Below are 72,089 nucleotides of genomic sequence, written 5' to 3'. Positions count from 1 at the left end.
TGTTGATGTTCAATGTACATGTATCTTCGGTATTTAATGTACATGTATCTAGTTAGTTGGACTCTTTTTTATATTGAAATTATGCAGAAAAAATTACAAGTAAGTTGGACTTTTAATTCACTTGTTTTTTGCGAGATAAACATCCTTTTTTTATATTTATAAAATTATAATCAATGATAATCAATGTACAAATAATTAATGGAACGAACTGGATTTTTTTTTATATATTAAATATAGAGGAAGAAACATTACATAACAAAGATCACAGTATTAAATTTATTTTCATTGTTTAACAAACTATTGAAATAACATAGCTCATAAACAAAAAAAAAAAATGAAGCTCATAGACATTGCGATCCTTATTGGATGCTATCACTTGCAGCCAATCCCTGACATTATGTTTTTTCAAATACTTCTTTGTCAAGCACTTCAAATATCTTTTAGAAAAGGTTCTCTCAAAAGTGACACTGAGTTTGTTCTTTAACTTTAGAGAAGAAATTAGAATAGACCTGCTATTTTTTTATGGTGAAAATTAAATCTTATATCCACACAAATTAATAACTATTTAAGCTATTTCAAAACATAATGATTATGCTAAGTATCCTGCCATGGCATGCTGGCAGCAAAAAATAATAAAATGAAATAGAAAGCATTTTTATATCCATAAGAGGCAAACTGAAATGAATTGGAATTTGAAAAATTATCATTAATATATATGTTTCACAAATTTACAATTTTTTACATGTCTGAGTCCCTCAAAAACTTTAAAGTCAAAATGAGTGAGCCTGTGAGGTTATGAGGAAATAGCCAAAAAAACAAAACTGCTAGGGGGTCGGGGCTAGGGCACAGGTAGTGGACACATTCATGGTTTACCCTAAGAATCTCTCCCTCCCTCCATGTAGAATTCTTCATACATTATAAGCTATGAGAATTCTTCAAGCCAACTGTAGTTTGGAAAGTTGTCCAAGAGGAACCATTTCCAGAGAAAGTCCCTACCAATTCGCGCTCATTTCCTATGATGTGTCAACTACTCTACATTCAGGTTCAAAAGAAACGGTTGCCTGGCCACTGGCACTGTTAAGTCAGGGAGGAGAAGCTTGGTTAATTCATTTTCCCAAGAGATCCCCACCTCTACTTCTACAAAGATGAAAATAGTAACATCGTCTCCAAGGAAGTCTTCTTTAAACACCTTCCTTAACAACATCAACATATCCACCTTGTCTCCTCCGAGGTCCAGAAGAGACGCCAAGAACCAAAACGTAACGTCTGTGTTAACACGGTATCTATTTTCATTATGCAGAAAGTCTCTTCCCAACACCATCCTCATAGCCTCATTAGTGAACATCCCAACCTCCTTGCAGACTGATTGGAGGGTTGGGTCTCTAACGGAGCCCAAAAAGGCCCTTTGGGTCTCCGCAGAAATGCTTCTCAAGCGGATATGAGTGTCCATCTTGAGAAATCAGAATACCAAATTAAACAACTTGAGCCTATAGACATAAACCCGAGGAATAATTTAAATACCGTGAGCTCTGACGATTTATCTACCAAAGGCTAATTGAAGATGAAAGAAGCAGAGATCGTATATAAATAGCTAAAGCTCTTGATTATAATAATTCCTTCTCTAACCGTATTAATTCCTTTAATTTTTTTAAAATTTTTCGTATATCTCTGCAAATCTTTCCCATAAATGCACTAGTGTGCGAAATTGGAAACAACTATAAACGAGTACCAAGTACCACATTGGAAGTCGTGGGGACAAAGTGGATTGCAGTTAGTGACTAGACATATATTAAATGACCAAAATTATCAACCGTGACATTTGATACGTGTCTATTGAATCCAATTCCATTCCGGGCACTTTCAGCTGAACTACATTCTCTTCAGAAATTTGGGCTAAAATAAAACTTCAGCCATTGATCTACGATCATTGAATGGTTTAAAATCATTGATGGGTTTTAGGTACGTGTCACCCTTCATGTGTCAAAGAGGTCGCACTTATCGATACATCGTGCAGAGTCCAGACTCAATGTGATGTGCTGATGTGATGTGATGTGCCTTGTCTATTAATAACAATATAAAATATATATTTTTCCATAAATAACAAAATATTAGCCAAACAAATTAAATAATTTTCAAGCAGTGGATAAAATCGCCAATACACTTAAATAATTTTTCCTTCGGACTAAATTTTTTTACCCATACAATTATATATTTGTTCCTTTTAATGTGTGGTCAATGTGTGTTCATTTCTTGATATCTCTTGCCAAGTCCATCCTTCCTCGAACCAATCAATCCTCCCTCTTTCTAAATTCCATTTTGTCATCATCAAATACCTAATCCATTTCTATCTATCCAAGCAATTCTCCAATCCCCAATCCACTTTCATCCATCCAAATAATCATCCTTCCTCAACCAACATTTTTATCGAAATCATTCATCTAACTTTGGGTATCCCTCCCCGTTTTTCTTCTTATTATCTATCCATTCTTCCATAATCAGTCTCCTTCTAATCCAATCAAATCTCCAAAATTCCAATCAAGTAATCAATCCATCTTTTAAATTCGGTAATCCAATCCAATCCAATCCAATCCAATCAAGTCCTAATCCAAGGACCAATCTAATCAAATCAAGTCCAATCAAAATCAAATTGAATCCAAGTCTAATCAATCATCCATCCAATCCATCATCATTCGAAGCCAAGTCCTAATCCCCATATTCATTCAACATCATCATATCATCTTTCTCCTCCAAAACATATTCATCCAATTCCAATCTAATCCCTCATTCTCAACATGGCTACCCAGAATTTCAAAGCTTCGTATGAGAAGATGCTCGTGGAAGTTCACGAACCACCTCAACCTGCCTACCAAGTCAGTCCCATAACCTCCCATCCATATATCATATCCCCATCCATTTCATCTCAACACACTACATCTAATCCCAATCTATATCATATCTCTTATCCTTCCTCTACCTTTGACAAGGGAAATCCATCTTATTCCCCATTCGTATCTCCATATTATCCCTCATCTGCATATATATCTTCATCTCCCCTCCCATCTACATCCCAATCCCCATCCTTTTGCAACACCTTTATTACCTCTACTCCCCATCCAAATACTTTACTCCATAGTCCTCCAAGCATTAATCCTAATTCCTTAATCCGTTATCCCAATCCTCCATCCAATCCTCATCCCCCATCTAATCCCAATCCTTCATCTAATCCTAATCCTCCAAAATCCGTATTATCCACATCCTCCAAGTCCATAATCCATAATCTTGTCCAAGACATGCTAGCAAAGGAGACAAAATCCTCACCTCAAATCAAAGTTGCCAAATCTACTCAAGTCCTCCATCCACCTCCATCACCTCCACCTCAAAACAAATCCCAATCCCCCACACTTCATGATACCCCCATTCCTCCATATACTCACATCGAAGCTTCTATATCCTCCTCCATCACACAATTCCCACAACTCCAAACATGCCAAGAGCTTGTTCCAACGCATGCTAGCATAGATTGCTCTTCACCTCAAGATCAAAGCATCCATCCATCTCATGAACCTCTCCATCTCAAAATCCATGTCTGCCATCCACTCCATCTAATGATATCATCCCTTCCACTTCCTCTCATGATCATATAATCCCTCCATCCAATACTCTCCTCCCATATCATGATGCAATCACCCCTCCCACTCCATCTCATGATACCCTACCTAGTCAAGATCAAAGTATCCCTTCATCTCCATGTCATGATCCCAATCAATCTAAACATCCTAATCTCCCTTTCACCCCCCATCCCCCTCAAAATGGACTCGCATCTTGTTCTCGAAATAATAAGGGTCCTCAAGCTAACACTCAAGATGTTGGTACATCTCCTATTCCTCCTAAATCCAAAGGCCCTTCATATAAATCAAAATCCCACCATCCCTCATATTCCACATCCATTTTGGGACCCTATGTTCCAAAGTTAAATCCTCCATTCCTTCCATCCATTTTGGGTCCTTACATCCCTCCATCCACCACCCCATCATCTCAAATAATCCCTAAGAAAGATCAACAAAGGCACACATCATTGAATGCCTCCCAACACTCTCCTTCTATCATCCCACCATCCATAAAATCCATCAACCCTTCATCCTCATACACCCATCCCATTGCTATTGGAAGCAATTTGTATGCCCAATCTAAAAATCATAAAACTCAAAATCCACAAAAATCAAAGGATCAACATGTCCCCTCAAAACGACATGCTCAAAAGAAAAATATGATCCGAAAGAAAGAGAAATAAAAAAGGCCACAAAGGCCCCAAAAGAAAAAATCAAAAACTATGTGGATTCCCAAAATACTCAATGAAGCAATGCATCTCAAAGTAAAATCAAAATTGGCATCCAAACTTGCTAATCCAAAAGCTCCATCTATTCATAAGTCCTCCAATCCTCCATCTAATACTCCTCCATCTTCAAAATCCATTTTGGGTCCTTATGTCCCAAAATCCACCATCCCAACTCCATCATCCCCTTCTTCTATTTTGGGTCTTCATGTCCCAAAATCCACACTTTATCCTCCATCTAATTCAAAACACTCTCCTCCACTACTCCACCACCCTTCAAGGTGTGTGCCAATGTTGATCTTCCACAATTTTTTTAAAACCCCATCCATTATCCACCATGCATTTTCACAATCCCATTCCGTTAGTCTAATCCTTTGCAAATTCTCATCTTCCATCCCCTATCCATTTCATATCCTCTATTATGGTTACCAACATCTATGAGCATACCTCCAGTTCAAAGAAATACTAAGGGATACCATCCATGGAGCTAGATGCTTGAGTCCTATCTTCCTCCTTCACACATCCACTATCTTCCATATCCACTCATCCATCTAGACTATTCCAAAAAAGTAAAAATAAAAAATAAAAAAATCAAGAAAAATACAAAACAAAAAAAAGGCAAAAAAGTAAAGAAAAATCATTTCATCCAATGGTGAAAACCACTTCTTGTGGCGCCTTGGGTAGGTACCATGACAAAAACTTGGCAAACAAGCATCATGTGTAATCCATCCTCTTGCACTCTACACTTGGGGGAAAGCTTCATCCATCTAATCCTGCCATCCACATTAAGTCCATCCTCCTTTCCTATCTTTGATCTTGACTATCCTATCCATATCCTCCATCTTATATCCCTCATCCTATCAAAATGCAATCCTCCATTCTTATCTTTGGTCTTGATCATGTTAGAGGAAAAATAATGTATATGCATTCTTTGGAACATACAAGCCTTAATACCTCTACCATCCATATCCATTACACATTATCTAACCATCTCATCCTTAATTCCACTACCCTTAGTGGGGCATTTTCCTCCTTTGAAACATGGTCCTTGGGTCTCCATCATCCTCCTCTCCATCATTTATTCCTCCATATCCTATCCATATCCATCCACTCGATCTATCTATCTCTTATCCAAGCAATCTCCCCATCCATCCATTCTCTTACCAAACCTTGGTTCTCTCTTGTCATTGGTTCCAGTCCACCTATCCTATATCCACCAATCCACCCCATCCTATCCAATTACATTTTTAATCCAATCCTATCTCATCCAATCATATTCTCCATCTCTTCCAATTCAATCATTAATCACATCCCTAATCCAATCACACTTAATCATCCATCCCCCTTTTCATCCTATTTAGTCATTTATCCTTCTTCCAATCCTATCCAGTCCATCAAACTGAGCTATCACATCTACCTGAGCTTACACTAACTTGTGCCTAATCCAAGCACCTATGCTAATCAAATCCACGTGGCAATCCTCTCATTTGCAGGCCTTGCACATCCAACTTGTCCTTTGTCATCCATCAATCTATCCACACCCTACCCATCGGGATGAATCCTTCCCATGTCTAGCAGTTCATCCAAATCCATCACTTGCCCATCGAGATGAATCCTTCCCATGTTTGGCAGTTCATCCAAATCCATCACCTGCCCATTGGGATGAATCCTTCCCATGTCTAGCTGTTTATCCAAATCCATCACCCGCCCATCGGGATGCATCCTTCCCTAGTCCGATAGTTTATCCAAATCCATGTCCTACTCTTGGCAAGAGATGTCAGTTGGTCATGTGCATATTGTTTGCATGATTGAGCTTTTCGCTTTGATTTTCATCTTGTGTCCCAGTACTATACTTGCTCATGTCTGCCTTGATCATCCTATATCTTGGTATGTCTCGGCTTGGGTATAATGAGGCATCATCTTTGCAGTATAGCGTGTTTGAGGGTATTTCTTGTATCAACACCCACATGATTGTGTGCAAGGCATACCTGTTTGTCTGAATGCCAGTCCACGCCTCAGATCTTCATATCATCCCGGTTCTTATAATCAGTGGTGTAGACTATCCATGGCAATATCAAACCTAGGTTTTCTCTCTATATTTGCTCAACAAGAAATCCTATCCATTTATCATTTCTTTATCTCTTCCATTCACAAGACTCCATTCATTTATTCCCTCTTTAATCATCTTCATCCTTTCATCATCTCATCTTCTCATCCATTTTGAGAGCACACTCGTGTTCTTTGAACCCGCTTGTCCTCTTGAGGGGGCATACAACTACTTCCTCGTCATCCTTCCTCCTCGTCATTTTTCCTCATCTTATGACTGGGGCATCATGCTACTAGTCCTTAACCTTTTCTTCCACTATGTTTTATTCTTCTTTGATATAACATCACTTCATGATGCTATATCAAAGAGGGGCAAAACGTAGACACCTAAATTTAATTAAATCAATATTTACTTAATTTAAGCTTGTCAACATAATTAATTGATTTAATTGTGTTATCATTATTCCTCTCGGCGTTAATTAAATCTAATTTAATTAATCCTGTCACTATTTTCTAATAATTAATTTATCAAATAAATTAATTATTCCCCTATTCTTCTAATTGTTAGCATTATACACTCAGATGAGAATAGTTGATGTTGTCGTTGATGGAAACCAACTGGTAACATGGTTCACAGGTTACACCGGCAATAGACATTATCTACCGACACCAGCAGGCACAACAAGATTATTCTCACCGGCATCAAATCTACACCGACAGAAGATCTTATCGACACTCTGAGTCGACATGGAAACTATATTGTATAGCCAACATGATGTATTGTAAAGACTCATATATGTATGAGATCTTATAGGTCATTTTGTAAGTGAAAAAGGTATGTAAGTGAAATGTAATTAGGTAATGAATGTAAGCGGTATACGAGAGCGAATATCTGTATATGCATTATGATGTAATTATTTATTGAGCGAATAAGAACAGAGAAGAGCGAAGCAAGGTTTATGGCAGAGGTATCTGATAGAGCTTAAACCGGTACTGAATCCAGCATTGCAGATGCTATTTTGAGTAGTACATTGACATTGGATTTAATCATCCAATTTTGTGGTCAGTGTGACTCCTTTTTGTGATTGAGCAGTGAGCTCTAGGCTGTTGGCCTTCCTGCATGTGAAGGCCCCTATTGTATAAGTAATATTTATTCATATTGGCCAGTGAGTAAATATTCTGGGTCACAATCCCACTGAGGTTTTTTCTCTACCTGGTTTCCTCACCAAAAATATCTGTGTTATGGTGTGCATTGATGGTTATACTGTTATTTCTCTTTATTGCATTATTAATTGTTTACCGGTATATTAATTTTGGTTATAAAGTTGCAAACAAGTTTAAATCTTTCAACCACCGGTTAGACACTGATTCACCCCCTCTCTCAATGCCTTTGGGACTGTTCAAGTATCTAACAATTGGTATCAGAGCCTAGTCCTCTATTTGCAGAGGCCTAACAACTTGAGGAAGATTCTAAAACTGGTACCGATAGAAAATTTGAGACAACAGTTGGAAGGAGCTCTTGAAGATTTTGATGCAGAAAAATTGAAGAATATCAAACTAGAAGATGAACTCAGAACTGCTCAGGAATTTATCAAAGCACTTCAGGATAACCTGGTTATAGCAAAGAATAAGAGAAAAGAATTATATGTGCAATTTCAAAATCAAGATGATGAAGAAAAAGAAACTCTCAGAGATATTGCAGACAAATTGAGACAAGAGAACAGTAACATGAAGAATGAGATGCAAGATTTAACCATGAGACTATGCAAGGATATTGAAGATAGAAAGAGGAATGAGGAAGACTTGGCCAAAAGACTAAATGAAAGATCAGATGAATCTCAAAGGCTTAGTTATGAAAATGATATGCTTAAAACTGATTTGATTCACATGCAACATGACAAAGAGGAACTTCTGAGACAAGTTAGCACTTTGGAAAGTGAGTTGATCACTGCAAATGAATACAAAGACAAATTCAAGAAGAGTTTAGATAATCTTGATGATATACTGAAAAGTCAGAAACCTGATGGGGAAACAATTGGACTTGGATTTGAACATGGAGAAAGTTCTAGGATTGCAAACAGTCATGATCACAACAAATCGGTAAGGTAACCTAATGCTTATAAATTTAATGGAATTTTTTTTAATTACAACAAATTTGGTCATAGAAAAAATCAGTGCAAATTTAGGAATAATCAGAATACAAACTTACCCATTGGTCAATGTTCCAAATCCAATAAAAATGGTCATAGCTCAGACAATTGCAGAATGAATGTGAAATGCTATGTTTGTGGTAGATTTGGACATTTATCTAATCAATGCAAAACTCAAACCGGTCAAGGTTATGGAAAGGCTATTTAGAGAAACAATGTAACTTGTTATGCATGTAACAAGATTGGGCATTGTAGACACCCAAAATTGTCCAGTCTAATTAATTATCTAAGCTTAATTCTTCTATTAATTAGATAAATCTTTATTTATTTAATTAATTCATTTATCCTCTTCTAGCCTTATTTCTCATTTAAATAAATACATTTATTTATTTAAATTATCCTTTTCCTAAATTAAATAAATATCTTATTTATTTAATTGATCCCACTTCTTTTATTAATTATATAAATCTTTATTTATTTAATTAATTCATTAACCTTTTCTACCCATGACACATGTCATTCATCTCTTAATTCATACACTACCTACCCCTTTCATTATTTTATTATTTCTTTTACCTACCCTCTAATCATAGCCGACCTCCTTTTACACCTCTCAATCTTATCCCTCCATTTCATATAGTGTCTTCTATATAAGGAGATACTTCCTTCATTATCAAACCCTAATCAATCATCCTAATTATATAACTACTTGATCAATTGACTACTTGGCATATGCGATCCTACTTGCAGCCACATTCCGTTCTTTGTTGAGCTCTTGTGCACATAAAATCTGAGAGCAAATATATCAAGCAAGATCAATGGAGATAGGAAGAATGGAGATCCAAACCCTATTGGACATGTGATGGTATAATCTTTGTGATTTCATTTGATTTGCATTGTCTTAGGTAATCTTCATATGTTATGGTGGATCTTTGTTGTTGTTAGGCTAGGGTTTTGTGGTTGAATTCATTTAGCCTTTCAATATCGTTATTATTGTTATCCATTTTCACCATAAACATTTTGGCATGCCTGGTGGGACATGGATTTTTGTTAGATCTGTGTTTTTTTTGCAGATTTTTCTAACCCTATATTGTTGTTTTGTAAAACAATTTGGAGAATAATCTTGTGCAGCTAGGGTTTTGGACACAAAATCAAGATCTTGGAGAGATTCGATCATATCTCACAAATGGCTAGGAAATTTTGCACCAAATTTGTTTTGCAGGTTGAAGAAAGTATCAGGAGCTCTCAATCCAAAATTCAGAATCTTTGGAGCATATTTTCATTTTCTATGAATTTTTTTATGATTTTTCATAAAAAATTAATTTTGAGAGCAAATGAGAGAATTTTTCAGATTTTCTTACATTTTTGGAAATCTCTAATAATTATACATAGGATCTGTTCTTTGTGATTTTAATTTTGATGCAAAATATTTCCCTAAAAATCAGATCTTTAAAAATTAGGGTTTTTCCTTATTTTGATCAGATCTTACAAACGGATTCTAATTTTGACATCAAATTTTTTGTGCAGGTCAGGAAAAGTAATAGAAGGATTTAGTAAAAATTTCATAGTTTTTGGATCATTTTGTCAATTTATATGAATTTTTTATGATTTTTCATAAAAAATTAATTTTGAGAGAAAATTAGCGAAGTTTTTGGATTTTCTTACATTTTTGGAAATATCTCAGAATTATACACAGGATCTATTCTTTGTGATTTTAAATTTGATGCAAAATTATTCCTCAAAAATCAGATCTTTGAAAATTAGGGTTTTGCATTATTTTACTCATATCTCACAAACTGCTTGGATTTGTTGCAGAAAGTTTTTTATGCAAGTTTGGAAGACCATCAGGACTCTCCAATAAAAATTTCAGATTTTTGGGATCGTTTTTGCATTTTATATGAATTTTTTATGATTTTTCATAAAAAATTAATTTTTGGAGCAAATTAGCAAATTTTTTGGATTTTCTTACATTTCTGGAAATCTTTTGAAATTTTACAAGTGTTATTTTTTTATGATGAATCAGATCTTTGAATTGGTCAACAAAACGCATTGTTGAAGGCTCCTATTTCACAAAGTCTTTTGGATCTAAAATTTACCTAACTTGTGTGCTTGCAGGAAGGGGTGATCATTCGAAACAATCCAAACTACTAATAAATATTTGTTGCAGGTCCTTGGCAAGGGTTTTTGGATTTTTATTGTGTGCCTTGTTTTCATAGACTAGCAAACACTTCAATTGGTGCACTAAAATTGAATCATTGTCTTTTGTGTCTTGAGCAATAGGCTCTTTTTGTTTAATCTTTAGAGGGCCTGTCTTCCCGTGTGGTCATTAGGACTACTAGTGAGAAGAGAACGACCCAAGTGGTGGCAAAAGAAAAGCCATCTTCTTCCAAACCACTATAAATAATTGTATTCATGGTGAAAACTATGAATAACGTGTGCTGATTAGTTCATACTGACACTATGTCTCCCCATAAACCTGTTTGATCAAATTTATTTGATCAGTTGTAGGGCGTAACCCCTACCGGCTGGGAGCCTTCTGTATTTACAGAGCTGAAAGTGCCACATGTATGGCCACACGAGCAGATGCCCTTACTAGCACCTTTTTATTTTTGAAGCCCAAATCCTTCTAGTTGTTGGGGCAGGAGGTCGGACCTCTAGTAGCGGCCCACACACATACGGTTCTTAGTAGAGATACAAAGTTCGCCACGGGGAGTTTTCGTGGGGACTGATGCTTGGCTGACCTGAGAAGTGAGTGCTGAGGGTGGAGCCAGTAAGGTCACGCATCTAAGTATCCGCTCTGAATAACATAGCCTCTGGGGTAAAACCTCATGTGGGATCAACAACTATTGTCTTGGCCAACCATAAGAATTGTGCTTGACTTATTTTAAACATTCAAAACATTTAAGACCAAACAACAAAACATTGTGTCTTTTGTGTCTTCAAGTGTATGCAAAACATTTTTACATCAAACAACGCACTTTTCTTGGAGTCATTTTGAGTCTAAACACTTGCAAACATTGAGTCCTCATCAACATTGTGTCCTCTTGTCATGAAAAACAGTCAAACATTCAGATTTGGTCACAACCAACAACTTCACAAATTGGAAAGATTTTATAGTCCAACAAACAAGAGCAATCAGTTTCGGAATTCTTGAGCTTCCTATGTTGTTTCTCCAGGTTTTCATCTAGCATTCAACTTGTCTTTGGGTCTTACAAAGTCCATCATTGCTTTACAACTTGCATTAAATTTACATTTGTCTAAACTTGAGTCAAAAGGTCACTTGCTTGTCCTCATCATACTTTGTCAACACACTACATACAACAACATTTTGCTAAGTGGTCCCTCATCAAGGTCTATCACCTTTGGGTCTCATTTGGTCTTACTTAGAGTCAAGGTCAACTTACCTCATCAAGAGAAACTATCCTCTCTTTGGAAGTCACACCTACTCTACTACATACATACTTGGTCTTACACTTTGGACATTGCAAGTACACCTCAGATTCATTTACATTCCATCCAACTCTTGGTCTTCCATACTTTTTCCATTTTTCATGTAGTGTCACACATCTCGGTCAATACCTAGTTCAGGGTTGAAACCTGTCTTCAAAAATCTAGGAGAGAAACTAAAGAGGCTCAAGAGTCCGCAAACATGAGTTCTTATGAGTATGACAATGATATCTTTTTCAATTCTGATCATACTACATTACCTGACATGGATGCCTATAGAAACATTCCAAATGTTAAGAACATGGACACTACAAACAACAATGATACACACAATGATGATATGGACAACTTTTCAGTACATTCAGCAGATGTGGAAGAATCCATTATGGATCCCCGTTTCAATCGATTGGTTGAGGAAATAATGAGGAGGGATAGACAATACTTCTTACAAATGATGGCACAAAGTGGAGCCAAGATACCTCATGATTTTGACATGTCTCAAATAATGGAAAATCGACCTTTGCAACAACCTCACTCCAACATGGATCAAAGGAGGCCTAATAGTGGAGGCAATAGAGGACCACATATGGTACCTGGATCATCATCATCTTTGTTTCAAAAACCAGAGGTCCCATACACACATGGTCAAGCATATGATACTCACCTTCGCAGACCATTATGGAAGTATTATGCAGAAAAATATGCTCAATCACATACCAATGCTAAGGATCAACAACCAAAGCAATTGGATATTCAAAGGCATGCTCAAAATTTGGACACAAGGAAACCTCGTGTCAAATTTGGGGGCAACACATTAGAACATGACATGCCTGTAGAGTATGGTATACATGGACAAAATAGATATTTCGTTCCTCAACATGAATCTATACCAAGTGGTCCATATATGCAACATCACTATAGACCTCCTCCATATGAACATGTGTATGATCAATATCATCCATATATGCAACATGCTTCTCCTCCAATTGGTGCCTCAAGCATGGGGTATGGTCCAAGAAGTCGATCTCCACCTAAGAGCAATTTGGAGCAACAAATCAGGGACTTACAAAAGAAAATGGAGGACATAAATACATCGAAGCCAACATACACAATGAGAGACATATGTCCTTATCCATTTGACAAGAGCATTCCAATGCCTCCTTTTCCTACACACTTTGTGACGCCTAAATTTGATAAGTATAGAGGAAAAGGGGATCCTAAGGCACACATAAGACAATTTTTCACAACTTGCATTGAGGTAGCAGCAGAAGAGACATATTTGATGAGATTATTCCCACAAAGCCTAGGTGATCAAGCTATGGAATGGTTCTCCCAACTCCCACCTGGTATTAAGTCATGGGGTGACTTAGCAGAGGCATTTATTCAACATTTCTCCTACAATATAGAGACAGACATATCAGTCACTACTTTGTGCAACACCAAGCAAAAAGAGGGAGAGTCTTTTGCATCATTTTTACAAAGATGGAGAAATCTAGCCAGTAGATGCTCTTGTGAAATTCCACAAAAACAAATGGTAGAAATGTTCACCCAGAATGTTAACAAAGACATTGGCTATGATCTAAGGAAAGCTTGTTTGTCCACCTTCAAGGACGTCATTGAAAAAGGCTTAGCAATAGAGAAGGTCCTAATTGAACAAGGAGTCATTAAGATATTCAAGGAAAACAAAGATGACTTTAAAGGAAAAGACAAGCCAAGATTTTGGAATAAAAACAAGAACACAGTCAATGATGGTGTTGTGGATGCCAACACCGTGTGACCCAAATTCATTTTTTCGGGATCAAGCTCTAGAAACAATCAAGTGAATACTCAAACAACTTCAAAGTCACAAAGGAAGTACGCTCCATTGGGAGAACCACTTGAGTCAGTTTTCAAGAAACTAGTGGCAAACAAAGTAATCACTATTCCAGATTTTCCTCCATATGAACCAAAGGTCAAACCAAATTGGTGGAATGATGATGAATATTGTGAATTTCATAAGAGCAAAGGTCATAAGATAGGAAATTGTCATCGACTGAAGAACATCATACAAGATCTCATTGATAGAGGCGACATTGAGATTGAGGGACACTCATCCAATCAAGAACATGAAATGTTTAAGGAACCATTCCCAAAGCATGACAAGGGAAAAACTGCAGCCACAGATGACCAAACCAACTATACCAGAGCATCTTATAACTATGATTCAACCATCAATCACATCTTGGTGGACAATTATGTCTCTACCATTATCATCAAGGACAAAACCCCTGAGAATTCTACCCAGAGACCCAAGATCATTCTGAAATGCGTTGGATCTTCTTCCGAACCTACCTCTGAATGTCATGTTACAACCCACCGAGGTAAATTCACTTTGCAAGGTGCTCCAGCTAAAAACACCGCTTCCTCATCAACCAAACCTGAGTATGACCTTGTAGAACAGTTAGGGAAGACACCCGCACTCATCTCCATACTTGAACTCTTGCGCATATCCCCCGCACATAAATCCATTCTTGACAAAATCTTGAGAGAAACTGTTGTTCCTACTGATCTGAACGTGGACCAGTTTCAAGCCATGGTGGGATACCTTTCCATTCCACATTCTCTTACATTCACTGAAGCTGACGACGCCTCCGTAAGTTAGCCACATAACACACCTTTACACATTGAAGCCTTCATACACAAACATCAAATAAAACGAGTCCTGATAGATGGAGGAGCAGGTCTAAACATTTGTACATTGAGCACTATTAAACAATTGGGATATTCTGATAAAGCTATGAATTCTACAAACAAAATTACCATCAAGGCATATGACGATGAAGAGCGTTCATCCAAGGGCACAGTCACCTTACCTCTAAGAGTTGGGCCAATTACGAAGGATGTGGTTTGTCAAGTCCTAGACCTAGATCTCACTTACAACATATTGTTAGGGCATCCTTGGATTCATGAAATGAGGGCAGTACCATCTACATATCACCAATGCATTAAGTTTCCTCACAATGGAGTGGAGGTAACAGTTAACGGTGATCCTAATCCATTCATATATTGCAACAAACTGCGACCTAGATAAGAAATAACAATTCCAACCAATCGAGAGGCTATTCCTTCATCAGCATATGTGGATCCAGAATCATTAAAAGCTTCTACATCCAAACAATCAGAGCTCAAAGAAAAGTTCAAGTTTAAAGATATGGGATGTGGTGAGTATATCTTTCATGTTGATCAACTCCCACTATCTCCTAAGGTATTTAATCGACATGGACAATCTATAAATAGTTTGCAAGGAATTGGGTGTGAACCACCTAGTGTTGTGGCTACTAAGTCTGAATGTAAATCTCCTCTAGTGGTGCAAGCATCTCTTGATATCGATAGTCCTAAGAGTGCTTCCAACGAAGAATCTATTGAGCATATAACCAGCCCTCTTGAGAACTCACATAGCTTTACCATTTCATCCACTCATTCCATTTCCACTCCACTTCCAGACTTGGATCAACAAGAATCACAAAAGTCCTTACTTATTGGGGACCAAAAATCAAGCTTTAAAAAGAAAAATCTAAAAGTCAAAAATAAAGAAAAGTCCTTTAGTCCAAATCAAAATCAAAAGCTATTGGACTCTGCAAAAATCAAAGTCAAGGATAAAAATCCTATGAACGAGAAAGAACAAGAGTTGATCTCCCCTAATATCAAAATAACTGGGGGCAAAAGTTCTAAAATTTCAAGTCAAAAAGCATACTTGTTGATCCTAAGTCTCCATCATGCTATCCTACTTTCACTTCTTTTTGCAATCATAAGCCTTCATAACTCATCCACTTGTTCCGCACATCCTTTCCCTTTTGGCGATACATCATGGACCTTTAATGGAGCTTCCTTGAAGGACTTTGTTATCAGGGATGCCCAAACTTCTGCAGGTGACACACATACAGGCCTACGTAGTCCACATGCTAGTAATTCTATGTCAGTTCCTTTATCAAGGAAGATAGTCACTCAAGCTACACATCATTTAGTCAAGGAACATCACAACTACAATCATAAGGTTCAACATTGCACATTTGAGGTGGGTGACTTAGTTCTCAAAGAAAAACCTAGAAATCAGCAAGACAGAGAGAAGAAGGGCAAGTTCGAACCAAATTGGCTTGGTCCTTACATCATCACAATAGCGTATGCATCCAGTGCATATCAGCTCTCAACCATAGAGGGTGAACCTTTGGAGGATCCTATCAACATCATGCACCTTTGCAGGTTTTACACATAGCTCTTCAGAGTATCCTAATTTAAAAATACAAAAAAATCAAAAAAATTCAAAAATACAAAAAAAAATTATAAAACAAAAAAAATCGTTACTTGGTGAAAATCTGGCAAACAGGCGCCTTGTGACACAAAAAAAATTGAAAAATCGAAAAAAGTAAAGAGAAATAATTTTGTCCAACGGTGAAAATCACTTCGGTGGCGCCCTGGGCAAGTACCATGGTGAAAACTGGGTCACCAACGCCATGTGTAGAGACATTGCTCCTCCCTCCTTCAGGATTCTCTTTCATCACTTCACTTTGCACACACTCATGAACAATTCATCCATAACAAACTTACCCATTCCCATCATGGCTTGTTATTGATCTACCTAAGATTAGTTAGCCATTCATAATAATCATTCCTTTTCATCCATTTCCATCCATAATAAATCAGATCTTATCTGTGGCTAAGGCAAATCCTATGTCTAGTGATGGGTGTGGAACTGAGAACATCACATGTTCTGAGGAGTACAGTTTCTTCCAGTTCCTTAAGTCTATCTGTGCACAATCCGCAATAAAACAACATTTGCATCACAGATCTGCAATAAAGTTTCATCTTCTCCGCAATAAAGTATCAGTTTCATGGATTCAGTCAGTTTCAGATGAGACAGTAGCAACAATGGGGTTCAACAAAATCAAATCTTTCAACAGACTCAGAAAACACATGGTTCTGTGCTATCTATCCTTTTTGTGAAAGTAAACATTGTGACCACAATCAAATAAAACTTATACAAGTGACAAGAGACACTAAATTTGAGGACTACAGTGGATGTTGGTGTCGAGTCTTGGTTTTCTTTTGATTTTATCTTTTGGTGACATATCTTTTAGCTTTTCCAGGATGTCTCTGACTAGAGATTTTATCTCTAGGATGTCTTTGACTAGAAAGGCGAGGATGGGGTATCGTCACCTATTTGTATTTGCTGTCTATGGATTGTCTCTTAGTAATGCTATGACTTGTCCAAGGATATGAGGACACTGAGAGTCTAGTGTGAACTGGGGCATTCCTTGTTTGTGACTGTCTTATCTCCATGCAAACAGGTACAATGACTTTCTGGGTCAAACATATGCCTCGATTGTCATAACCTACTTGCCATAATAAAGCTCAATGATGATAACGCACAAGAAGCTCTTTCACTTTCATATCTTCTATCTTCCATCCCCCTTTCTTGATTGACTTCCATCGTCCTTCTTGAGTCCGCGTAGCCTGCTATCACATGACTGAGTATAATGACACACCAAAAACATTTGCATTTCATGTAGCTGCACCTGCATTACCACATATAAGCATTTCATACATACATATAGATATCACAAGTGCATCACATCCTGCACACAACACCTATTAGCACAATTTACATTTGCATTATCATATTCATCTGCATTACATACATTCACATTTGCATTTGCATACACATATAAAACATAAAAGAACAAAAAAAATAATATTGCATTGCATCATATACATATTTGCATCCATATCATAATCATCACATAGAAACATACATCATGAAATATCTCATCACATAGATACACATGCATATAGTTGCTGCAATGATGAATCTCATATCTATCTCAAAATCACAAGTGTCATGATACAATGATGTCAAAATCATATGGCTACAATCACCTGAAGGTGTCTACATCATCATACAAAATGGTACAAAATTGATACATAGGGAGCCCTCTACGGCTACGATGAACTCCCTCCCTCGGAGTCGGCTGGCCTCGACAGAGTCTGAGCCCTGGAAGGACCTGCCCCATGATCATCTCTCCTATCCCCTCTGTCTCCTGAGCCTAGTTGTCTCATCCTCCTCCTCTCCTCCTCCTCCCCGATCCTGCAACCAATCCTCGTGTCGCCCTATCCAGGCAGAGGAACCCACTGATCACTCCTGCCAATACTACTGGTAGTGCTAATCCTGTCTGTGTCATTGTGTCCCATGCCACATGTCCAGCCCTCATCTCTAGTCCTGGATCCTGAAACACTCATCTCAGGGCCTCCCTATCTCCATCTCGATCGTACGGAATCAGCTCCCCATCGATCGGTATCCACAGAATCCTGTATACATCCTCCAGGGTGACTGTCATCTCCCCCATCGGCAAATGAAAAGTGCAAGTCTTAGAGTGCCACCTCTCCGCCAGTGCAGTCAGCAATCCCATGTTTGCCCGAAACTCAGGCACATACAGAATATGTCTCAATCCCATAGCCTCAATCGCAGCTCGGTCCTCGGCTGTCAACTCAGGTCACAACCTCTGAGTCGATGGGAATCTCTCCTGTGACTCCAGCATAGGCAAATACTCCTTTAGTCACACAAATCAATCATCTCAGTCCTAGTGACACTCACTGTTCATCACAAAGTGTTGCTATTTATCCTAGTGGTACTCCCTATTCATCACAAAGTACTACGTGTTTGGCACTCCCTATTCATCACAAAGTGCTGCTCAAATTTGCACTCACAGTTCATCACAAAGTGCTGCTCATATTTTAGTACTCCCTGTTCATCACAAAGTACTATATCTTGGTACTCACTGTTCATCACAAAGTGCCTTGATCTATCCTAGCCTAGGGCCTCTGCTTGAGTGAATCCTCTTGAGAAGTTTCCTAATTGGCAACGTATGTTCTATCATAGAATTGTCAATCCTAGCCCTATTTGTTATCCTAGTCTTCCCTAGAGGACCTGCTTGAGTGTATTGTCTTAGCAGCTTATCCAATCGATAGCGTATGTTCATCACAGAACTGCCGATTTGACCTAGAAGACAAAAATTCACATTTTTGGACACAAACGCACTTTCCTAACATAAACATGCATTTATTACATTACCTAGCATGCATTAATGACAACAATAAATGCATCAAAGTACAAGGAGGTTTTGTGGTACTTACTGGCTCTCCTGCCTCTACTAGCCTCTGGAATCGGTGAACGCGGTCGAATCTGTGAACCAAAGCCATCGCTGCTGACTGCTGCTGCTCTATTCTCGCTCTGCACTTTGATCTCTTGGATGTGTGGATGACAATGAGGATGTATTTCCCTCATGGTCTATCTTATAGATTGCCCTAGCCCTCGTTTCCCGAGTCAGTCTTCATAATCCCGTGACTCTGTCACTTTATCCGGTCAGTCCATTCTAGCCTCTCTTTCTTATCGAGAGATTGTCTGCAATCTTTTCAGACATTTTCATCCAATCTCTCGAGGGGGCATATCATTCCCATCTTGGGGCAATTCTGTATCAGTTCATCTTATCTTCTTTGAAACAACGCGACAAGCCACATTGTCTCAAAGAGGGGCAAAATGTAGACACCCAAAATTGTCCAGTCTAATTAATTATCTAAGCTGAATTCTTCTATTAATTAGATAAATCTTTATTTATTTAATTAATTCATTTATCCTCTTCTAGCCTTATTTCTCATTTAAATAAATACATTTATTTATTTAAATTATCCTTTTCCTAAATTAAATAAATATCTTATTTATTTAATTGATCCCACTTCTTCTATTAATTATATAAATCTTTATTTATTTAATTAATTCATTAACCTTTTCTACCCATGACACATGTCATTCATCTCTTAATTCATACACTACCTACCCCTTTCATTATTTTATTATTTCTTTTACCTACCCTCTAATCATAGCCGACCTCCTTTTACACCTCTCAATCTTATCCCTCCATTTCATATAGTGTCTTCTATATAAGGAGATACTTCCTTCATTATCAAACCCTAATCAATCATCCTAATTATCTAACTACTTGATCAATTGACTACTTGGCATATGCGATCCTACTTGTAGCCACATTCCATTCTTTGTTGAGCTCTTATGCACATAAAATCTGAGAGCAAATATATCAAGCAAGATCAATGGAGATAGGAAGAATGGAGATCCAAACCCTATTGGACATGTGATAGTATAATCTTTGTGATTTCATTTGATTTGCATTGTCTTAGGTAATCTTCATATGTTATGGTGGATCTTTGTTGTTGTTAGGCTAGGGTTTTGTGGTTGAATTCATTTAGCCTTTCAATATCGTTATTATTGTTATCCATTTTCACCATAAACAGGCATATTGCAAAATTTTGTAGAAGCAAGACTATACCGGTGAACAATAAAGGATCTAATAACAAAGGCAAAGAGAAGGTGACTGAAATCAAGCAAGGATTTTCTAAACAATGGATTAGGAAGAGAGATCATAGAAGTGATGAATCTATTACTGCACCGGTAGAACAGGGTAATCCTGCACCGGCAAGAGATTCTTCATCTAACTAAGGAATAATCCTTAGGGGTAAGGCAATAAATTTAAAATCATGCATTTACCCTCGGTTGATGGTAAGAAGTTATATTTCTTCTTTATCGGCAGAAATGTGGAGTTTTCACTTCACCGATGAAGCATTTATTGTGGTTGTAAGTCAATTTTTGGTTATAAAGGCATTGCAACCTCTCACTTCAATTCACCAAGCATCCAAGCATTCGAAGAGAGCGAAATTGAGAAAAGACATTCTAAAGGTGAAGCAGCAAAGATATTTTTAGAGCATTCAAAGATTTCACAGTTAAAAGGTATTTATCTTTTGCAATGACATCTTCATCTTCTGTTCCTGAATTTGTAGCAAACCCTACCATTGTGGAAAACATTAAATGACCTAGACCCGTTTTCAAGATCATTCCTAAGATAGCAAAATTGGATGACTCTATTGGTGCATTTTCTAAAATCCCAAAGGGAGTCGCATTTGCTGAAGACCCTAGGGCATACATACATTGTTACATAGAAAGTTTAGGGTCTGAAGATTTGATGAACATGTATATAAATGTAATCACTGACAAGAATGGGGTAGTGAAACCGAAACATAAGGTAGTTGAAGATTTAGGTTTCATAGACATCCTCCATATGCCAGAATTCTCAGATGAAGTCATCCGCTATGTCCTTAGCAGGGTTCACGGAGAATTTATGTGGTTGGAATCAATATTTAAGATTACCAAGGAAGCTATCAGGGTTGTACTGGCTTACCCTCCACCAGTTCTAGACCTGACAAGAAGAAGAAAATCCCTAACAAAGAGGTTATGGGCTTAACCAAAGCCACATTTGACAACCGGTCACTTAGGGTCAATGACATAAAGGATAAAAATGTTAAATTTGCTAGCATGGTCATTGGATATAAAGTTGGTCATACAAATAGGTTGAATTCTGTATCTAGTTCATGCATTCACAGTGCACATGAGATGATATTGAACAATGCAAAGATTGATATTTGTGAATGGTTAAAAGATGAACTGTTAGAGAATTTGCATAAGATCAAAGGTGATAAGAAAGGAACCTTCAAATTTGGAAGTCTGTTAGTGTGTTTAATGCTTTACTTTTCAAAAGAGATCCCCGGTGTAGGTCACAAGGATTTTGCCTATGATATTTCTGTTGGAAAATAGATAAAGGAGGTAATTACCAGTATGGGAGCTAACAATGATGAGCTGGTTAAAGATTACTTTAAGAATTTCCAAACTAAAATGAAATATAGGGAAAGGATTCCATAGAGCATCCTAGATAAATATGACAAACAAATATGCTTTGTAGTGAAGAGAGATGAAATATGGATGGAAGCAGTTAGACCCAGAATTGTATGGATTACTGAAATGGGATATGAGGTGGACTCTCACATCTTGGACTCATAAGCAAAAATGCTCCATCAGAACCAACAGAGAAAATATTTGGTAATGTTGAAACCATTGAAAGTGATGTTGTTATGATGAAGCAAAGAAAGAAAAGAGATAAATTTATGAAAGATGCTTCTAAAATGGTAAAAGATGTTACAAAAGGTTTGATTGATCTTAGCGGTATTGCTGCTAGTGTGACAGAAAGTCAATCAGAGAAGATACCGGTAGCTCACATTTCCCCTGTGGCTACTTCTTTTGATTCTGATGATGACAAAGCAACTGAATTCAAGAGAGTGGACAGGAAGAAAATAAAAACCCTCACCGGCACCTGCTCCATCTCCCAAGAAGTCAAGGACACAAAGAAAGAAACAACAAGCTGTAAGAGAGCCCAGTGGTTTGAAGAAGAAAGTAACTCCAAATAAGAAACAAGAACCTAAGGCACCAGATACTCTTACACCAGAAGAATTGATCAATGAAATTACATAAGAAGGTAACCTTAGCAATGTAAATAAACTTTATCATTCTTTCAAAGATTCAGATAAGGATACCATAGAGGAAAGCATTATTTTGCACCTTGATATCTACAAGAAAGTTCTTATTGAAGTCGTAGATGATCTGCCAAATGATTTATACTTGAGGTTAGAGGAAAAAAGAATGTTGGTAATGGAATTAGATAAGAAATTAAAAGTAGAGGCTCTACTTGCTGTGAATCCCGTTAATTCCAAACAGGAAATTGATGACTTAATATCAGAAGAAAACATAACAGTTTTTGTGAGTGGTCACTGGTAGATTAGCCTTATGGCAGACATAGTGAAAGAAATAGCAGATGAAACGACAGACAAATGAGATATATTTTTTGTGGAAAAAGATAAGAAAGAAGAAAAGGAGATAGAAAATGGATGTCTTTTGCAAAGGTATATCAAAAGGATAAAGGTAAAGGTAAAATTGGTAGTGTACCTGATATAACGGTCAAGGATAATCTTCCTCCACCGACACAAGACACCCCACCAATAACTACAGAGACACCGATACAAACTGAAAGTCAACCAGAAGAGAAGGCAGAGGAAGTGACAAGAGATGACACTAATCCAAAGTCAAACATTTTTTTTACTATGAATGTGGACACTCAAGACTTCAACATTGTCATGTATAAGGAAACCACAGAGGTAAAGCAAACTGAAGCCACAAATATTAAGATCTCTGAGTCACCGGTCAACACTGTTGACTCTCAGAATATTGAGATACCAGCTGAAGTTAATAAACTTGATACCATCCCTAATGATACTCAGCTTAACATTGAGAAACCGGTAGAAGTGGAAGTAAAAGCACAAACTGAAACTGGAAAGGGACAAGAACAAAGTGTAGCTGATCTGACAGTCAACAAGGTAGAAAGTAAGGATGATTGTAAGGATGAAAACAAAGTTGGAACACAGAGTGAGCAAAAAGAAGAAACAATGGATAATGAAAAGTTCAATAATGGAAACAAGATAGCAGTAGAGGTTTCAATGTGAAGGAATCCGGATATGAGAAGAAACCAACTACAAAACCTCACACTCCACCTAGCACTTCCACTATGGATTATAGACCTACAAATGAGATAGATGTACTTTTGGATTCCATAAAGAGGATCACAGATTGAAACACCTTAGCATTTAAGGCAATTGATGATACATTACCTATTTTGAAAATGATTGTACTGGATTGTAAGATAGATCATATTGATGGATCTTTAGGTAAATTGGACACATTGTCCAAATTCATTGCTTCAAATATTCTAATCGTAGATAAAATTAATGAAGAGACTATTAAAGAAAGGGTGAACAAGGAGAAAAGTGAATTATTTGATAAGACTATTAAGGATTATATCGAGCATATTGATTCTTTGTTACCGGTACTTAATTCCACTATTTTGAAATATAAATAATTGTATAAGGAAGCATGCAAGCCTCACCACCTAACAGAGGATATTGAGGAAGAGATAAAGAAAACAAAAAAAGAGATTGATGATATAGCAGACAACATGATAGGTTCTTCGGAATTTACTTCAGTTTTTGATCAAGAAATGACAGTTTTTGAAGAAAAGATTGAGAAATTAGAAAAGGAAAAAACAAGGATAAGAATGAAGGCTCGAGAGCTGAAAAATAAACTTGGTCCTAGATTGGACAACCTTTTAACTCAGTGGATTGAGCTATCTAAAGAAACAATTCAAGGAGAAAGATCACCGGAGCAACATATGCATTATTTGACCGGTATGATCCAACAAACTGAAACCATTATTTCTAACAACACCAAATTTATGCAGAGTCTTAATTTGATTTTGGCAGATATCTTTTAGATTGTACATAACTGGATACAGGCTATGAGGTAGAATTTTTGAATTCTTTGATTCTTGTTTTGTCATCCTTTGTCATTGATGTCAAAGGGGGAGTAGTAGTGTGGAGAAAAATGTACAGAAGGGATCACTTGCTCAGGGGGAGCACTGTTATTTTTGGATTAGTTTTGGACTTCATTTTTGGATATTGGTTTTTGGATTTTTGAGTGTTGCCATCAATGCCAAAGGGGGAGATTGTTGGCATTATACACTCAGATGAGAATAGTTGATGTTGTCATTGATGGAAACCAATTGGTAACATGGTTCACAGGTTACACCGACAATAGACATCATCTACTGGCACCGGCAGGAACAACAAGATTATTCTCACCGGCATCCAATCTACACCGACAGAAGATCTTACCAACACTCTGAGCTGACATGGAAACTATACTGTTTTGTATTGTATTTATATTATATAGCCGACATGATGTATTGGAAAGACTCATATATGTATGAGATCTTATAAGTCATTTTGTAAGTGAAAAAGGTATGTAAGTGAAATGTAATTAGGTAATGAATGTAAGTGGTATATGAGAGAAAATGTCTATATATGCATTATGTTGTAATTATTTTATGAGCGAATAAAAGCAGAGCAGAGCGAAGCAAGGTTTATGGCAGAGGTATCTGACAAAGCTTAAACCGGTACTGAATCCAACATTGTAGATGCTATTTTAAGCAGTACATTGTCATTGGATTTAATCATCCAATTTTGTAGTCAGTGTGACTCCTTTTTGTGATTGAGCAGTGAGCTCTAGGCTATTCGCCTTCCTGCATGTGCAGGCCCCTATTGTATAACTAATATTTATTCATATTGGCCAGTGAGTAAATATTGTGGGTCACAAATCCCATCGAGCTTTTTCCCCTACTGGGTTTCCTCGCCAAAAATATCTGTGTTATGGTGTGCATTGATGGTTATACTGTTATTTCTCTTTATTGCATTATTACTTGTTTACCGGTATATTAATTTGGGTTATAAAGTTGCAAACAAGTTTAAATCTTTCAACCACCGGTTAGACACTGATTTGCCCCCCCTCTCAGTGTTTTTGGGACTGTTCAAGTATCTAACACTAAAGTCCCTCAAATAATTATTTCCTCAAACCCACTCAGTTAATTAATTTTAATTAATTAACCTAACTAAAGTGATTCCTACAAATCACTTTTCCTAATCCCACTTAGCCTAATTAATTCTTCTAGAATCTCTCACAATCCCACTTATCATTATTCTCCAATTTTAAATTCCCCACTCATGTTACATCAACATTGAGACTCTCAAAGAAATTCAAATTTCTTTGAATCCCCCTATGCATCCTCATTTTGAAATTTCAAATTCCTTTCCCCAAGGAATTTAATATTCCTTCAAGGTATCCTTGATCCATTCCCACTACCTCAAACCAATCCTAGCCCTTCATGATCATATCAAGCTTGGCCCTCCATTGGCCTCCTCCAATCTATAAATTGGAGGATCATTTCCTCACCAAACAACAACATCATTCTTCTAATCTTATGCTATCCATTTCTCTTCTATCATCTTCCTATCATACCACCATAATGCCCTCATAATCCTTCAATTTTACAATCTAAATCTATCCAAATCCATCATAATCCAAAACTCAAATCCATATCCAATCAATAACCCAATCTTGTTGAGCAAAGGAGAGCAATCCACATCCACATCAAAAGAGCCAATCCAATCAAGTGGAGTACAAGGGTGTCTCCACTTCATCCAAGGCTCAATCCGAGGAAGGAGTCAAGCTTGGGAAGGTATACTTGGTTTTGGTAATTTATGTGCATATGCTTGTTTCTTGTTTTATTAAACCATTCCATCCCTTCTCACGTTTGCACGTCTTCAAATTAATTATTATCCTTACATATAATTAATTTGATAATTAATTATGTTTGTTTCTATCCTTCTAAATATTCGATTAAATTCTATTTAATTAATTATTATCCTAGACATGATTAATTCTCTCTTTTTATTCTCCAAAGCTTGATTCATCTTAATAAATCAAACCTCGCCATTGTTGGAATCCAAGAACACTGAGAAGAGGGAGGGGGGGGGGGGGGTGAATCAGTGTTCTACCAGAATGATCAATTATAACCTTATTAAAACATGCATTCACTAACCGGTAAACCGATACAAACATAAATGAAAGAAGTAAAGCAATCAATAAGCCAATCACACAAATGAATACCATAGCATAGATAATTATACGTGGATGTAGCATCCTAAAATTGCGACACTTGCAATTTCGACTGCATTTCGGTCTTCACGATGGCGACGCAACACGCAACCTGAATGGAGACCCTGAAACTTGCTCACGACACTGAAAACTGCATTTTTCAAGCACCCTGGCCTGAACCTCCTTGCACCCTGCTGTCCCGGGAGGTGGGACCAGAGCGCCCAGCGCCCTGGTCCCCAGGACCATGGTGCCCAGCGCCCTGGTCCCTGGGTCCTATTTTGGGCCCGGTCTCCTAAGGGGCTCGGGTCTTTTTGTTTGCAATTTGGAAATTAACTTTCCCTGGTCGGCCTAAGGTCGAGAAAATCAGTCTATCAGCCCTAATTGACAAGTATATAAATGACATTTTCCTCTTTCATTCGATATGATGGAAAAGGCGTGGAAACTATACTCAAGCATTCAAGCATTCAAGCATTCCTTCAAGCAATTGATCATTTCAAGTCTCCATTCAAGGCTAAGTGTTGCATTCAAGACAAGGATTCAACCATTGAAGAGGAGATCACATACTACATGCTACAACATACAACATACAACATACAACATCTAAACCTTCGCACATAAGGATACAAACATCCTTAGAACAAGGTATTAGTACTTGTTTTACAGTCATTTACATTTACAGCTCTTGCTTATTTCTTGGTTAATTCCAAAACCGGGGTTTGACCTAAAGGCAAACCCCCAATCCCTAACCCCCCAATCGTCTTCGCTTTTCTGTGTGTAGGTTGCAGGTACGCGGCTGAAATTGAAGATCTGGAATCCTTGTGCAGAGACGAACAGATCCCCCTTCGTTTCGCGGATTTTTCAGAGGACCGTGGCGCCGGGCGCCATCGTCCTGACAACTTTTGCTCAAATTTGCAGGACAGCGCCGTATCGACATTTTACTGCTAATTCCAAGTCCGTAGCTTCATCCTATAACCCGAACTCAGTTTATAAGCGAATCTTTATGACTTTCTATGCATGCTTAGCTTAATTTCCTTAACAACATTCTTTACAAAAGAGGGTAGCCTTGCTTTCCTAACCCTTGAAATTCATTTAGCATCCAATCTTGCATTGCGTGGGATTGGATCTTATGAGTTTCAACCCCTCTTTTGAATGTAAAGTCTCTCCCCTAAGTGAAAAACCATCGAATCCTAGCGAACCTCCCTTCTCTCTCCTCGGAGTCGGAAGAGGGGAGAACAACTAGGGTTCGATCGTGATTTTTCCGCTTTACATTTTGGTGAACCCGACGTGAACATCCTTTCTGATTTTTCATGCTTAGATCTGAAAAAATTGATTACATTTCCATGTTTGATCTTTTGCAAAATTTTAGAGGTGATTGCATAAAAACCCTAAATTTTCTTTTTGGTAATTGAACTTGCGAAATGTCTAAATGTTAATGCCTGTTTCAGATCTGCCTTTCTATTACAAATTTTCAATTCATATTTGTGCTTTAATTCTGAAAATTAAGTGGTTAAATGTCAAAACCCTAATTTTTGAAACCCTCTTATTTCAACCTTTGTCCGACAATTTGACCAATCAAAACATCTCCAAATCAGCTGTAACTTTGGATTCCGCAATAAAATCACAATATCTTTCATCCCTAAAAATTTGGAAAAAAGTTGCGAGGACCGTGTTGCACTCCGAGCGCCATCGTCCCCGACATTTTTTCCAAAATTTCGGGAGCGAGATCTTGCTGTATTTTCCTGCTAAAATCCAGAATTTTGGCTGATTTTATCAATTATAACACTTTCAAAATTACAGTCAAAGTTGGTCTTGCGATTGCTTGGTCTAAGGCTTCTAATCATTCAAAAGTCATTGAAATTAAAATTTTGTGTCAAAATTGCGTTTTTATTATCATAAATCTGAAAATTGTGTTTGCAGTCATTCGAAATTTCAGTGCTTTATTCAAATTCTTGCATTTTGTGACTTTTGAAATTAAGTGCTTAATTACAACAACTTCGATTTCCGCTTTCAAAATTGAATTTTGCGTGAAATTGAGTCAATTTTTGAATTTCAAAATTTGCATTGCTTTTGACATTCCCTCTAAAATCATAAAATTCAAAATTTCAGTTTCCCTCTCTTTTTCAAAATTCAAATTTTGCATTTTTCGACAATCTTGATAGGGTTCAATTTTGAGATTACAACTTTAATTTGACCTATCTACAGATCGTAAAATCACTCAATTTTTTCAAATTAACTCTAAAATCATCATACCTTTCATCCTTGCAAATTTCGAAAAAAGTTGCAGGGACCGTGTTGCACTCCGGGCGCCACGGTCCCGGACATTTTTTCCGAAATTTCGGGAGACTGTTGTGATTGCATTTAACAGCTTAAATCCAGAAAATTGGTTGATCTTACTGAAAATTGCTACCTCTAAATTCAAAATTTTCTCTCCTTCTCTAGTGCATGAGTTTTACAACAATAAGCCCTACTTACACTATTCCCGTTAGACGAAGCCTTAGAATTAAGTCCTTCCAAGGTTTAATTACTGAGGAGATGGAACCTAATTTGAATAGCCTTTTTAACGAGGACATGGGTAATTCCTCTAATCCTCCTAATGATGAAGAAGCTCTCCACGAGGTTTCTGTAGAACAAATTTCGAAATTGGATAACCAATTTGACGATTTTCGACAATGGATGTCTCAAGAATACCCTGATAGTCAAGCTCTTCCTTTAATTGAGGGTCTAAAACATATGCTTCAAAGTGATAAGAATGGAATTGATATTTTGCGTGGTATTGCACACATTGTGGATTCAAATGTGATGCCTATGAAGAGTTGTGCCGAAACCTTAGGGTATACACAACCTCCTACACAAGACAATCATTCTATTCCTTTGACGACTTCTATTGCTAGCATACCTACCTTTACATCAAACATCATGGCTACCTCTATACAAGACATTCCTCCTGTGATCACCAGTCATGGGGGCAACCCTTCTTCTTCAATTAACCCTATTCCTTCATTCAATCCGACTTCTTCATTCATTCCTCCAATGAGTGTGCCTATTATATCATCACAAATGAACATGACGCAAGGGGGCAATTCATTTAATCATTCTATTCCTCCTTGTAGTGTTCCTCCTGTCCAATCATCTCCTATGACTAATTATCATAGGGTCCCACCACCTTACTCTTTACCTTCTTTCAATAACATAACACCTCCATCTCAATCTAACACATCCAATATGAACTCTTCGACTGAAGTGACCATTAACAATCTTGCACAAACTGTTTCTTCTTTACAGCAACAAATTGCCTTTATGAATCAATCTAAGTTTAGTGTGCCCACATTTGATGTTGCGAGCCCACTTTCTCTTGACATTGTTCGAGCTATCCCTCCTAAACATGTTGAAATCCCGCATTTGGAACTTTATAATGGTAAAGGAGATCCTCTAACACATGTTAAGACTTTTCAAACAATTTGTACTGATTTTGCTTATGACCAAAGGTTGCTTGCAAAACTATTTACTAGAACATTAAGAGACAAAGCCCTACAATGGTATTGCTCGCTGCCTTCCTATTCTATTACTTCTTTCGAACAACTTGCAAATGCTTTCATTCAACAATTTCAAAACAATATAAGTCCTAAAGTTACTTTGATTGATTTAATGCATTGTAAACAAGGTGTTAAAGAAAAAGTGACTGATTTCATTGGTAGATATAAGCATTTGTATGCTCAAATTTCTTTTCCAGTGCCTGACAATGATATTCAAAGAATCTTTATTTCTAATTTACAAAAAGATATTCGAGACAAACTTCTGTTTTCTGAGTTTACTTCTTTCCAACAGTTGTGCGCCACTCTTCACAATTATCAACTGACTGTGAGTCAAATGGAACAATCACATCCTATGGCTCCGAGTGATAAGGGTGATAGCAGTCAACAACCATTTGGGAAGTTTAAACCGAACAGAGATTCCATCAAATTCAATGAAAACATCATCAACAACAATGTGAATGCAGCATCAGGTGTGCCTCCTATTTCTAAATTTTTCAAGAAAGAAAGAAAGTATACTCCTTTGAATGAATCCTTGCATAGTATTATGAATAAGTTGTTGGAACAAAATGTGCTTACTCTTCCTCCTATAAGACAAATTGATCCTGCAAAGATTACTTCACCTTATTTTGATAACAAAGCTTTTTGTCAATTTCATCGTCAGCCTGGGCATGATACTGAAAAATGTTTTTCTTTAAAGGGTAAAATTCAAGATTTGATTGATAATAATACTATCTCTGGAGTGAATGATAAAGGCAACACATCTGTAGCTCCTCCTAATCAAAATCTTCAGATTTTCACTGATCCATTGCCTTCTCATACCTCTAATGCAATTGAGGCTAATGATTCTTCTCTTTCATCTGATGGTCTTGTGTCTATGACCCCGAATGTGATTAACTTTGTAGAGCAGCAAGAAATCCCTGAAGATCCTTCCATCACATTTGATTCTAGCGAAACCATTAGGGCACCTGATGGTCCTTTATACATAGTTGCAAAAGTTAAGAATACACCTTGCCGTGGAGTGCTTATTGATCCTTCGTGCATGGTTAACGTTATTACTGAAGAATTTCTTTTTACTTTGCAATTGAATCAAGTGATCTATGACAAAACAGATGTGATTGTGAAATTATTTGATGCATTTTCTTCTCCTGCAATTGGTTCTATTACATTGCCTATTGAGGTCCATAACAAATCTCTTGATGTGAACTTTGCTATTATTCCATCTTCCGAACAATTTCGTGTGAAGCTTGGCTATCCTTGGCTATCTTCCATGAAAGCTATTGCTTCTCCTATTCATAAGTGTTTGAAATTTCCCCATAATGGTGAAGTTGTTACTGTCAATCATAGTCTCTTTAAACCTGCTGAAAGAACCTCTAGTGTTCCTCTTGATTACTTTTGGCCTAAACAATTCCAATCTCTTCCTCCGTGAAGTGATCATCTTTTCAAATCTTATCAAAAGTGGAAAACAGATATGATCTTATCTCTAAGTGAACCTAGAACACCTAAACTTGACATTCCTATCATTCTTGAGAAGGAAGTTCTTCCTTTGAAAGATAAAACTAATGTCTTTCCTCAAGAAGATTCCCAACCCATCCCTATGGATGTAACTATGTCTATGCCTAATAAACTTCCTAAAAGTAGACCTATACCTCCTCGTCATAATGGACTTGGTCTCCTTCCTAAACCAAAAATTCCTCCTTTATATGGAGCAGTTCCTCCTCCTTCCTTTTATAGAGAGAAGAGACCTTCTTCTTCTCCTATTATTCAGCCTAAGAGACCACAACCTAAACACCCAAGTGATAGGGATGAGAACATTCCTCCTCCTCAATCTTCTTCACTTCCTACTAAGACTAGACGAAATCGTTCTGCACGTGAACGCCGACGAAAGCGTCGTCTTAGGGCTCAAGCAGATGCTGCTCAAACTTTGAAATCTCCAAAAACACCTTCAACAAGCATTATTGCATTTTCTCCTCAGCCGGACATTGAGCCTAAATCTCCTAAACATAAGATGCATGATGGTCTTGATCCTGTGCGAGTTAAAGATCCTATTTTTATAAATCTTGATGATGATATAGATGAAAATGTTATTCATGATGAAAATGTTACTCCTCTTGCTTCTGATAGTGAATATGAACTTGTTGATGTTGATAACCATTTATCTAACGAATTTTCTAAAGCACTTATCCTAGCTCCTAGACAAGAACAATGTGGCTCGGAACATGAACATAGCCCTTGTTTGGATCTTGTGATAGCTCCATCTGCTGTGTTGGATGTTCCTCCTCTAGCGTGTTCCCTGCCTTCCCGAAACATTGATCAGCAAGATCGGGGGGTAGATGACGTGCTAGACTAGTTACATTAGCATAGTAGACTATCTCCTCCTCTCTTTTGTTACTTCTTCTATATGTTATTCTCATTCTTCTATTTGTTGTCCTTAGTGTTGTTTACTTGAGGACGATGCAAAGCATTGAGATCTCTCGATCTCTCTCATGTTGACTCAAAAGACACATGTGTTCCCTTCTTCTAGGTGACCTTCCTTGATTGGGGAATGAAGAACAATTATGCATACATACATATGATATATATACATGAATTATCATACAGCATACTGACCCCGAGGAAAGCGAAGTCACCTCGTGCTTTGTGTTTTGTGTCTATTATCCTTGGGTTTATCTCACACTTGGGGGCTAAATCCTTGCGATAACGTGCTCCTTTCTCATTTCTTATATGTATCACTACGTTAAAACAATCACCCCCGGTGAGGCGTGTGCGATCGCTTTAACGTAGGGGGGCATACATCCCGTTCATATCTTTTCAAGATACTTGAAAATTTCTTGGTAAATTTAACCTTGCCTTGAAAATTTTTGATATCTTTCTTGCATGACTCATAGTGAGGGAACCTTACTACTGACAGTCATGGTTCTTCCTCGTGATCTTCCCTTTTACTTTGTCAATCGAAGTCGTAAGATCCTTAGTCCACTGGGGGCTTGGTGTGTCTTGCCTCCTTGACGTGGTGAAAGTCTTTCAATGTTGTTTCCTTGTACTTTACCGGAAGTATGAGCGTACATACTCCCGCTAAAGTGGGGGCTAAATGTAGCGTCCTAAAATTGTGACACTTGCAATTTCGACTGCATTTCGGTCTTCACGATGGCGACGCAACACGCAACCTGAATGGAGACCCTGAAACTTGCTCACGACATTGAAAACTGCATTTTTCAAGCACCCTGGCCTGAACCTCCTTGCACCCTGCTGTCTCGGGAGGTGGGACCAGAGCGCCCAGCGCCCTGGTCCCTCAGGACCAGGGCGCCCAGCGCCCTGGTCCCGAGGACCATGGCGCCCAGCGCCCTGGTCCCTGGGTCCTATTTTGGGCCCGGTCTCCTAAGGGGCTCGGGTCTTTTTGTTTGCAATTTGGAAATTAACTTTCCCTGGTCGGCCTAAGGTCGGGAAAATCAGTCTATCAGCCCTAATTGACAAGTATATAAATGACATTTTCCTCTTTCATTCGATATGATGGAAAAGGCGTGGAAACTATACTCAAGCATTCAAGCATTCAAGCATTCCTTCAAGCAATTGATCATTTCAAGTCTCCATTCAAGGCTAAGTGTTGCATTCAAGACAAGGATTCAACCATTGAAGAGGAGATCACATACTACATGCTACAACATACAACATACAACATACAACATCTAAACCTTCGCACATAAGGATACAAACATCCTTAGAACAAGGTATTAGTACTTGTTTTACAGTCATTTACATTTACAGCTCTTGCTCATTTCTTGGTTAATTCCAAAACCGGGGTTTGACCTAAAGGCAAACCCCCAATCCCTAACCCCCCAATCGTCTTCGCTTTCTGTGTGTAGGTTGCAGGTACGCGGCTGAAATTGAAGATCTGGAATCCTTGTGCAGAGACGAACAGATCCCCCTTCGTTTCGCGGATTTTTCGGAGGACCGTGGCACCGGGCGCCATCGTCCTGACAACTTTTGCTCAAATTTGCAGGACAACGCCGTATCGACATTTTACTGCTAATTCCAGGTCCGTAGCTTCATCCTATAACCCGAACTCAGTTTATAAGCGAATCTTTATGACTTTCTATGCATGCTTAGCTTAATTTCCTTAACAACATTCTTTACAAAAGAGGGTAGCCTTGCTTTCCTAACCCTTGAAATTCATTTAGCATCCAATCTTGCATTGCGTGGGATTGGATCTTATGAGTTTCAACCCCTCTTTTGAATGTAAAGTCTCTCCCCTAAGTGAAAAACCATCGAATCCTAGCGAACCTCCCTTCTCTCTCCTCGGAGTCGGAAGAGGGGAGAACAACTAGGGTTCGATCGCGATTTTTCCGCTTTACAGTGGAAAACCTCAAAGAGGAAAAACCACGGTGGGATTTGTGACCCACAATATCAATCCACTAGCCATATGAAAAGATATTACAAAATATGGGGGTCTGCACATGCTGGAAGGCTTACCGCCTAGAGCACATTGCTCATCACTACAGTCACTCGAAATAAGAAAACATAATACTGAACTCATATAATGCATCTGCTATGTCTGATAGAGTTTTGATTCAAGCTCTTTCTGTTCCAATTCTGCTACCCTAAACCCTTACTGGAATAACCTCTTACATAATCAACATTCCTCACATTAAAAATATCACTCTCATATATCTCATAACCTCACATATCTCTCATATCACAAAATGATCTAATCAACTGACCTATATACTCTTACAATCCTTCATGCCTTATGTCGGCTTACATAGATAATTACAAAGTGAATATATATGTCGACTCAATTACATATATACATAAATATCAAAATCAATTGCCGATTGGCGGATCTTCCCAAATGATGTCGGCCTCCTATATCTGTAACCTGATGAAGTAATGTCGGCCTGCAATGCCGGTACCCATAGAATTCCTCCTACCGGTGAAGATACCTGTCGATGCCGGTGTCGGTGAAGTGTCTGTCGATAAACAACCAAACCAAAATATGAAAGCCAGAACATGTTTCCATCAATGACAATATATTGAGACCAATTAAATGAGTGTTAATTGCCAACAACCTTAGCAAAATCCTAAAATTCCTCTAATCTAAATTAATTAATTAACCAGTTTCCTTGATTCCTAATCTCATTAACATTTCTTCTAATTTTAAATCCATCCCATCTACCCAACTCCGCATGTGATTACCCCTCATAAATGAATTGCATGCACAAGTAATTTTCAATCCTCCACCTCACCCTTTAGCCAAATATTTTATTTGGTGCTCACACTTGTAGGAGAAGTGTTCTTCCCAACACACTTTCCTTTTTGCTCCATTTGTCATTTCCCTCCTCTTACACGTCTTCCACTTTGACACTCTTGTTTCCGCTTATCACCCTCGTGTTCTTCCCAAGATGTGTGAGCACACCTTGTCCTCTTGCCCATGACAAGTGTTCTTCCCAATGTCTCGACCTTGTGTAGAAAAATCACAAGGATATGAGCTCAATCCAACTCATATCTTCTCCTTCAATATTAGTCCTCAATGCCATTTCTAATCTTGATCGTTCATTCTTCCATAAATATCTATAAACTGGATCCTTCTCCCCTCACAAAATCATCACTTGCTAGTATGGCATCCTTATGCCAAAATATGTAGCTTTATATCCTTGTTATATTATAGTGTGTAATACAAATATCCAATATTCCAAAAGAGAAAATCAAGTGAAGATTGGGAACATTCACTTTAGCTCATCAAGGATTTAATAAATCAAACCTCGCCATTGTTGGAATCCAAGAACATTGAGATGGGGGGTGAATCAGTGTTCTACTGGAATGATCAATTATAACCTTATTAAAACATGCATTCACCAACTAGTAAACCGGTACATATATAAATGAAAGAAGTAAAGCAATCAATAAGCCAATCACACAAATGAATACCATAGAACAGAGAATTATATGTGGAAAACCTCAAAGAGGAAAAGCCACGGTGGGATTTGTGACCCACAATATCAATCCACTGGCCATATGAAAAGATATTACAAAATATGGGGGTCTGCACATGCCGTAAGGCTTACAGCCTAGAGCACGCTACTCATCACAAAAGAGTCTCATTGACTACAATCACTCTAAAAAAGAAAACATAAAATTGAACTCATATAATGCATCTGCTATGCTTGATAGAGTTATGATTCAAGCTCTGTTTGTTTCGATTCTGCTACCCTAAACCCTTACCAGAATAACCTCTTACATAATCAACATTCCTCACATTACAAATATCACTCTCATATATCTCATAACCTCACATATCTCTCATATCACAAAATGATCTAATCAACTGACCTATATACCCTTACAATCCTTCATGCCTTATGTTGACTTACATAGATAATTACAAAGTGAATATACATGTCGACTCAATTACATATATACGTAAATATCAAAATCAATTGTCGATTGGCAGATCTTCCCAAATGATGTCGGCCTCGTATACTTGTAACCTGATGAAGTAATGTCGGCCTGCAATGCCGGTACCCATAGAATTCCTCCTACCAGTGAAGATACCTGCCGGTGCCGGTGAAGTGTCTGTCGGTAAACAACCTAACCAAAATATGAAAGTCGGAACATGTTGCCATCAATGACAATATATTGAGACCAATCAAATGAGTGTCAATTGTCAACAGGCTTAGCAAAATCCTAAAATTCCTCTAATCTTGATTCCTAATCTCATTAACATATCTTCTAATTTTAAATTCATCCCATCTACCCAAGTCCACATGTGATTACCCCTCATAAATGAATTGCATGCACAAGTAATTTTCAATCCTCCACCTCACCCTTTAGCCAAATATTTTATTTGGTGCTCACACTTGTATGAGAAGTGTTCTTCCCAACACACTTTCCTTTTTGCTCCATTTGTCATTTCCCTCCTCTTACACGTCTTCCACTTTGACACTTTTATTTCCGCTTGTCACCCTTGTGTTCTTCCCAAGATGTGCTCACACACTTTGTCCTCTTGCCCATGACAAGTGTTCTTCCCAATGTCTCGACCTTGTGAGAAACATCACAAGGATATGAGCTCAATCCAACTCATATCTTCTCCTTCAATATTAGTCCTAAATGCCAGTTCTAATCTTGATTGTCCATTCTTCCATCAAATTCTATAAATTGGATCCTTCTCCCCTCACAAAATCATCACTTGCTAGTATAGCATCCGTATGCCAAAATCTGTAGCTTCATATCCTTGTTATATTATACTGTGTAATACACATATCCAATATTCCAAAAGAGAAAATCAAGTGAAGATTGGGAACATTCACTTTAGCTCATCAAGGAGTCATGAAGGTATAAGGGCTTGTGTATTTACATTAGTTGTTCATGTTTATGCATCTATTTAGCATTATATTTTCATTGTCTTCAACATGCATTTAAAGTTTATTTATCTTTTCATTTTTTTGTGAGCCTTTCCACCATTAGACCTCAAGGTTTTGACCTTAAGGCCATACATTCTCTTTTTGTTTAGGATAATTCAAATGTTTACTTTTGATTACAATACCATTTTAAATTTTTTCTCAAGTTTTCATTCATATTCATTGTTTTTTTATTGCTATACCCTTTCTCCCAAGATTTGTGCTATATTGTGTGATATCATTGTTGCTCACCCTACCCACCCTTGGTTCTTTAGGAATTTTAGGGTCTTATTAGCAAGAACGGGGTGCAAATCATCAATTTAAGCCACGTTACTTGAGGGTTTTGAATAACCTCGGTATGATTGATGAGAGAAATATTAGAGCTTAGGTAGTGAGTAATAGAAGGTTGCAAATAATACAATGTTTATGAAATAAAAGAAACATATGTTATTTTATTATTATACATATATTTCTCACATATATTCATTATACATCTCTTATTCATATACATATTCCCTTCTCATTCTCTCATAATATCTCCTAATATCTCATGTATTTACTCATATATGCTCCATGCTATTGTCTCTCGATTCTTGTTCATTTCCTCTTTCTTATATAACCTCTTAATGCCCTTTCATCTTGCCCTTTCCTTTTAATCTTCCATTAATACTCTTAATTATTCTTTTCATATGAATCCATCTTTCCTTTTAGGATATTTAACCTCATTAGAGCTTATTCAGGTATATTTAAGTGTGTTTAATGCTATCAAGTTAGGTGTTTATATGTACAACTTGAGTTGGGATAGTGGTGGAGAACTTGTGCTCTTGAAAGAGAGGTCGAAGTTCAAGTAAGGTATCTACACCTCATTAGTAGCATAGTTAGGTGTCTCTCGCAAGGACTGTAGACCCATATATAAACTGCTCAACATTGTCTACTATAAAAGAATCTCTTTTTCTTTAGTTCAAAAAGCTAATATCCCATACATGGACCCAAATGACGTGCTGAGGTTGTACATTATTGCATGTTGCACCTCTTGCAACCTCTTCTCGAATCCCTTTATTAGATGTCTAATGCTCAAATGTGGTATGACAAGGTCTCTATGGTGTGCATTATTGCTCTATTCCTTTATGGTATGTGGGACTCTTTTAGTACGACAATGCAAACTCTTTGTGGTCTAAGTAGGGGCTATATAAAACTCACCAAAAGTCATATGTGATATAAATGGAGATTTTTTCTCCTCATGCCAACATTGTCCTTGGGATATGTAACTTCATAGAAATTCTTTGAATTGGATCCCTTTTAATATTTGTTGATGTCTCAAACCTATTCTTTGCAGATCGTCTGGTCATATTTTGCAGACTGTATTTGGTAGAATTTAAGTTGCATTTATTAAGCATGTTACTCTTTCCTATTTAAGGATCTGGATACTTACGCCCATTGTACGTCAGCCCTAGAATGCATGAGAACTTTCAGTTGCACTCTATCTACAACTTGCAGATAACCGTCAAATTTAGGTTGAACAGACATTGAATCTTTACAGAGAATATGGAAAATAAAATTGTCGATAAATAGTGAAACAACAGCGCAATCATTAAATACTAAACTGAACATCAAAATTAATTGCCTCTCTTTCTTTCGGTTGGAAAATGCAAAATCCGTTGTGGAGGACCATTCCAATTTTGCAAGGTGCTTGAAGAAACGTTTTTACTATTTTGATGCTCTGTCCAAATTCTATCTGTTCTGTGAAAATATTTGTTTAGTTTTGGGACCATTTTGATGTAATAATTCAATGTATTAATATTTTGTGAAATGGTATATTTTTAAATATAAAGTTAGGTTTATTTCATATTTAGCTTCTTTTTATTTATATATTTTTTCATTTAATTTTTTCTTATTCATAATTTTTTACATGTTTTAATATGGGTTGGCAGATTTATTTTACATTTATTGTGTGTTTATATTGAAACATTTATTTTTAGTGTGTCTATATTGTCATCTATATTGAAACATTCATTCCTAGTTTAAATATCATCGTTTATATGTCTTGGGTCAATCTAGTGGCCACGTGATTGATCTCATATCCATATAGATTTGATACTTGAAATTTTAAAATTCAAATTCTAAATATAGCTTTCTTGTCCATATTTCTTTTTGCCTTGAGCTAGTTTGAATCCCTTGTTTATTTTTCTTTTTGTCTTGCGCTGACATGGTATATGTTTGACATGGTGTATTATTATGTACCTATACTTAAATACATTCAATTGGATTCATTTAATATTATCTTTTTTTGAAATCATTTTCATTTAAGGAAGACCTTGCTAGGAACACTTAGATTGGGACATCTAAAAAGTATAATTTTGCATCACATTATTCTAGAGTATTTGCATGTTTGAATAATGTTGTCTTCAATTATTTTTCTTATCATGAAGATTAATCAAGGTTGTTGACACAACCCTTTTCATTTAATGATCTTTCTTGGAAATATTGTTGAATCCTCAACATTCTATAAAACACAAATAATAAAATGAATTAGAAACTAGGAGCATGGGCTACACTAGATTGGATATATGATCTATAAACCATATTTGCTCCTTTGAACTCAACCTAGACTTGCATGTTCGACATACAAGAAGGTTGGCAAAGTATTATGATCTTGAGGTAGATTATAAACAAAGAGGAACCATTTGTAGTCTTGAGATAGAATTTAGTGACATCGTAATTATTCTTTTCGTATTTATCTAGAACTAAGCGCCCTAACCCTCTTTGGTTTTAATTTATTAGTTAAGGATCGTTTGAATTATCACTCCAAGGGTTAAAATTTCATTTTAATGTAGTTTGATTTATGCTTGAAATATTTTTGGATTTAATTGTGTAGAGATTTTTGACATGAATGCTTTGGATCATCATTAGGAAGCTCCCATGATCTATTATTAGGAAGTTGAACTTGTTGATGATGGATCATAAATGTGATTCAAATTATTGACGTAAAAAAAATCTACATAATTAAATCTAAAATCTTTTAAAACACTATTACAAACTCTAGGAATATAATGTTTATTAAAGGTTATTTATGTTGAATTGCATGTAATTATTCAATTAGCCTAGATTGACATTAGAGAAAGTTTATTTTCCCTGACCCTTTTAGTGAACCTATCCATCCTTACACCCTAGGGTTTGATCTTAGGACTATAAATTCATTTTATTTTTGAAGGACAATTCAAATATGCATTTTTTTTTATTGCATCACCATTTTCCAGATCTTGTTGGGTTTTCTTTTATTGCTATACCCCTTCTCCCAAGGTTCATGCTTTATTGTATGATATCATTCACTTTTTTTGAAAGGACAATTCAAATTGGTATTTTTTGATTGCATCATCATTTTAAAAATCTTGATGGGTTTTCATTCATATTCATTGTTATTTCATTGCTATGCCCCTTCTCCCAAGGTTTGTTCTTTATTGTGTGATATCATTGTTACTCACCCTACCCACCCTTGGCTACCCCTTAGGACTTTTAGGGATCTATTAGCAAGAATAGGGTGTAAATCAATGATTTGAGCCTAAGGTACTTAAGTGTTGTGTTTGTACTTCAATATGAGTGATAAGAGGAATATTATAGCTTATGTCTAGTGAGTTATAGAAGGTTGCAATAGAATACAATGCATATGATATAAAATAAACATATATTAATCCACTATTTATACATATATTTCTCACATATATTCCTTATACATCTCTTACTCATATACATGCTCCCATCTCATTCTTTCATACCTCTCAAATTTACACATATATGCTCCATGTTATTCTCTCTCACTTCCACTTCCACTTATAGTTTCTTTATGACATTTCATCTTTCCTTTTCCTTTTAATCTTTCATAAATACTCTTAACTATTCTCTTCCCATGAGTTCAACTTTCCCTTTATGATATTGAATCTTATTATAGCTTATTTAGGGATATTTAAGTGTGTTTAAAAGGCTATCTAAGGTCTAATGACAGACTCATGGGCCCAAATGACATGTGCTGAGGTTGTTTGATTCTACACAACCGCTTGAATTCTTCTATTGGGTGTCTAATGCTCATATGTTATATTGCAAGGCCTCTAATGCTTATATATGGTATCACAAGGCCTCTAATATATCGTGTAATTGCACCATCTTCCTCTATACCTTTATAGAATGTGGGACTCTTTTTGTGGGATAATGCAAACTATTTGTGATGTAAGTAGGGGCTATATTTACTCACCACAAGCCCTATGTGATATAAATGGGGATTGTTTTTACTCATGTGTTATGCCAATATTGTCCTCGAGACTTCATGTTTTTTCCCTTTATTGATCCCTTTTAATTTTTGTTGGTATGCCCCCTTTTTCTTGTCCATCCTTATTATTTTACACATGCCTCCTACCTTTTGTGACAATTTCTTCACTTTACAATTGTGCGATATCTTCCACTAATTTCTTCTCAATCTTCCTTATACTCGATACCCCCTCCTTATTGTAGTTTTCCTTTTTCATTTGCGATAGGCTTTCTTCCTCTAAGTGCTATGTATCATCCATGACAATTGAGACATCTTTATGATACCTTTTGCTAATTTTCCTTGAAGCCTTATACTAAACACTCTCTTGATTTGCAATGCTTTTGATGGTAATTTTCTCAAATTTTCTTAATTACAAACCTTCTTAGCTCTTAATACTTCCTTGTCCTCCATTTTGGCTCACTCCATAGCCATGCTTTTATTGCTCCTTTGCTACTTGTGTTGTAGTCAATGATGGTTTCCCCTTGTGAGTTCAAGTCTTCATTGGTTTCTTTATTATAGAGTTTTCTTGATGAGTAAAATCCTCTATTATCTTCTCCACTCACATTTTCTTTTTGCGCCACTTCCTCAACATATGTGACACTCATATACATGTAAAGGGGGATACACACTATAAAAGAATGACAATTACTCCTATCGTTATTTCAGTTTATTGTTTAGGCTCTGATCTGGATTATTTTGTCAATTCAGAGGACAATACCCAAAGCAAAATTCGTGGTATTGTAAACACATAACAAATCATATAAAATTTCATTTCATTGAAAATATGTAAGAACCATACAATTTTTGGCAAACTCTGTGAAAGAGAGTTGTGTGCCCTTGAATTTATCCCATTTGGGCAAACTCTGTAAAAGAGAGTTGTATGCCTGGAATGTATCCAATTTGGGTGAACTCTGTAAAAGAGAGTTGTATGCCTGAGCCTGTACAATTTAGGCAATCTTGTGAAGGAGCGTATGCCTATAACTCTGTAACTCCATAACTCGAGTACTTCCAATGAGGACATAAATGTGGTGGTTGTTCAGCTTCTTTGAAAGCTTATAAATAAGCCCAATTCGAATCCAATTGCAAGGAGTTGGAGAGTTATGGAGTTACAGAGTTAAAGGCATATGCTCCTTCACAAGATTGCCTAAATTGTACAGGCTCAAACATACAACTCTCTTTTATAGAGTTTGCTCAAATTGGATACATTCTAGGCATACAACTCTCTTTTGCAGAGTTTGCCCAAATGGGATAAATTCAAGGGCACACAACTCTCTTTCACAGAGTTTGCTAAAAATTGTATGGTTCTTACAAATTTTCAATGAAATGAAATTTTATATGATTTGTTATGTGTTTACAATACCACAATTTCTGTTTTGAGTATTGTCCTCTGAATTGACAAAATAATTCAGATCAGAGTCTGAGCATTAATCTAAACCTCCAATTCCAGTGAAATGCTCTAAAAATTTGTACCATCTTTTGCAAGGCAGAAAGTTTTTTATTATACAAATTAGAGGTACCAACCATTTTGTCTGGATAATTTCTTCCAGTTTAATGTTTGCAGATTGTTGGGTTTTGTTTTCCAGACTGAATTTAAGTTGCATTTAATAAGCATGTTACCGTTTCCTGAAGCTTCTGGATACTTACGCCCATTGCACACTTTTTAACCTTAATATACATGCAAATTTTGTGGAAAATAAAACTGTTGATAAATGGTAAAACAACTGTAACTCAAAAATATTTAACGGAGCGTCAAATTTGTTTTGGATGGAAACTGTGAAATCTTTTGTGGAGAACCATTCCAATTTTGGAAGCTGCTTGAATAAACGTTTTTAGTATTTTGATGCTCTCTCCGAATTCTTACAAACCTTTATTATTATTATTATTGTGATGTTGAAATTTGGCCTACTCATCCCAACTCACATTAGTTTAGTTTTGGGACCATTTGGATGCAATGATTGAATGTATTAATATTTTGTTAAATACTATTTTGTTAAATGTGAAGTGAGATTTATTTTTTCATATTAATGTTCATTTTTATTTATATATTTTTACACATTTGGTCTTGTCTTATTTATATTTGTCTTTATATGTTTTATTATTTATTTTAACTTTTTTTTATATTTATTGTGTGCCTATACCCAATCTAGTGGGTATGAGATTGATCTCATATTCATATAGATCTGATCTTTGAAATGTCTTGTCTATTTATTTTTTTGTCTTGAGCTAAGTTGGTATAATATGTTTGCTCATTTTTCTTTTTGCCTTGAGCTGATTTGGTATATATTGGTGTGATTTATTGTTTGTGATATTAAAGAGCAGCAAAACGAGGGTGCTGTCCCTATTACATCCACAACCAAACGACATCAAGAACTAAACATCAACACAATCACAACAAAATAATACCAAAAACAACTACTTAAGCAATAGTTCGTAAGCAGTAATAAACCACCAACCAAAAGGAGTATTAAAATATATTTTTAATTCCATTCATTTAATATTCTCTCTTTTTTGGAAATCATCTTCATTTAAGGAAGACCTTGTTACGAACAATTAGATTGGAGCATCTAAAAAGAATAGTCTTGCATCACATCATTTTAAGAGCATTTGCATGTTTGAAGATTGTTGTCTTTAATTATTTCTATGATCATAAAGTCTTACCAAGGTGGTCAACACGATCCTTGTAATTCAATAAATTACAAAAAATCAGATGAATTAGAAACTAGGAGCACTGTCTATCCTAGATTAGATATGTGAACTACAAATCATGTATACTCCTATGGACTCAACCTAGAGTTGCAAGTTTGATCCACAACAAAGTTGGCAAAGTATGATTATCTTGAGGTAGATTATTGACAAAGGAATCATTTGTAGTCTTGAGACAGATAGAATTTCATGACATCATAATCATTCCATTCGTAGTGATCTAGAGCTAAGGGCCCTGACCCTCTTTGATTTTAATTTATTAGTTAAGGATTTAAAGTTTCAATTATTATTCCTAGAGTTGAATTATTATTTTAATCTAGGTTGATTTATGCTTGAAAACTTTTGGATTTAATTGTGTAGAGATTTTTGATGCTAATGTTTTGGATCATCAAAAATAAGTTCCCATGATCCATCATTAAGAAGTTGAACTTCTTGATGATGAATCATAGAATGTGATTAAAACTATTGATGTTTGTTGCCCTCATTTTCAAACATGCCAAAATTTAAACTTTTTGTGTCAAAATCTCTTGTTGGGTCATTCCTAATCGCAAATTCCCTAAGTGTTTCAAATAACAAAGTTGTTCATCCAATCAAAGTTTTCATTTTATGACCATTACTGCAAGTCGTTTGTATTATGTGCAGTTAATCATAGTTGTTCCAAGGCTTAGTACTCAACTAATTTATACAAGCAAATTGCATCAAATGTGGATACCTAACACCGACCTGAAAGATAATTGTCCATCATTCTACTTTACACCCAAGAGTAGTCGTTTGAATTGATAAGTATTGCATAAACAATTAAATCTTGAAATCCATAAGAGATGGTGCAAAATCCTTTTATAGGGATATTCTTAATAGCGTTTCACCTAAGGTAACAAGTTTTTGGACCAAAATGCTTAATTTATAGAAATGATTTTATTTCAAATTTTATAAAAGTTGAGGTGAAATGGTATTTAAAGGTGTTTTATAATGTCATTATGTCTACTATGTGAAAAGATCTCATAGTAAAAAATAGACCTAGGTGAAAATTATGTATTGAATTCCATGTTTTAGAATGATAAATTTATTAGACAAATTTATAAGATTTCTTCAAGTAATTATCAAACACTTTTCAAGATTTTAAAACTTCTATTAAAATTGTAGATGATTGGCATTGACAAAATAAGAATTGTGATGATACTGTCTTTTAAAAACGAGTTGCAAATAAATTGCAGATATATAAATAATAGTTGATGTTTATTCAAAAAAATTTAATAATTCTACAACCAATATCTGATATATATCTTAGTTCTTAGATGAGTTCAAAATAAAGATATATATTTATTATTTCCAGAATATTATCAGCTTGTCACCAAATAATATTTTGAAGGAGACATTTTTGTTTGGGGTTTTAAAGCACATATATTGATGTCTATTTCTAGCATGGTGACTAAGAAATGAATATACAAGAAGACGTTTAAATAAAAGTTCTGATGTTTTGAAGTTCATTTCAAGTCTCAGAAATGTATGGGAATAGAATAATAATAAAACATTTGTCGAAGTTTTGACGTTGTGAAGCGAGTGAAAGGGGTCGATAAAGTTTTGAAGGCACCGACGTTAAAGAGAGCTTCAAGTTGGATTTTAAATTTGGAACTTATGGATGATTATATAATAATTAACAACAGTTTCCAATATATATAAGCTTAGGCAAATAAACAAGGCATTGTGAATGGTTTTGACAATATATGGAAGGGTAAACATAAAAAGATCTGTTAAATTTTTTTTAAAAGCTTTTATTTGGTTGGTCTATAAGTTATTGTAATCGTTAATCGTTATGGTAGACATCCATGTAAAGAGTTGAAGTATTTTTAAGACTTGTCAATTATCTAACAAAATACCTTTAAGAAATGTGGTTTCATGGAACATCATGTTTGAAGGGTATGTATAAAAAGGATCTGTCAAAATGGCTCTTGAAATTTTTAGTTGCATGCACTTAGTAGGTGTAAAACAAAACCCCACAACCTTTTCAATACGCTTCCCAACTTGTGTCAAAATAGGATATTTGAAATGGAGATATGACATTTATCAAAGAATAATCTAAAGTGAAATTTGGTCAAATGTTTAGTTGTACTGCTTTGAAATGCATATATGTAAAAGGGGAAACATAAACAATGTGAGTGAAATGTTTAACAAGATGTTTGAAACAAATGATATCATGTTATTTAACACAATGAAACATGCGTTATGTATGCATGGATTTTTTTGAGGAACTTCAAGACTCTCAATCAATATAGATTTGAGAAGTGAGATACCAAATTCTATTGTCTTTGCAAACATTTGCAGGACTGCAATTAAAATGAGACTATTAGAACATATATGATGACCACTAGAACATAATAGGGTCTAGGTCTAATCAAATGATTAAGTTGTAGCTTACATGGTTGAAGAGAAAGGAGGTTTGACACGCGAGATTTCTTACTTGGTTACAAGAGGTGGATAAAATATTATTTCATGGTTAATTCTTCCTGACATGATATTTTCTGGACTATTTCCTATTAGGGTGCTCATCAAGATTAGTTGGGATTGGAAAAAGATTCTACTAGAGTTGAAAGTTTTTGGAGTTAACTTGCATTACAATCATGAAGTACAATTACTAGGAATTTGAATTCTTATCAGTACTACAATCTACACTTCCTGAGATTACAAACGTGAAGTTGAGATACATCAACATATAAGATTTTTAGAAGAACATGAAAGAAGGGAAGATATCATCATTGACATACAAAATATTTGAAAGAAGATTGGCTCATCCTACTAGCTTCCTTGTAGCAATTTGATTCTCTAATATGGTTCTAGAATGCAAAAGGGGTTTGTTTGGTGTTGGAAAATTAGGTTTTCACCATTTTGGATTGATAAAGCCACTAATTTTGACCTGGGATCACCAAAACATAAATGAGGGAATTGAATTGGATTGATCAAATCATAAAGGGTTGAATACAGATCAAATTAATCCTCCTTGTTTGAGTTGAAATTGAATTGTAATTAGGGTTGACTTGCAATGCTAGATCTAGGACAAACAATGAGAAATTGACATAAAATAGTAGTTACAAAATGTTCCAGATATCATGTAGAGTTGCAAACCTAGATTAGAGGATGGGATATAGATTAGAACTTATGACAAAAAGTTCGTGCAAAATTGTCGAGATTGAGGGTAGTAGGTTGCCTTGATCTTTCGAATATCGAGGGTATATAGACTTGATTCTTTTTTGAATTAGGATGATACACACAATCCACTGTCATAAGGTCATAAAAAATTCACGTGATCAAGGGGAGCTGGTCATCCTGGTCCACTTTTCACGCCTTCAAAATTTAAGTTTGATTGTTATTGTCCACTCTGTCGAATTCCTCACTCATAGCTCTTGAGACAATTCCATGCACACAAAAAGAAGGAAATGGTTTTGGATGATGGGGGTTTGACTTAGGTCAAACCCCTATTTAGGAATTAACCTTGAATTGAATTGGTAATTGAAATGGAATTGAACTAAAATAGAATGCTTTCATTTTGAGAGAAATGCTAGATCTAATCTAAAAATGCTTGAACTTGATAACTTGATAAAGTTTGCTTGAACCCTTATGAAAAGGTTTAGGATGCAATGTATAGTGTCTTCATAGAAGGTTGATCGTGGATGCTTGAACATGAATGATTGATCTTGACTTGACCTTCTCCTTCAATGCTTGATGAATACTTGAATGCTTTCACATATAGACTTGAATTGATTTTTCTAGAGTGCAATTGGGAGCTCACTTATGATTTTCTAGTTCTCCAAAAGTTACTTCACATATAGACTTGAATTGATTTTTCTAGAGTGCAATTGAGAGCTCACTTATGATTTTCTAGTTCTCCAAAAGTTACCCAATGAGGGGGGGGGGGGAGGAGGGTAGGCTTCCTTTTATACCTAATCATGCATTAAATGTTCAAATTTTTAGAGTAGGCCGACACGAAGCCAAATTTCTCGCCCACATCAAGTGATAGTTGTCAGGTCCTATTTTGGGTCTTGATTGGGAGGTCTAAGGCGTTCAAGGTGCCCTAGTCTTGAGCTAGGACCAACGGGCCCAGGGCATCCTAGTCTTGTCAATTAGGACCCAGAATGGGACAAAGGCAATATCATGTTGAAAATGCAGATTTCAAGAGGGTATGAGTAGCATCAAAGTAGGCATTAAGCATTAGAGGTCGAAACATCAAGGTAAGAGCTAGGTGAGGATGAAATTGTATAGGGATACAATTTACGATGCTATATTTATCCCCCACTATAGCGAGAGTTTGAACCTATGTCCATTTTCACTGTAAAGTACAAAGTTGCATTGAAAAAATTTCACCAAAATACTAAAGAGACAAAACACACCAAGCCCCCAGGGACTTAGGATCTTAGCAATCTAATATCGAGATAAAATGAGCAATGCATTGAGAGGATAGAAAAACATGACTATACTCGGCCTAATAAGGCTTGTGCTTACTGTGAGTCATGTGGGATTGAACAATTTGAAAAATATTACAAAGCAAAAGGCTTAGTTTGCAAAGTAACCTGGATTTTGAATTGAATTGACTGCAAAATGGGTATTGCAACATGTCATGTTGTGTGAACAAAGTGTACAAATTGAGTCTCATGGTGTGTGCACAAAGTGTAACATTGAGTGGAGTGTATGTCTCCATGTTAAAGCGATTGCACACGCCTTATCAGGAACAATTGCTTTTAGGTAGCATCCATGCATCCAAAAGACAAGCACATTGCCACAATGAGATGCCCCTGATAAAGGACAAATCAAAGGGAAATGGTCACAAAACATATAGGAAAATCACATAAGAGATCCACTAGCTGGGGCCAGTATGCACTTTTGATAAATAATGTATATCACTTAGAATAATTGCACTGAATTGACCTCATCTCCCAAAGGTAGTGGAACTACAAACACAATGGAAGACGAGCACATAATATGAAAAAATAAATCAAAGGGAAATGGTCACAAAACATATAGGAAAAATCACATAAGGGATCCAGTACAAATTTGGGTTATATTTTTCACCCTAATAACAAAACTATTGTAAATTTAGTCTTCATTTTGTCACCTCAATTAATATTATATCAAATATTTAAGTCCTCATTTGTCAAGTTGTTTGAAAATGAGAATGAGTTTTTATTTCCTAATTGTCCATATTTAATTTTTTAAATTTACAATTTATAGCTGCCCACTCTATCACTTGGAGATAAATTTAGGACAAATTGCCAAGGATTGTCTCTACATAAGGGATTAACTACAATTTCTATAGAATTTTCTAGAGGCTAGTTCAAGTATACAATGTTTTGGGCTCAAAGGTTTTTGAGAGACTTAACAAATTTAATATACTTTATCCAAGGAAAAACGAATTTATTCTATTTTAAGAAAGTAAAGATTCCTACTCTCACCAATAATTGACAATTTAAGTTACTATTATTTATACAAGTTAAATTTTTTTAATTAGTAATATAAACTAAACTTTAGACAACTTTAAATTTTTTAATTATTCATATAAACTAAGATTTTGAAAATAAATCCAACAAATAAACCAATCACTTAACTAATTGATCACAATAGAAACAAGTCATCAAGAAAGAAAAATCAACTAACCAATCAAAATCATATGAGTTGACTCTTTAAGAAAAATAAATCAATAAATCTATTAAATCACAGTTCATAACTCTAGATCAAAAGTATTTTAAAAACTAGCACTTGCACCAAAAAATGTGCAATGGTTACGCCAATAGTAAAATATACACTGAATAATAAATTGGAAGGTACAAATGAAAGAAAGTGAAAATTGAATCTAATAGTGATAATAATTAATAGTATGCCACAATAAACTTAAATCGGTAGTTTAGATCCTCCTCATAAGTCCCCTAGGATCCTTCATTGTACACTTGTTATCCTTGTTTTTAGCATTAGCGAAAAATGAGGGTACCCCAAATTTTTTTGTTTGTTTGTGGTTTTTCCTACTCCATGTTTCACTTTTTGAGTCATTTTTGTCGTCCAAAGCGCGTTTTTCCTTATTTTACCCCTTTTTAATTTTTTGTGAAGTCTAGGTGCAAATTGGGTTCGTAGACCCAATTTACACCAAGTTAGACAATCTGGGTGTAATTCGGGTATGCAGACCTGACTTACACCTATTTTGGTTAATTTCACCTTATAGGTGCAATTCGGGTTCATAAACCCAAATTACACCTCATAGGTGCAAATCGGGTTTATAAACCTGAATTGCACTTATTTAATGCACATTGAGTTATTTGAGGGATTTTTGAAGAGTTGGTTTAGGAGTCTTTATCTTCATTTGGAGACTTATTTATCTTCTTAATCTCCATTTAATCTTCTCAAGATCGATTTTGTGGTTGGAAGGAGAAGGATTTTCAACTTCCATTTCTGGTATGATTTTCTTCCCTTTTATGTAGGGTTTTTATAACCCTTTTTTATTTTCCTTTTTGATAAAATCGTGTGATTTTTAATCAATTTTCAAAAGCCTTTGATTTGATTGGATCTTTTGATCCGAGTCATTTGTTTGAATGTTTGATTGATTTTTCATACAGTGTGGTGTCGTGACAGGGCTGTAGGTTCGCCACACACCATTGAATGATCTGTAGTGGGTCAATGACCCACCACATTTCATTTTACCTCATTGTTTTAGAGAGTGGCGTTGGTGGGGCCTTCGACTTGCCATACACCACGTCGTGGTGTATGGCGGGTCGAAGACCCTAACCAACACTCCACCGTGCCCTATTCTCTTTGCATTCTTCGTAGTGTTTGGCGGAGCCATAGGCCCGCCATACACCACGAAGTGGTGTAGGGTGGGTTTATGACCCCGCCCGATACCATTTCATTGTATGCTTTAAGACGTAGTACGAGCCTATGAACCTGCCTTGGGTTATATTGTTTTCATGCAATTTTTAAGTGTATGGCGGATCTATAGACCCAACCAACACTTTGGTTCTTTTTTTTTTATAAGTGTATTTCGGGTTTATGAGCCCGAATTACACTTGTTTTTTGGGATTTTTTTGAGTGTAAATAGATTATTTTTAAATGAATTCTAATTACTTTTTTCGTTCTACACTTTTATAAATGGATTTTTTCAATTTTTTTTGTTTGAAAATTCATTTATTTGCACAACGTAAATAGTAATTTTTCATTTCATTTACTTTGGAAATATCAAGTTATCAAAATAGTTTTTTTGGAAAACATAATTATTTCAAATGTACTATTGTTAGAATTTGCTCAAATTATATGAAAAAAAATGAATTGAGCAATTGTATCATGTTGATACTAATTAATTTCTCTTTCTCTCAGTATTGTTTTGATTAAGTAAAAGCAGGTATTTGAAAGGTACCCGAACCTTGAACAAACCAGGAGAGAGAATGACTAAAAAAAGTGCCTGGTCACTTCAAAAAACAAAATGAACCCACCGAAAGGGATCAACTAAACACAACATTACATAATAAAGTATCTCGGTACAGACAACAAAAGGAAAGCATAAAGACAACAAAGAGACCTAACTAGGGACAACAACAGAAACTAAATACTATTCATAATTTCCTCAGCACGAACAACCATTTGTTTCATGCTGTTCGCTGAGGTCTTTAGATCCTCCAACTCACGACCTTCGATGTCACCTTTTTTATTTGTGTTCGCTCTGGTCCTCCTTTCATGCCCTTTCTTGTTCGACTGCTCTTTATCACCATCCTTTTCTGCATCATTCTCGAACCTGTTAATAAGGATGTTCATGTTGTCCATCAAGGATTTGAGGATTTGGAAATTTTGGTCGGCTATCTTCTTTACATTGAGCTCCAGCTTGTCAATTCTGGTGCTGAAATCTTTCATTTTGTTTTCCATTTCCTTAAGATCTCCCATCTGGTTGACCTTTTTCTCCATTGCCATAATTTTTCCAACCATACATTCAATAGCTTGTGCATTATGCAGAAAGGCTACCAGTTCTTTAACATGTTCCGCCAAGGGCTTGTCACCAACTGTAATTCTTGCAATGGCCTGTGTATCGGTTTTCAAACTGTTAACATCCTTCACCATAGTAGCAATGGTGTCACAGAAGGCCTTAACAATGTCTTTGTCACCATTGTCACTTTTATCCCCTTTTTCCTCCTTAAGAAGATTCGTGGTATTCACGGTCTCCAAATTATCTATAACCGGGTTACCCTTCCCTTCTTTATCCTGACTATCAACCACCTTGTTTTCTTCAGCCTCCTCTTCCGATTCAATCTGAACATGATTGAAGTCAGAATTGTTCCCCTTTTTAATGTTCTTTTTCTGAGCCTTCTTTCCAGTGGTTTTCCCTTTCCTTTTTTTAGCAGATTTTTCCTCAAGGGATTCAGTTGCAGAGTCCGACGTATCAGAGTCCATAATAATCCTCCTTTTCTTGGCCCTAATCCTCCCTTTCTTGCTAGTTTCCTCCGACTCTCCCTCAGTTTCCGAGTCAAAATTAAAACCACTATCCTTACTTTCTGTAGTTTCATCTCTAGCATTTTTGCCTTTGATAGGCTTTTCAATGCACTTCCCCTTTAGCATTTTATAAACCAGGACCATAAGCCCCTGGTGGAGGGCATGATCACCTTTAGGATCCCTCTGGATTTCCTTTATAGTATGATCCATAGAACAGGCTAGGTAATAGGGAAGGCTAACCCCTTCTCCATCACGAAAATGATTAAGAAGAATGAAGTGATGCCCGTAGGCCTTGGTAAACCTATCGTCTAAGGTAATGTATTCAATAGAAGTGAAAAGAACAAACCTCCAAGGCCTGCAAATTCTCTTCAGGGAGTGGTAGGAATTGCCAATTTTGATCATCTTTCGCCTCTCTCCATCCGTAACTGGAAACTTGTCTGCAACTTTGTCAGATATTCCTTTGTCCCTGTAAAATTTCATACCCTCAGTAGACATCCCCGTGGCCTCAGCAATAACCTCTTCGTCGACATTCATCATCTGTGAACCAATCAGATTTTTTTCATTTTTCCAGTTCTTGATGAAGTAAGAAGTAATTGTGGGGTCTTTCCCACTTAGTCGTTCCATGAAAACATTCATTCCTCCCTGCTGGAGGATATCCCAGACTTCATCATTCTTTCTCCAGTCCGAGCAGGAAGCAGGTTCAAAAATCTTCTTGTTACCTCCCATTTTTCCAACTCCTTCCTTGCAATTCCTTCTCTCGATTTGATCACTTCCCCTCTGGTTTCTGTGGTTATTCTTTGAGAGCGCCCATAATCCGTGCCAATTAATTATGATAAGACACCTATTTAAAAGTTCATTATCTTCAAACGAGCCCTGCATCGAAAAAGGTGGAAAGGTCATTAGAAATAATGATTAAAAGTACCACGTTGCCTTGTATAGCTTCGATCTTGATTGAGCAAGGATTTCATTTCGCTTGCAATCTCCGTTTCACCATAATTAGTAATGATGTCTCCCAATTGGCAAGCCAGGTTGGCAACCCAGTCAGCACAAGAGTTGGCCTCCCTGTAAACATGTGTAAAAACACACATGTCAAACTCTTCGCTAATTTTCCTAGTAGCTTTAATAGAATTACTAATAGACCAAGACGACGAGAATTTCATATTTAAACAGTTGATAATGTTTAAGGAGTCTCCTTCACATCAAACTTTGTTGCATTTGGATTCCTTTGCAAGGATCATCCCATGATAGGCCGCCATGGCTTCGGCTACATGATTGGTTTGATTTCCTATGGGTATACATTTAATGATTTTACATGTTCCCCATTCATCCCTTAGGACCACTCCACATCCAGCAACCCCCAGGTTACCCTTAGAGGTCCCGTCAAAATTGATTTTCATCCATCCTCTGGGCGGGCTGATCCATCTCACTCCCTCTCTAGAGTTTCTCTGAACACTCTCTTGAGCCTTTAGTCTCCACTTTTTATAGATACATTGATCCTCCTTAGTGTGAGGATTATCCAAACCACCTATGATATTTAGATTTTCCCTTATGCTTCTTCTTATTTTTTCAAACACAATTTTAGCCTTAGTAGTCTTTTCCCTGAAAATCCTATCATTTCTCTCTTTCCAAAGACCCCAACACATGTGGGGTAAAGCAATTTTCCATAATAAGGTTGTAGTTTTGTTTTTTGAAGGATGATGCCAAGACTCGAAAATTTCCTGAATCGAATTAGGGAAGCTCCAACTAATATTGCATTGATCCAGACAGCTTCCCCAAACATCAGCAGAGAAGGGACAGTGGAAGAGCATATGATTTATTGTCTCCTCATTCTGCTTGCAAAGAATACATAAACTAGGCATGTTGATACCTCTTTTTCTGATATTCTCAGTAGTGAGAATTTTGTCTTGAAGGGCTATCCAAAAGCAAATATTGATTTTGGGTATGAGGCCTTTCACCCAAGCTTTGGCCCAACAAGGACTTTCCATGTTCTTGAACTGTTGATGATATAGAGAAGTCACTGAAAAAGTACCACTAGCTATGAGTTTCCAAATTATTTGGTCTTCTTCTTCAATCCTCACCGTAGAGTTCATAACTTTGTTCAAACTACCTATAGACTGATCCACTTGAGATAAGTTTTTCCACTGTCCATCTTTCCAGTAATCCTCAACCTTGGTTCCAAATCTTTCCCTGCATTGGTTTTGATATCTGTTCCACTCAGGGTTTCCATTCAAAGGGGAATCCAAAAGCCAAGGATCCTCCCAAAACTGAATAAGATTCCCTTTCCCCAACTTCCACTTTGTACCTTTGATAATTAAGTCTCTAGTCCTAGAGACATTTTTCCAAATATTGGAACCAATTGGGATGGTTTCCACTTTGAGGAAACATTGAAGATTCGAGCATTAGCTTTTGTATTTGTTGTCCCATATTTTTTTCCACTCTCCTTGATTTCTATATCCTCTCCAAATCTACTTGGCCATGAGGTGATCATTTATGTCTCTTATTCTTCTAAGGCCAAGACCTCCTTTATTCTTAGGCTTACAGACCTTCTCCCATGCAATTAAGTTCATTCTCTTCTTGTCTTCCACCCCTGTCCATAAGAAGGATCTCTGAATCTTTTCAATGGCCTTAGCATACTTAGCTGGAATCCTGAACAGACTGATGGCATAGAGGGGGATACTCTGTAGGGTGGATTTAAGTAGTTGGACCTTACCCGCTTGACTAAGGAGAGCTCCCTTCCATCCAGACATCTTTTTGTGGAATTTATCCACCAAGGCTCCCCAAAAGGTGTCCGGGGGATCAAGGCCTAAGGGGAGCCCCAAGTAAGAAGTAGGCGGACTACCAATTTGGCCTCCCAGAATGTTACTAATTTTAATCCTCCTTCTCTCTGGGGTATTGATAAAATAAACAAAGCTTTTAGACCAATTAATTAGCTGACCAGTGGCCTCTCCATAGTTGTCCAAAGCCTTTTTTAGTCTTCTAGAATCCTTAACAGTGGCTTTTCCCATTATTATAGAGTCATCAACAAACTGCTAATGAGAGCATATTTGATCCGCCGAGGAGGGATTCAAACCATAAAACTCCCTTTTCTCAACCAGCTTACCGATACATCTCCCCAAGCATTCCGCCATGATGATGAAGATCACTGGAGATAGAGGATCCCCCTGCCTGAGACCTCTTGAGGCTTTAAAGAAAGGAGAGGGGGATCCATTCATTAAAAAAGAGAAAGATGCCGAAGAAACAAGTTGTCTGATAAGGCTGACACTTCTAGGACTAAAGCCAAAAGCAGAGAGAACATCCACCATAAAATCCCAATCTACTCTATCGTAGGCTTTAGAGAGATCCAGTTTCAAAAGAAAACCTTCTTTTTTAGAGAATGCCAGTGAGTGGATATTTTCATGAACAGAGATGATAGAATCCAAAATTTGTCTTCCTGGGACAAAACTTCTTTGCTGAGGTGAAATGATGGAGGGCAACAGCTTCAAAATTCTAGAGGTTAGGACCTTAGAGATAATCTTATAGAGAGAGTTGCATAAACTTATAGGTCTGAAAAGATCCATAGAGTTTGCCCCCATCTTTTTGGGGATGAGAGCAATAAAAGTACCATTAACTTCCTTTAATAGTTTCCTAGCACCAGAAAACTCTTTCACAGCTCTGGTGACATCTTCTCCTATAATATGCCAGTACATTTGGAAGAAAAACATGGGAAAGCCATCCGTACCTGGGGCTTTGTTGCCTTCAAAGGATTTGACAACTATCAAAATTTCTTCATGGGAAGGGATAGCCGACAAGTGATCATTCTATTCCTCCCCCAAAATGGTAGGCATGCTATCCAAGAGTTCCCTCTGTGCCTGTATTTCCAAATTCTGGTCCTTAGAAAGTAAATTAGAGAAAAAATCCATAGCAGCCTTGCTCATGGAATCATCATCAACAACACATCTGCCATTCACTTTAATCTGAACAATTCTATTCATGGCCTTATGTCTTAAGGTGGACATATGGAAGTATTTAGTGTTCCTGTCCCCCTCCTTTAACCATACATTCCTCGATCTTTGTTTCCAGTAGGTTTCCTCTTTAGCTATTATATCATGATATCTCATAAGAATAGCATCTTCAGTGTTTCTAGACATATTAGTGTAACCATTGATCTGTATCTCATCTTGGATTTCCTTGATCTCTAAGAGGGTTGTAGCTTTTGAGGTAAAGATGTTCCCAAAGCAATCCTTATTCCACTTCTTAACATTATCTTTAACATTCTTCAGCTTTTTGACCACTTTGTACATGGCGTTCCCTTCAATACTGACCTGCCACCATTCCTTAATCTTATTTTCCAGATCCGGGTGTCTGGTCCACATTTTTTCAAATCTATAAGGGAAATGTCTTCTTCTGTTCTTTACATCAGCCGTGAAGGTTATGGGATAATGATCTGATCCAACCCTTATGTGAGAAGATAATGAACAATCATGAATATTATACCAATCTAAGGAAAGCAGAGCTCTATCGAGTCTAACCTGGATCATATTCTCACCACTTCTTCTGTTGGTCCAGGTGTATTTGACTCCTTGCAATTCCAGATCATGAATTGCATTATTATTTATGAAGTGAATCAAGTCTAGTCTGCTGTCCAGATTAGCTTGACTCCCTGTCTTTTTCTCATTTTCCTTTAGGGGAGTACTGAAATCTCCCATAATTATTCAACTGTCCTCAGCAAACTTACTTCTCAACCCAGTTAGATATCTCCACATCTCACTTCTACGAGTCTTTGTGTTGGGAGCATAAATGTTAGTTAGAACCCAAGTTGTACAATTCTTAATGTGCTTAAATCTTATACAAGCCAGATTGTTGTCCTGAATCAACACCTCTCCTTCTACATTGTTTTTGTTCCAGAAGGTAACAATTCCTCCCGATGCACCTTCTGAACTACCTCCGCTGACTCCACCATTTTTGAACATATTCAAACTTCCAACTTTATCTTTAACCATCTTAGTTTCTTGAATCAAAAAAATATCAAGGTTTTTATCTCTAATCATATTTTTAACTAAATTATGCTTGTGGGGACTATTAAGTCCCCTAATGTTCCAGGAGATGATTTTCATGGATTTTTGGAAATACCTGCCTCAAAGATGGTTCTTTGGGTACCATCTGCTAAGTTCCTGCTTGTTTCCAAAGATCTTTTATTGGCATTTGAGTGTCTTCCTGGAGAAGTATGTTGTGCTCCCACATCACCAAGCCTGCTTTTGGTGTTTCTAGTCATCGTACTTTTGACTGGGTTGTTGTTATTCTTTTTTTTTTTCTTGTTCCTTCTTTTATCCTCTGCTACTTCTTCATCCTCCTGCTTTGTTTCATTCTTCCCCAGTGCCTTTTTTATGTCTTCTTCATCTCCCCATTTTGGATCTTGTTCTTCCAAAAACGCCAGCTTTCCCTTTGCTGGGGTGGTTAGAGAAATTTCCGATAGCCCTTGGCCCTGAATGGTATCAGGTTGGGCCTCCTGGAACCAGTCTATTTCTTTATCTTGATCTTGAGATTCTAAAACAAGGTTAAAGTTATCTCCTTCCTCTTTGATTGAGGGTTTCTTTTTTCCTTTATCTGGGACTAACTCTTATCCTCTTTCGGTTCTTCTTGCTGAGTGTTGTCTTTTTCTTTGTACTCTGAGTCCTTAACATTCTTCTCCATCATCTGAATCTTTAGTTCATTACCCACTTCGCTGGTAATTTCTTCCTCCACCCGTCCTATCTAAGACTGATTCTCTTGATTAAGATCGTTGGATTCCAAGGCTTTTGGTGGCTTGTCTACTTTTTTCCAGACCTTAGTTTGGGGGAAGGGTTTATCCTCCATATTTGGACATTTTTTAGCCAAGTGTCCCACCTTTTTACAATGGAAACAGGCGAAGGGGATTGTTTCATAAACAATATTTTGCTTCCACTTCCCCAATTTTGATTCTATCTCTATTTCCTCTAGCATGTTCATGTCAGGTCTAACTCCAATACATATCCTAGCGTAAATCAGTCTTCTTCTGGATGCCGTGACCTGGTCAATAGCGATGAGCTCCCCAAAGGTATTAGCAATTCCTACAAAAACGTCTTCCTCCCAGAATTCCATTGGGAGCCCAGGGAGCTTGACCCACACTAGGACTTGGACCAAAAAATTCTTTCCTTTCGCTACATTAGGGTACCACTTTTGGATGTACATAATGTATTTACCTATTGTCCAAGATCCACTACAAAGAATGTTTCTTCTATCCTCATCACAGGAAAAAGAGAAAGATAGACAGCCTTTGTTCATTGCTACCACATCAACCTGACCTTTCAGGTTCCACTTTCTTTTGACAAATCCACGAACTATTTCTATATTAGGTCTTGACCCAAAAAAATTACCAATCAAAGTGTTTTCCATTTTGGCAGTGTTTTGGTCTATGATTTGGTCTGGAACAACGATAGCAAACTTGCCTTGAGACACATTCGAGGAGTTTTGGTCTATTGTTATTATAATAATGACAGAGGTAACTCCAAACAAAAGAGGGGTGAAATTCAAGAAGCAAGACCTACATCCGATTTTTCTTTCTTCTTCAGTTACTTCTAATATTGATCATATTAGAAACATGGAGATAGGTCATGTTGACCTAGAAGAATTTCTCAAAAGAATCAAGAAACCACCTTCATATCAGGATATGGGAGTTGTTATCAATAGTGGTATACACTTAGTTGCAAATTTTCCCATGTTAGCACAAGATCTTGAATTTGTGATGGCAGTGGTGAAGCATTTTGATCCTGAAAGCCGAAGTGTGAAGGATGAATCTGGAATGAAGTTAATAAGGCTTGATGAGAAGTTCTTTGATTCAGTGTTCAAATGTCCAAATATTGAGAGATTTTTAGATATCACAGTGTAGTCAGTTGTAGCCTATTTTGATAGGAATTCTGACAAGTGTAGGCGTAATATAAATGACAATTGGCTTAAAAATCCAAGGTCGACTATTGCAAGATGGATGGAAACTCTTCCTAGATGTGACTTCATTGAGTAAGTCAATGAATTGATAATTATTTTAAGTAGAGTTAAAGGAATCCCCACTTCTAATACTTTCCATAAGTGGATGTATAAGCATATCCATGTGATCAGACAAAACAAGGAGAAGATATTTTGGGGAAAGAAAATCGGTGATGCCATCTGTGAGCAACTCGCCAATTTTCCTACCACTCTTAAGTTCTATATGACTTCTTACTTGGTGTACACTGTGGCTTCAATGAGACACTTTCCTGGCTTGACTACTAATGGTGATGAAAGGAAAATTGAGGTACATGAATACTATACCCAGTTGGTCTTGAAATAAAGTCATAATCATTTCTGAAGAGTCAATGATGCTTTCTTTGGTTATTATATAGTTACGATGGATAAAAACCTATATAATAAGAGGGTGTCTGATCATACATGGGAAGTTGTCAATCAATATGGATGCATGTTTCTTCAGTTCTCAACCTTCACCTATATCAGGGTTGGATGTTTAATGGTGAACCCTTCATGCTCCCTAGATATCCTTCTGACAAGATTGTCTAATGTATCTTGCTTGTCAGATGAATGCAGTAACGAGTTTCAATCAGGTTCTCACAAAATAGGTTTGATATTCTCTATCTCCATTGGATGATATTTTATTAATTCTATTTTCAAGGCTAGAGTCATGGAGGATGAGATGAGAAGAGTCACTATGAGATTCTTCAAAGCTAGGAAGGAATTTGACTATAGAGGGATGAGAAACAAACTGAACAAGGCATATGTGCATGTTCATCAGATTGAAGATGTTTGGGTTGATTGTAGGTCCAAGCATGATATAAGGAAACTTTATTATTTCCGTTTGACAGTTGAACAAATTGAGAACTTTGGTATTGTTGATGTTCTTGAATATTTGGAGGAAGACAGTGATATCTTGGACCCAATGTATGAGAAGAAAAAGGTTTCATCTACTCCTTTGCCTCTCATTCAGTGGTCACAAAAGGAGTGCACTTCTATCAAAGCACGTTTTCAGAGTATTCTCACGAATACTAATATTTGGTTATCTTTGCACGGTGCTCCTTTAAAACCTCTCCTCTACTTCTGATGATGACACTGCTAGCCCAATGGGAAAGAGATCATAGATTAGAACAAAGAACAAACAACATCTTGCTACTCTGGGAAATGCTCCTAAATTGAAATTCATAGTTGGATCTAAGAAAGGTAAATCTAAAGAAGAGCCTTCAAGCTCTAATGTCCAAGAGATATCAAAATTGGATGTACCAAATGAAGAGGAGGAGGGTGAACTTCCCAATGAAGAGTTAAATCAAGAACAAGATGATTTGAATGTAGAAGAGTTGCCACAAACAGATGAACCTTTACCCCAGGTATCTTCTTCTACATCTACTTTGCAAGTTCTTGTCTCTACTTTTGATCCCGAGCCTCCGGTATTTGCAAGTGTTATTCATATATCTTCCACAAGTGCTAGTGAGTCAGCCCTAGACATAACTCGTGATAATATTGGGAATATTTTCTCAGCTTTTCCCACAATGTTTGGAGTGTCTACATCTATGTTAGATGATTTTGATAAGCTCATCAATGAGCCAACTCCTAGGTCAAATGAATCTTCATTAGAAAATCCCACCAATGTGTTCACCATAGCCTCTCCTTTTATGACTACAATTGTTCAGGACTCTATCAATCCCTCCTAGGATGTGGTGGTTAGTGGCGAAGATGATTCTACCTTGCCACCTTTGTTGTTTTCTAATACCCTGAAAAGGAAGAAGCAAGTTCGTTTCCCTTGAAGATTTTGATTTCATTCAACTTGTCCCCATCAAACCCAAAACTACCAAGAAGGATAAGACTTTGTCAAGAGTTAAGGTTGATAAGAATAAGAACACGTATGTTGAGGTTGCTATTCCTCCCCAAGATGCAATTATTGACAAAGTGTAGGATATATACTATACTATACAAAGACTTGAGTTGGGAAAACAGACTCACGATTCTGCTTCGAGTGATGCAATATCTGATTTGGAAGCTCTTGTTGCTAATTATGATGGGGACAAGGTCAAGGAATATTAGCTCAAAGCAAGGATCGAGCAACTAACGTCAATATTAATCAAGGTAAATAAGTCTTTTGAGACTGTTGAACCAATAACTTCATCCTTGGATGAGTAGGTTGTTAAAAGAGCTGAGCAAGAAGCATCTCGTAGTAGAGATATGACAAAATGGATGGATCGTATGTTGAGTCAAGGCACACAACTCAGAGGTTCAGCTTGTACCATTGTCAACAACCTTGATACAGTTAAGAGAGAAATAGGTAGCACCATAGAAATCTTCTCCTAGGAGATCGAAATGCAAGAAAGAGATTTTCAGGCTTGGTTGAAATTCGAAATTATGATCTTGATGACCTTATTCAAAATAATGTTATTCCTTCATGACACATGTTTGTGGAACAACGAGAAGCCTTAGAACATAGAATGAACATTCTTGAGCATCTAGTCAAGGATATGAGGAGGCTTTAAGGGAATGTGTTGACAAGAAGGAAGAGATTGTTGCAAAGGTTTCAAAAATTACATGTGTGTTCCTTGATCACGATGGTAAAGTGCTACCAGTAAATGGGGTTATCAAAGAATTCAATTTTCTTATAACTCCTAAAGTTGACAGAGAGGTTATCTCTTTATCTTTGATAGATAAGTTGGTTGACCTTCAGTTTGTCCTAGATTTCCTGGACACTATTTTGAGGAAGCATACGAAGTGTTGTACTGACTTGGAGGATTCCATTACTAGGGTCAAGATCATCACTAGTAATACCCAGGGACCTGATGGAGTTCAGATGAAGCATGCTTTTGAGAAGTTTGAGGAATTTTAGAAGAAGAATTCTACGTAAGGAAGGTGACACTCAGTCATTTTTGTGATTCTCCAGTGGCTTTTTGTTTTGTCCAATGACACTTCAAGTGTCTTTTTGTAATTGCTCTTGTGCATCTGTTGAGTGCACAAGTCCTAAGACAAATCGAACTCTTCTTTTGACTTATTCATAGAATTAGTTATATTTTCATATTTTCATGTTGCACCCCTCTCCTATATATATGAGGGTTACTATTGTAATATGGATCTTTTTCCATCTTTTTATGCAACAAAAATCTGCCCAAGTGAAGAGAAAATTGAGACTTTGTGTTCTTTTTGTGAATTTACAATTTAATCAAGAAGTATTGAAGATTAGCATTCAAACTTTATTTTTAATTCAGTCTTTGTGTGATACTGATGTTCTTATGTCATTTAGTATCATATACTCTCAATTGATTAAAGTTGGTGAAAGTTATTGGTGATAGATATTATAAAAAATTGGATTTTTGCAAGTAATCTTTGAGTTAATTTGAAGATTCAATAATTGGGATTTAGTTAAGATAATATTGTTTCAAGTCTTTGTGCTTTTACAAATTATCCCTCAAGTTGAATTTAAAAAGGTAGAAAGTGAAGTCTTTGTGTTGCGTAGACTATCTAGTTAGAGTAGAACATCTTTCAATATATCTGTTAGTCTTTGAGCTAACGATATATTTGGGTTACAATGGTTGATAGGAGTTATAATACATAAAAAGAATCTTTGAGTTCTTAAGTGTGTGAGTTCTCATCCCTAAGTCATTTTCAAAAGAGGAAAGTAACGAGAGACTTTGTTCTTTCATAGACACTTTACTTTCCAAAATAATTAGTTTAAGTATTAGTGCAAGTTTTCAAGTTATTTAAATTAAGGGAAAAGTCTATTTTTATAAGAGAACTAGATAAAATTGGTTCTGAAAAAAGAGAACTAAGTTGTTGTTGTACCTTTGATTAGTGTAAAGTTAGTAGGTAGAAGAAAGTAGAATAATTGCAGTAGAAAGGGGGAGCCTTCCCTTATAATTAGGAGGGAGTGTATCTTGCCTTTTGAGAGATATTATCCCGTGTGCTATCGTGAAACACTCTTTTTGTAACCCTTTACAAGTTTACAAAATTTTCATCCAACAACACTGTAATTTTTATACTATATAATGAAACAATTAAATTATGAAATAGATTTTAGTGAAAAGATTCGATCTTGACCATTGATATGTCTTCTTTGTTGTTGATGTTCACCTTTTGAAGATGACCTTGTCATGATTTGGTATTGATTCCTATGAAATGGAATTTTGAGCACATCTCTTGGTGAATCAAATATGGGGGAAAGTTGATTTCAGGGAAGATTCATGGAATGCTTACCCACCTCTGATAGTCATTCCAAGAATGGATATAGTAAGAGACATCTTGGTCCCAATATGTGGGACAAGAGTTAGGGGCTACATGGATGTAACCCAGATGAATGGGATGAAGACATTCAATTTGAAGGAATCGGATCTTTTAGAGGTGGATAGTAGAAATAGGCTTAAGGAAGAGTTACGAAAAAGACATGTTATTTCAATGGAAGGGGAATATGAGATTATATGGTTTGCCGCTAAGTCAGGGGAGTATTCAACAACGTTAGGATATGAAGTTTTGAATGACAAAATTATGCTGGAATTCAAGTACACTCCCCAAAGTCAGAGCCTTTTCATGGTTGGTTGTTCAAAACAGAATCCTTACAGGTGATAGGTTTAAGAAGATTGGGCTCGCTGGTCCATTTAGATGTCCGCTATCTTGTGAGAAAGAGGAAAAATTAATCATCTATTTGTTCAGTGTGGGATGGCACAAGATTGTTGGAAATATTTTTTGAGTAAGTTAAATTTTCATGGCCCAATGCCAAATAAGTTGAAAGATACTTTTGTAAGTTGGCCCATTTTGAATAAAGAATCGATTTGGGGGATTATGACTTGTTGTTTTGATAATGATTATCTAGATGTTGTGGAAAGAACACAATGCCCCGTATCTTCGACGATGACCACTCTAATCAATAAGATTGAAGTTGCCATCTGTGAGCATTTGAACATTCAGATGGAAGACATAAATTCATGGCATGGGACAACAAAATGACAAGTCTATGGCCACATTTGATTCTGCCAAAGACATTTTTTGGCTTGAATAAAGTTAATAGGATAGGAGTGCAGTGGTTTCTTCCTCCGAAAGGACGTCTCAAACTCAATTTTGGTGGTGCAATGTGTGGTAACCCTAGCTTATCAAGAACAGGGTACATAACAAGGGATGGTTCTGGGAGTTTGGTATGGGATGGATCACTTAAATTGCTAGATGGTACAAATCATGATGCAAATTTTGCAACACTTACGACAAGTTTAACAATTTGCAAGGAAAAAGAAATTTCTAAAATAGATATAAAAGGAGATTCTTTAAATGTGATTAGGTTGTAGTGACATGCACCTAGTTGGAAGTCTAAGATGTGGTTTAAAGGCATAAAGGAGATTCTTTAGGATACGAAGGACAATATGATGAGACGTGTTCAGAGAACATAATAAGGCAACAAACTTTCTGTCAAATTATGCCATTGATTAGGCGAATTCCGTAATAATAGATAGCAACATTAGCATATGGAAGCCTCAAGAATTGGGTGTGAGATGATGTATTTGTTTGGATAATGTAGGCTTAAATTTGGTTAATCAATTTAATCAAATTTATCTCCCTTAGCCATTTAATTAATTAAATATCTTAATTAATTAGCCCATTCCTTGAATTAATTAATTCTCCCCTTCCAATCCTTTTGAATTAATTAATCTAATTAATTAATTATCCCCTTCCAATCCCTTTGAATTAATTAGTCTAATTAATTAATTATCCCCTTCTAATCCCTTTGAATTAATTAATTAATCCCTCCAATCCCTTTGAATTAATTAATTATTAATTAATTAATCCCCCTTTCATCCTATCCTATTAATTAATTTCTAATTAATTAATCCCCCTTTCATTCTATTCCCCTAATTAATTAATGCTCCCTTTCCAATCCCCTTTAATTAATTAATTTCCCTCTCCACATTTAATTAATTATTTAAATTAGTCACATGTCTCCTACATTCTAACCAACTAACCTCACCCTCATCTAACCTACCCCTTATCTTTACCCTTGGGTTCTAACTACCCCATCCTTTCTAACCAACCTTATCCTATCCCTTCTAACCTCTTCCCACATGTGTGCACATCCTAACCAATTCCTAATTTTGGGGAAAATATCCTATTTTGGGTGGCCTTTTCCAAAATGGACATGTGTCCTTAGGGACATATATCATTCTTCCTATTTTTGGGTGGCTTTGCCCAAAATAGACATGTCATTCCTTTTCCATCTAGTTGAGCCACTTGTCCTTTTTTGGAGGACAAGTGTCTCATCTTCACCTCCCCTTCCTTCCTCATCTTGCCTACTTAATCCCTCCATTTTTAGACCAAATTCTCTCGTATCCACTTTCAATCAACCATATCGTCACTCTGCCGAAATTATCACTCAATTCACACTTCATCTTTTATCACTCACAATTCATCATTTTACATCAACATCATGGAGCAATATCGAGCATTCAAAGCTATGTCATGAGCACACATCCAATTGCAGAATAATCAAATTAAAGCGAGAATTATGGTTTGCATTATTTATCATTTTGTTCTTCGTTTTAGTTTTAACATTCTAATTTTGACGTGTATGATGTATTGTGTTTGCTTGATTAATTAGCTTTCTTTTTAGTCTTTATAATTTGGGACACACATTTTTCATCGCAAAGATAAATATGGAGATTAGACCAAAAAATCTATATAAGGGGGAACTGAGTGTAGGCTAGACAAAAGACATGGCAGGTTCGTAGTTTGTTACGGTGAATGGATGCGATTGCAAGTGCAACCAATGCTCAATTTTGGACTAGCTAAAGGAGATATTCATGATCAATGGAGATGTGGAGGAGGATCTGGTGAGGAAGGTGATTGGGGAGACTGTTCAGTCGACCCCCCATGCTCATAACAACACCTTTCTAGAGAAGTTTTTGTACAATGTGGCCAGAACTATTGGTGATCATGCTACCACAGAATGAGTAATAGATAGAATGGTGATTCTCGTACTCCAGGCAAAGGCTAAAGATTCTTTAAATGATTTGAACCCTATGACATTTGAGGTGCTGGTTGTAGACGCTTTTCAGGTGGAGGTGTTGCTAAAAAATTCCCAAATGGTTGACACTATTAAAGTGATGAGAGATGGTATAAAGGATAACAATATGGAGACTTTTGAGTATATGATGTCTGAAAATGGGAGCTTGTTCCAAGATAGGCAGATTGAGAGAGCAATAGAGGTACTTGAGGCCATTAGGACTATATTGTTCTCTATTTGCAATTGACAATGTAGTCTTTCAGGTTTTAATAGAATGGTAGCTACCCTAGGTAGAAATTTGCTTAGAAATAAATAAATACATATTAAATTACATAAAACAATTCATTTTACACATAATTAAACATAAATTAAAGCAATTTTCTCAAGTATATAAGAATAGAGACATGATAATGGATTTCAACATAATGTCTAAGTACACATGTCCAAAGAGTAAGCAAAACATAATGCAACTATTTTCTTAACAAGAGACCATGAGGTTGAATACAATTACATAATACAATGGAGATGATAATCCTGACAAGGACTTCCAACATCTATCTGCCTCGAGCACACCATGAGTAAGAACATTGCTAGAGCTCCTTTCCACCCAACTGTGAAGCACCATGCTTCCTTGGGATTCATTCTAACATGAGGAATACCCGACCTTGCATGAGGATTCCTGGTAATCCAAAACTGGCAAGAGTAATAGAATTTGATGTAGCATGTGTCATGTCCCCTTTTTATTTTTAGTACTTACTATTTATAGTAAGTCTAGTTATCTATAAATGGTACTCCAGGACTTGCAAATAAACTGAGAAAGTCAAATTGTCAACATGAATTAATAAAATCTAAATTAATGACAATTTAATAAATTCTATTTGAAATGTTGCTAAAATCCAACCAACTAAATAGAAACTTGCTCAAATTCAAACTTATTAGCCCAAATCCAATGCTTAGGAGAGAAAGATGTTTGGAATTCAAAATAGGAACATTCACTTGCCATTTGTCAACCACCTTCCAACATTCTATTCTAGATTGCCAATTTATCTCATAAATTGACAACTTCTATTTTTAGTTTGTAGGATAAAGTTGCTAAATCAAAACTCACACCATCTTTTGGATTTTAGCAATATTTCAAATATCATTTATTAATTATCATTCATTCTGATTTAATTAATTCCTTTTGACAATTTGACTTTCTTGATTTCTCTGCAAGTCTTGAATTAATATTTATAGATAATTGGACTTACTATAAATAGTAGGTGCTAAAAATTAAAAAAAGGTCATGATAAATATGTTGGTTATTATTAACCATACAATTTGAAACCTTAAACTAAACGCGATAATTAAAACTAATGTCAATAATATATGCAACTAAAAGTAATAATATGGGCGACTAAAAGTAATAAGATCACAGTTTCTTTCCATAGAGAGATTTAGATCTTAAACTAAATTTGACAACTTAGTCATTACTTTTTCTGATTGAGCGATATGATTTCTACTCTTGTATTATTAAATTTGGAGATATAATCCCAACCTTTATATTCAATATATACTTAGACTATAAAATATGTAAGACTTATTCAAGTTTTAGGTAAGTTGTGTACTCTTCTACAATGATTTTTGTACAATAATTAATAACTCAAGGCTCTTATTATCAACCTTCATAGTGACTATATTTTGATAAAAATAAGTTTTCTAATTCTACATATTCTATAACCCAAAAAGAGTCATCTTAAATTGCAATTTCAAATTTATGATAGAAAACCTAATATATATACTCCATTATATTAAGAGTCATAATTCACTAATTATCCTTAATACCATTTAAGTCATAAGATATCGTAATCCTTTATGAAATATATTTATTTTAATATATTGAAAACTAAGAAAAATTAACAACCTATAATATTAACTTAAATAACATTTCATTTATTATTTTAACTAAGAGAAAGAGTAGTATTCTCTTGTAGTATTCCCTCCAATGAGGATGCATAAGTTAGTTTATTTATAATCTCCATCTTTTCTAATTGTTTTTTCGTCTTCAAAGAACATAGATAAAAATACTATTACTAGTCTACATCAAGTTTAGTATTTTTACGAATAAATTAAAATTAATAAAAAATCTACTTTAAAGATAATTCATTTATGATAATGTACATGGACTAGTCAGCATAATTAATGTCTCGACCTTTTTGAATATAATGTAGTAATTGTTCTAATATTCTATTTTAATCAAGAATAGCACCTAGATTGTGTAGGAGGAAAGATTGTTCATCTTTTAAGAAGAAATTTTTTGATTGACTTTTAATGAACTTAAATTTCTAAAGGTAGAAATAATTTTCAAAAAATACTTTTAAAAAGTAATCTTAAGTAGTTTGTCATAAGATTATATGTTAACATTTTAAAGAAATAAAGATGGTATGCAATTATGGAGTAGATTATATGTTAACAAATTTATAACATTCAAAATTGACATCCTCTTTCGGAGGGCCGAGTAGATAACTAAAACTAATTAAAGCTTAGTTTAGCTCAAGGATTGAGGGCTTGAGCTAGACCTACTATAAAAAGCTTAAGTCTAAAAAAGTATTTAATGTAAGAAATAAATCGAAGAGGATAGTACTCTTTAAAATTTGACATAAAATAAGGTATTAAAAATGAAAAACACATAGAGAGAGAGAGATTAGATAATGAATCATGAAAGAATAGAACATATAGCCATTTATATAAGAAGGAAAGAGAAATTATTTTTCTAATAGGAATTTTGCATGCAATGCCATTGATGATTTTCTAGTAGTTACTCATAAATTGTTTTTGTTGTCTTTATATATGCAAATTAAATTATTCTATATACCTCATGTAAAAATTGTTCTTATCTTAATCAATATGGGAGATGACTCTTGGTCAAGGGGTTCACCTCATCATGTGATCTCTTCAATTTGAGAGATAAATTTTCATTAGTTAAGGATGTTTCATTAATTAATATAGGGTTATCCCATCCTTCACCACATGTTTCAATTGTGTCTATGGTTAGGCCTTTGAACATGCTTTTAAATTCTCTTCATTCTACACTCTTTCTAATTTCTTGTAATTTTAATATTTTCATTATTTTCTCCTTTTGTAATCCCCCACTTTTACTAGCCACATTGCCTAAATATTCAATGCTAAATTTTAGAGGGTTTTAGTTTTGTAATAGAAGTTATTTAACCCTTGAATCAATTGTTGATTGTAGATTTTAGGTTTGATAATTCAAGTTCCAAATAAGGTTTTTGAGTCAGGAATTCAAAAACTAGAGCCCTTATACTTCTACACCTTGGATGAGAACTACAAATCTTAAGCCCTCCTAATGAATCTTTAAATACCACATATTTTTCAATATGCTTTGCCAACCCATTTAAAATCTTTTACTTCATCTAGATTTCTATTTATTTTCTTAGATATATCTTTGTTATTTGGTGACACAATTATTATTTTATCATGTGTTTGCTTAATCTTAGTGTTCTTATAGAATTTGTATGTTCTGCAACCCCCTTGGCATGCTCATTTATGCTCACTTACTCTAGTGGTGGGTTTTCACTATTAGAGACAGTCTTAGCAACAACCCCTTTTGTATGTTTAAAATTATCAATATTCACAAGATCTTTATCTTCTTGTTACACCCCATTTTGACATTACTATTTACTTTTACCTATTTTGGTTAAAATGTTGTAAGCACATGAATATGCTTTGAATATATTTGGAAATTGGATGAATGAATGTGCAATCATTCTTATATTTTGAATATTTAAAGATGGAATATATGATGTTTTAATAATAGCTAACTACTGTTGTACTGTGTTGAGTTGGATGCAGGAAATGAATGATCCTCTAGAGGGGAGGAAGAGTATCACTCTGGAGAAGAATTTGGTTCGGTAATATTAATATATGTGCCTTTTGAGCTATCACTCACTCACCACCTAGTTGATCAAGTTGAGTTGGATTAGTTGGGTAGAGATAAGATGCCTTTTGTTGAGTTGGTTATGATTAGTGAAATGTCGTAATATGTGGGTTGTTGTCCTTGTTTGAAATGAAGGATTGAATCCCTTCATAGGATTACCTTTGTTCTTTCATGTCAATGAATGTATATGTATTTGTATCGACTGAATAATATTGATATTATCGGATTATAGTTTATATGTTTTCGTTATATATATATATATATATATATATATATATATATATATATATATATATATATATATATATATATATATATATATATATATATATATATATATATATATATATATATATATCTGTGTGTGTGTGTGTGTGTGTGTGTGTGTGTGTGTGTGTGTGTGTGTGGATTTTGGATATATATTTAATTATTTAAGTTTTCAATATCATATACATATATATTAATATATGTGTGTATATATATATAATAATGTTATCGACCTATTTATTTTACCAGCCGCGTGCCTAAGTCTGAGGTGGTCGACAAGTATAGGACACAACTATTGTAGCTCCAAAACATTAGCATCATACTGATGGCATGCATAACATACATGCATTCCCATGCCCAGTTGCAGGTAGGCCCCCGCATGGGATGTGACGATGTGGACATAGTGGGACATCGCGTGGGTCGAGGCTATGAGGATGTTGACTCGCCAGAAAGGATGTCCACAGAGCATGTCATGTCGCTGGATTTGGAGGGGCGTATAACATGCAATCGGTCAAACTGCCAGGAGACCACATAGTGCTTTGTTGGGCGGGTGGGAAAGTAGTGGGAGACAATTGTCTCCCACGGCTGATATCGTACTATGACACGCAGGTAATTGGGGACAATAACCTAGAGACTTAGGTCAGGTCAATAGCAATGCATTTAATATATCTCTTCATATGTTGTGGTCAATATCATGCCAAGCCATTAACTTGGAAGGCAAGGAAGAGCAGTCATATATTTGTGGTCAATAACATGCAAAGCCATTAACTTGCAAGGCAAGGAAGAGAAAAATAGGAGCAGAGAAGATATTTGGGAAGGTTAAACGCGCGTTATATGATCGTGATCAGCAACAACAGCGTGGGTGAGGGCTTGGGTTCTATCGAAGCTGCCAGGTATGCTAAGAGAATTGTTCCCAAGATTTTCATTTTCCTTACGTGTTCATACGATTTTCCTTTGCAACTTTTGTTCATACGTTTTTTCTTTGGCTTTTTATTGCAGGGGGTTGGAAATCGAAGACTAGACACATGTTATAGGAGTGGTGGGAGCAGCGGGGTGGGGGGGGGG

This window comes from Cryptomeria japonica, chromosome 11 (genome assembly GCF_030272615.1).
Source record: "Cryptomeria japonica chromosome 11, Sugi_1.0, whole genome shotgun sequence".
NCBI lineage: Eukaryota > Viridiplantae > Streptophyta > Pinopsida > Cupressales > Cupressaceae > Cryptomeria > Cryptomeria japonica.
Note: the sequence above shows the minus strand (reverse complement) of the source record.